Genomic DNA, 71198 nt, shown 5'->3' on the forward strand with positions numbered 1-71198 from the left:
GGGGTAACCACAGGTGGGGCTTTTAATGTCCTCAGGGGCGGAGCCTCTGATGGTGGGCTTTCTCAGGGGCAGAATCTGGACAGAGGCAACTCCAGGGGAGTAGGCTCGGGATTGGAGTCCCAACCTGAATATTCCAGACTCTTTGGGTATATGGATGCCAGGGGCTGGAGTGATGCTTCTCCCCAAACACATACAAAATAAATCTAAATTTTTTAAAATAAAATGAGCATATAAAATAGCCTAACTTAAAAAAATAGCATAACTTAAGAAACGATACTTTAGAAGATATAAGAAGTCTGCATTTTGGGGGCTGGAGAGATGGCTCAGCTGACTCCTCTTCCAGAGGTCCTGAGTTCAATTCCCAGCAACCACATGGGGGCTCACAACCATCCAAAATGAGATCTGGTGCCCTCTTCTGGCCTGCAGGCATACATGCAGAGTATTGTATACATAATACATAAGGAAAAAAGGAGTCTGCATTTTCAGTTGTCTAGAACGGATAACCGACTTAGACAAAAGCAAGCGCTCTATCACCGAGCTACATCTGCAGACACTTTCCTTTTTTCTGGCATTTTGAGTCTAGGTTTCAATTAAGTACCCAGTTTGGACTTCAACTAGCTCTGTAACCCAGGACGACTGTGAACTTGCAATCTTGCCTCAGCCTTCCAAGAGGCTGGGATTAAAGGACCACCAAGTCCAGCTGCACGAACCTTTTTAAATAGCCAGTGGTTAAGCCAGACATGTACTTACTTTTTGAATTGTCCGTTTGCCTTTTTCAGCCAGCCAGATGTGCATTCAAGAATATTGCGTTTATCAAGGAAAAGATGACAATAGGTTGGATTTGGTTATGTTTTATTATTGTAAAATTTATATTAAAGTGTCTAAAAACAAGAATTTGTACATATTTGGGGGTACCATGCGGTGATAATGTGAATGGGAAAAGGTCCCCCATAGAGTCACATATTTGAATACTTGGTCCAATTGCTGTTTTGGGGGATGTTGTGGAACTTACAGGATATGAAGACGTGATGGAGTAAGAATGCCACTGGGGACGGGCTTTGGGAGTCTGTAGCCTCCCCACTCCCAGCACCCTCCTTTTCTCTCTGTCTCTCTGTCTTTGTGTGTGTGTGCGCGCATGTGCGTGTTTCCTTGATGTGGATAGAAAGGTGGGGATTGTCTGATTTAATCATAACATCTCAATGCAGTATTTGCTATTTTCCCACTATACAGATAAAGATATGGAGGGTTAGAGAGATCAACAGCTTATTCAAGAGCAATCACAGAGTGACCGGTAGAGCCTGAGATGGAGCTCTACTTGCTACTATGGAGGCATCTTTGGAGAGACGACCTTTCTTTTTTTTTTTTTTTTTTTTTTTTGGTTTTTCGAGACAGGGTTTCTCTGTAGCTTTGGAGCCTGTCCTGGAACTAGCTCTTGTAGACCAGGCTGGTCTCGAACTCACAGAGATCCGCCTGCCTCTGCCTCCCGAGTGCTGGGATTAAAGGCGTGCGCCACCACCGCCCGGCCGAGAGACAACCTTTCTATCGCTTGATGCTTTTAACATGACGAAGAACTCAGGAGAACTGATTTCTGAGCGTTGCACTTATTTCACAGGTGTTGGAAATCTCGTCTAACTGCCCGGGTTAGACATCCCTAGTGTCTCTCCAGCAGCAGGCCTGTCCGGGAATGAGTTGAAGCAGAAACTCCCAGAGTTAGAATACAAGGTTTTACAGTTGACTCTCACTGGTACCTCTGAGGAAACTTTTTTTTTACTAGTTAGAATTGGCTTGCTGAGAGGTTTTGTGTATACCCAGAAAACCATGATAGTGTAAGTGTATGGTTATGATATCAGCACTGAAGAGATGGAAGCAGAAGGATCAGAAGTTCGAGGTCATCCTTGTCTACACAAGGATGTGAATATGAAACTACAAAAAAAAAAAGCCTCCTTAGTACTCTGGAAGTCCAAAGGAATTTGCATGATTAGAGCTTCACACATGGCATTTGGTTCAAAGTTGCAATGTTATATTTTGCTGCGCTTCTCAGGTATTTCACGATTGAGATATTTTTGGAAGAAAGTCTGGATTTGCTGCCAGGCATCCACCTGTGCCCTTGAGTGAGCCCTTGCCTCACCTCCGTAGAACACTGCTTCACCCAACACTGCGTGCACAGAAGCTCTGGAAGGAGGGAAGTAAGGTGGGTCGATGCAGTGGCCAGTTTCTGGATAGTAGATTACCTGGGGTCTGCCTTTTCCGTGGGCTTGTAGCCGTCCACAGGCTATATGAGCATAGGATTCACTCTTCCAGTTATGATCATCCAAGCCCACAATGAACAGGAAAGGTCCCTGAGCCCTTTCCAGTGGAATAAGACTTTGGTGGTGAGGTTCCTGCAGTGGATTGTTCCAAATATCCCCCAAATCCAAAAGGCCTGACTCCATGGTCTTTTGTTTTGTTAGGTCACAGCCGAGATCAGGAACAGACAGACCTTTGTAATACAGGGGAGCTATTGTGTTGGCCACAGAGGCGTTGATAAGGACAGTGGCCGTGATGTTCCTTAGGAAAGCAGCCATTGAGAGGCACAGGTCACCGCCTTTGGAGAAACCAAGAAGGCCGACATTCGGGCCTTTCACCTGAGGAGAGAGAACAAGTGTAGAGTTCACGAGTGGAAAGCATGCAGTGAGTTTATATTCTCCAAGTACCTGTCTCGGCCATAAGTTCTTTGTCTTCCTTATTCAATGCTCTACAAAATTGACACGTGCCCATTATAAACAAATTAATTGATTTCTGAGTATACGCACCATCTAATGTTTATACAGACCAGGTCAAGAGTACACATAAAGGCCCTTATGAACTAAACTAATGAACAAAGTGTTAAATATTTCCTCTATCTTGATGAATAGACCACCACTCGTTCTCTCTCCTCATCAGGTGAAAGGCCAGAATGTTGGCCTTCTTGGTTTCTCCAAAGGTGGTGACCCATGCCTCTCGATGGCTGCTTTCCTAAGGAACATCACGGCCACTGTCCTTATCAATGCCTCTGTGTCCAACACAGGTATTACTTAGGATGATCTAATTTTGTAATGCATCCTCTGTATTACAAAGATCTCGTTGTTCCTGATCTCAGCTGTATGTGTATATACATGTGTGGATGGATGATCAAGTTAAATTTAAACTCTTAGAACTTGCTGGGCGGTGATGGTGCACGTCTTTAATCCCAGCACTTGGGAGGCAGAGGCAGGTGGATAACTGAAGTTTGAGGCCATCCTGGTCTACAGAGAGAGTTCCAGGATAGCCAGGGCTACACAAAGAAACCCTGTATTAAAAAAAAAACAAACCCAACCTCACTCATAGTTCTATATTAATGTAGCAAGAAGAGCCAGCCATGGACACCAGATCCTGGATCCCAGCCCACTTTCCTTCTCTTTCCATCACTGCTTCTTTTGTGCACCTTAAAGGGCCTTCATTATGTGTGGACACACAGCTTACATGTTTAAAGTTAGGGGCATATGTTCTGGTCAACAAAGGGAAGGGGCAAGGGCTTAGACACATGGTCAGAGATGCCAGCCAGAGAATGTGGGAGCTCCACACCCCCAGAGTGTGGTTAAAAGCATATGAGTTCCAAGCAGACAAGTTTCCTTGGCTCTTCAGACTCCTCACCCCGTGGGAAAGAGTCCAGCCAAAGGAAGACCATTGCGTGATAATGTAGAACAAAGGTCCTAGGCCAGGAACCACTCTTGATCTCTTATTTATTCATCTAGGGCCTTATCTCCCTTAATAAAACCATCACAATCCCTGATCATCTGGCTGGCCTACAGCTCACAGAGGTCCTCCTGCCTCTGCTTCCCAAAGGCTGGAGTTAAAGGTGCAGGCTACTCTGCCTAGCTCATTTAGGTTTTAATAGCTCTGCCTAGAGTTGTCTTAGTCAGGCAGGGTTATCACTCCTGTGATAAAACTCCATGACCAAAAGGATCCTGGAGGCGGGAGCTGATGCAGAGGCCATGGAAGGGTACTGCTTACTGACTTGCTCCTCACGGCTTCCTCAGCCTGCTTTCTTCTAGAACCCAGGACCACCTGCCCAGGGGTGGAACCACCCACAAGTGGCTGGGCCCTCCCCCATCAGTCACCAATTAAGAACGTGTCCTACAGGTTTACCTTCAGCCCAGTCTTAGGGAGACATTTTCTTAGTTGAGGTTCCCTCCTCTCTGATGACTCTAGCTTGTGTCAAGTTGACATTAAACTAGCCAGGACAATAGTATTCATCACATAGCATTGATGAGAATCCTTAATATCATCAAAACGCCATTCCTATTCTGCTGTCACCAGTGGTCTCAAAGACATCTCTTTTTAGTCAAGCTTTCCCCACTAACAACTTATATTAATGTTAGCAATGAGGAAAGTCAAGCCTCTGAGATGTCAGCTGCCTTGCTTGGGCAATTGTGGGAGGAAAATTCAAGGCTAGCAGTTTCTTAGTGCAGTGCTTTAGAGTTATGGTAGTTAGGAAAGAAACTAAACAGTCAAATCTTAAGAGATAGGAAAGATGGGTAGAAACAGGAACAGTCTTAGCCACTGTTGAGGAACTGCTTGGCTCTCCCTTCGTATCTCTAACACCTAGCATCCTGACAAGGCTTTTGGCTCTGGCCTTGAGTCCACTCCCCTCCCCTCCTTTGTATTAAGAACAGCACTGGACCCCACCTTTGGATGCTGCAGCAGAAAGGCCACGGCTTCTTCAAAGTACTCCAGGTGCACATCACTCAAATATTCAGGGAGGTCTTCAAATCTGAAGTAAGCCAGAGCAAGTACCGCAAAACCATGCCCAGCCAGGAGGCTGGCTCTGTATTCACAGAGGCCACCGCCACTTCCAAACAAATCGATGATCCCCGGGAACCTCCCCTTGCCTGCGGAGCACAACACAGCACATCACATCACAAAACGACTCAGCTGCTCAAAAGAGATTTGGGGATTCAGATTTTGGCAATTAACAAGAGTCTTTGAAGTCAGAAATGCGGTGGCTGGAAATATCTGTGAATCAGGACCCCTCCTACTTTATTTATTTGGAGACATGATCTTACTACATTGTATATGGTGGCCTGGAACTTGATCCTCCTGCCTCTACAGCGGAGTTACAGATGTGTGGCACCAAATCTGGCTTTTTTTTTTTTTTTTTTTGCACAGGGTCTCATTATGTAGCTCTGGCTAGCTTGGAACTCACTATATAGACCAGACTGGCCCAAACTCACAGAGATCTGCCTGCCTCTCCCTCTTGGGATTAAAGGTGTACACCACTGTGTCTGGCTGGCTGTTTTTAATAATCTACAGAGAAAAAGAAAAGTGGAACAAAATGTTTTCCCCCCAGAATTTGTCATAAATAATAATAAAAAATAAAGTTTAAAAATAGCACATGTCTTCCAACCACTTTTTTCAGTTTCCTCAGAGAGTATCTGCAAATGCTCCATATGTTCACTCGGGGTTACTAGAGGGTCTTCCCCTCTCCTTGTCATCTTTTCTACCTTTAAAGAGGGCACCCTGCACCTGCCAAGTCTCAGATGTGTTCTCCCTGGTGCCTTAGCCTGTATCTCCTTCTCAGACTACCTGCCACACTGTATTCTCTGGATAAGGGTAATTTTTATTATGCTATAAATTTTGCCCCAAATTTTGGTAGGTACTATCTTAGTTTCTTTTTCATTGCGTGATAAAAGCACCATGACCAAGGCAACTAATAAAAGAAAGGATATAATTTGGCGCTCACAGTTTCAGAGGGTTGGAATATATAATAATCCCGGGAGGGGCTGGTATGGGAGCGTGGCAGCAGGCAGTACTGGAGCAGCAGCTGACAGCTCTTTTCTTGATCCACAAGCACAATGTGAAGAGAACGGAGAATACTGTTGCCTTTTGCAGCCTGGAAAGCCGCCGCAGTGGCACACCTCCCTCAACAGGTCACACCTCTTACTCCTTTCAACTCTATCAACTGGGGACAAGGTATTCAAATATATAAGCCCATGGAGGCCATGCTCATTCAAACCAGCGCAGGCCACACAGTAGACAATGAAATTTTCCGTTTGTTTTTCTTTTCTCATTCTCTCTCTTTTTTCTTCTTCATTTCCTTCTTGTTCTTTAAGTCTCATGCAGTGCATGCTAGCCTCAAACTTGCTTGGTAACCCAGGATCTTGAGCTCCTGATCCTCCTGCCCCTGCCTCCGGGGTGCTGGAATTTCAAATGTATGCCACCACACTATTTAAATAATTTACTTGGAAATCATGTTGTTTACTTGTCCTTAATGAAAGGCTTTATAACACTGTGGTGGTTTGAATAAAGATGGGCCCCAGAGGTCCATATGCTTAGTCATCAGGGGGTAGCACTATTTGAGAAGGATTAGGAGGCGTGGCCTTATTGGGGGAAGTGCATCACCAAGAGTGGGCTTTGAGGTTTCCAAAGCCCACACGAGGTCCAGTGTTGCCCTCTCTGCCTATGGACCAGGATGTAGCTCTCAACTACTGCTCCAGCTCCTGCCCACACGCTGCCATGCTCCTCATCATGATAATGGACTAAACCTTGGGAAATGTAAGCAAGCCCCCAATTCAATGCTTTCTTTCAGAAGAATTGCTTCGGTCATGGTCTCTCTTCACAGCAACAGGGCAGTGACTAGGATAAATACTCTTAATGGATAACTGAATCAGGGTGATTTTCAGAGCTCCTACTAAAGTCATGCGGAAGTCTCCAGAAACGGAGACAGAGAAATGGAGTAGGATTCCATTGCAGAGTTCCCACTGTGCCAAGCAGCCACTAGTTCAGGTTAGAAAGTGCCCAAGAGCTGTAAGAAAGAGGCCTGTTCTCTTACTTTGTACAACAACCACCAAATTCAGTTTCAAAATTCTGTGTACTGCCGTGACTCTAGCCCTTTTCTGTGATTGGAGGGGTATGCCAGTGACTGTCATTCTACTGTTTACATAGACTGCACCCTATTTTCTCACACCAGGGTTTGCCAGCATCAGCACAGTATCCATGTCTTAGTTAGGCTTTCCATTGCTGTGAAGAGACACCATGACCACAGCAGCTCTTATAAAGGAAATCATTTAATCAGAACTGGCTTACAGTTCAAATTAGCCCATTATTGTCATGGTGGGAAGCATGTGGCTTGCAGGTAGACATGGTGCTGGAGAAGGAGCTGACAGTTCTACATCTGGACTCACAGTCATCAGAAAGAGACACTGAGTCACGAGGCCTGGCTTGAGCTTCTGAGAGCTTGAAGCCACTCCCTAGTGATGCACTTCCTCTAACAAAGCCACACCTACTCCAATAAGACCACACCTCTTATTTATTCAAACCACCGCAATCCACTTGTGTATGTATGTGACATGCATGTGAGTATTTGTGCTTGTGTGTGAATGTGAGAGTGCCCTGATGTGTGTGTTGTAGGGTCTAGCTATGACAGGCTTATCAGAGACTACTCAGGTACCACCCAGGAACAGACTACATAAAAGAAATACCTAATCTTCTGACCATTGCATATTGGATCACCTGGTGTCCCTTAGCCCAGCATACACCCGTCCCCTTTTCACCAGGGCACCCCTAGACAAATGTGTTTGTGTGTTGAGGTCAAAGGTCAATATTGGGTGTCTTCCTCAATAGTTCTTTCGTTGTTGTTGTTTTGAAACACGATTCCTCTGTGTGACAGCTCTAGCTGTCCTGGAAATAACTCTGTAGACCAGGCTGGCCTCGAACTCAGAGATCCACCTTCCAAATGCTGGGATTAAAGGCATGTGCCACCACCTCTCAGCTTCAATAGTAATGCACCTTACTTTTGGAGACTAGTTCTAAGCCTGGAGCTCACTGCAGGCTAGAATGGCAGGAATTCTGTCTGTTCTTCCGGGCTGCGGTTATAGGCATCGAATCTGGTGCCCAGCTTTTAACATGGGTCCTGAGGGGCTGAGGACCACGGTTGCCAAGCAAGCACTTTGCCAACTGAGCTGTCTCCCTAGCCCACTGTATCCATTTGGAACAAGATCATTTTGTTCTCGGGCTGTTCAGTATTTGGACTCTACCCTCTAGATAGCAACAGCGTTTCCTGCCTTCATTTTTGACAAACAAAAATCTCCCCAGATATTGCTAAATGTCTTCATGGACCGGCAAAAATAAAAAAAATCACCCTAGGCTGAGAAGCATCATCAGCTTGTTTACAGTTGGGGGAGGACTGCCAGGGACATTCACATGCATTTTAATGATTAGGGTACACTGTGTTCATTTGTGGGTGTAAGGATCTTTGAAAGTTTGATGAGAAAGGAGGCCAAGTCACTATTACTACAGGCAGAAGTTATTGATTATATCGGTACTTAAAATGCACCCACATTGGGGCATTTAGTGGATTTCATTACTGTAAAGTTGAATGCCCTCTTCAGCATAACGCTGAGGGATTCACGGTGCCTTAAGGGATGAGACTTGCTAGAAAATTTTCCATTTAAAACGACTGGCAGGCTTTGGAGTGCGGAAGTACTACAATTATGTGACTGTCCCGCCAGGTTTATGCAGGATCAGAGATCAGTCTAGGCTGAGAGCACAGACCTGAGGGCTGCTCACCTGGAGGCAGGAAGAGCGTGGCGCGCACACGGCCCTCGCGCACGGGCACGCGCCGCACCCCGGGCGCCATGAAGTGACGCTCGTGCACCGCCCGCGCCAGCAGCCGCCCGCCGTCGGGCTCGTGGCCGTCCAGCACCTCCAGCTCCACCACGAAGGGCGTCTGCACGTCGCGCTTGATCAGGCGCCAGAAAGGCCGATCGGGCTCCATGGCCCAGAGCAGCCCCATGGGCTCGAGCCCCGCGAAGCTGCCGCCTAGCGCGGGCGCGCGCGCCAGGTCCAGCTCGCCGTGGGGGTCGGCGCGGTAGCGCGCGTGGGAGCGGAAGAGCGCGCCTTTCTCGTCGCGCAGGGCGGCGCGCAGCGTGACGGGCTGCTCGGGGGCCAGGTCGCGCACGGAGATGCTCAGCGGCTCGTCCCAGCAGCTGCGGCCCGCGGGCTCCAGGCTCAGCGTCGCCATTATGACAGGACTGGCGCTGGAGCCGGAGGCCTTGGGGAGCTCCACGCGAGTCCGGAGCGGAGCCTGGCCTGCTGTGGAGCCGTCCTGGTCGGTCTCTGGGAGGTCCCGAGTCGTGGGTCGTGCTTCTCAGGGAAAAGAAAGACAGAAACCGGGCTGGTGTCTGCAGGCTGACAGGGGAGGTCAGAGTAGCAGTGAGGTCAAGTCAGGCCACAAGATTCTGCTCACGTGATTGGTAGTGACACTAGGTGAATAAGCTCCAGGCAAAGTCCTGTCCTTGCTAGATTAGGTAGCAGGTTTTTGCAAAAGTAAACAAACAACTTTTACTTTCATTTTAGGCTACTTTTGCTACTCTAGGGAAATATGTAATGTTGGATAATTTATAACAATTTTTTTTTGTTTTTGTGTTTTTGTTTTGTATTTCAAGACAGGGTTTCTCTGTAGCTTTAGAACCTGACCTGGAACTAGCTCTTGTAGACCAGGCTGGCCTTGAACTCACAGAGATCCATCTGCCTCTGCTTCCCAAGTGCTGGGATTAAAGGTGTGTGCCGCTAACGCCTGGCAAGAAAAAAAAATTTTCTGATAGTTTTGAGTTCTGGAAAGTCCAAGTTGAAGTGGGAGGCCAGTATTTGGTCACATGTCATTTGCTAGCAGAAAGCAAATAACACTCAAATTTGAGTGTAATGACCCAGAGACAGGAGGATCATTATAATTCAAAGCCAGCCTGGGATACATAGAGAGGTCCTGTTTTAAACAAACCCACAGACAAAGCATGCAAGAAAAAAAAATGGCTAAACTCAGCCTTCAAAGAGAAAACTAAAGATAACCCACACCTGCTATAACCCACTCCATTTACCAGCAAAGAGTCCTCTCTAAGTTTCTACCTACCAGTGGTTAAGTTTCTACCACACAAGCTTTGAGAGACACTTTGAAACATAGCAAATTACATACGAGAACAGGTCAATTGTGTAAAGAGAACTTATATACACAATTGTGCGGTCATATCCTTATAGAGACAAGATCCAGGCTGGTTGGTGATGGCACATGCCTTTAGTCCCAGCACTCAGGAGGCAGAGGCAGGAGGATCTCTGTGAGTTAGAGGTCAGCCTGGTCTGCAAAGCAAGTTCTTCTGCTACAGACATTTTTTGTTTTCTTTCCAAACCTGTTTTAGTCAGGTTCACATTACTGGAATGAGATATCCAGGATATTAATTTATGAGGAGAAAATGTTGAACATTTCTGTAATCCAGTCCAAGATCTGAGTATACCAGATGGCAAAATGAGGTCCACCTATGTATACATCACAAGTTAGAAAGAAAGACATTAGGATTCCACAGCTCCACTCATGGGCACACTCCCAGTGGCCCAAAGATCTTCTAGAAGTCACCACCTTTCAAAGATCTCTCTCTGTCTCTCTGTCTCTGTCTCTCTCTGTCTCTCTCTGTCTGTCTCTGTCTCTCTCTCTCTCTCTCTCTCTCTCTCTCTCTCTCTCTCTCTCTCTCTCTCTCTCTTTCTCTCTCTGCCTCCCAAGTCCTGAGATTAAGGGCATGTGCCACCACCACTGCCCAGCTTCAACTAGGAATCTCTGAATTTTTCTTTTCATCTCATTGTGAAGCCTTTTAATCTAAAATTTTCTGTACATATCAGAGGCATCATTTGTGACACTGTGTCCGCTTGACGTTATTGTTGGTACCTTGGTTATAACTGCTATCTTGTATATGTTTACTCTATCACATACCCCAAGAACTTAGGACGAGCAGAGTCATTGAGACAGTCAGCTAAGCACGCTGTGCCATCTGCTGCTGCTCTGGTTGTTTTTTAACTGAAAATAATAACACAGAGAGGACTAGCTACAGTCCAGTTCTCATGGCCTATTTTTGCCAAACGTAGGTCATAAAACCTTTATTCTATGATTGGATGCAAAACATCTTCCTGTCATGTTGCTTCTCAAGACATGTTTCTGTCTGTAAGTCTCTAGGAAATTTTATCCGGTTTACTTCTGGAACCGTCTCTTTCTTTCTTTGGTCTCCTGGTGTCTACCATGTTTGGCTTCAGTTGTGGTACATCAGAGACAGGTTTGCTGAAACACACTGCATGCCTCCTGAGTGCAAATGACTCGGAAGCTTTGGTGGGACATTTTTCATTATTTCCGTTATCCTAAATTCAAGTGACGTGAACCTTACAGTGTCTCAGAGTTTGTCCACCTAGCTACCACAGATCTGTAAGGAAAACAGGGTGTGCTTTGTAATCATCCGTGCCTTGATTTTTTTAGATATATTTTCTGAATTGTAATCTTTAGGAAAAAAATCCTGAGATTATCTTATTTCTTCTAAATTGGCATACAGTATTCTCAGATACCAAGTGTGAGCGTGCTAGTGAGAATATTTTTTATTGATTTTATTGAGCTATGCATTTTTCTCTTGTCCCCTCCTTTCCTCTTCCCTCCCCTTCAACCCTCTCCCATGGTTCCCATGCTCCCAATTTACTCAGGAGATCTTTTCCTACTTCCCATGTAGATTAGATCCATGTATGTCTCTCTTAGGGTCCTCATTGTTGTCCAAGTTCTCTGGAAGTATGGATTATAGGCTGATTTTATGTTTAAAAACCACTTATGAGTGAGTACATGTGATAATTGTCTTCCTGGGTCTAGGTTACCTCACTCAGTATGATGTTTTCTAGCTCTAGCCATTTCCTACAAAATTTCAAGATGTCATTATTTTTTTCTGCTGTGTAGTACTCCATTGTGTAAATGTACCACTTTTTCTTTATCCGTTCTTCAGTTGAGGGGCATTTAGGTTGTTTCCAGATTCTGGCTATGTAAAACAGTGCTGCTCTGAGCATAGCTGAGCACATGTCCTTGTGGTACGATTGATCATCCTTTGGATATATACCCAAAAGTGGTATTACTGGGTCTTGAGGAAGGTTGACTCTTAATTTTCTGAGAAATTGCCACACTGATATCCAAAGGGGCTGTACCAGCCTGCACTCCCACCAGCAATGCAGGAGTGTTCCCTGTACCCCACATCCTCTCCAGCATAAGCTATCATCAGTGTTTTTGATCTTGACCACTAGCGAGAATGTTTTTCTAAATTGTCTTTGGTCACTGGATATGTGATTAATCTTGAGTCTGTGGCTCTGATTGCTGCTGTGTTTTTCAGAGTTGTGTGCTAGTTTTCCCAGTAGTCTTCTACACCTGTCAACAAAGACTCAATTTCCAGGTGTTGATTTGCATGGGATTTTGCTAGACACTTCATATTCTGTATTACATTCTTTATTACAGAGACATTTGCCCTTCATTCTGTTGGGGGAGCTGCACACCCACAGTACAGTCCATCATGGACACACTTCTGTTGGCTTGTTGCCTCTGAGTTAACCTTAAATCTCATCACCCACACATGGACCTGGGAAATGCAGAACTTGGTTGATGTGGGATTCCCCTCTGTATGCTGTGCATATGATTTATTACCACTGGTTAATAAAGAGCTGCTTTGGCTTATGGCAGGGCAGAATATAGGTAGGCAGGAAGACAAAACTGAATGCAGGGAGAAAGAAGGCAGAGTCAGGCAGATACCATGTAGCTGCTGAAAGAGAAAGACGCCAGAACCTTATTGGTAAGCCACAGCCTCGTGGTGATACACAGATTAATTGAAATGGGTTAATTTAAGATATAAGAGCTAGCTAGGAATACGCTTGAGCCATTAGCCAAACAGTGTTGCAGTTAACATAGTTTTTGTGAGATTATTTGGGTCTGGGTGGCCGGGAAATGAAAAAGCAGTCTCAGTTTATGCTCAGTGACTTGGTGTGTGTGAAACCTGCCCTGCTGCACAGAGCAAAGGTAGTAAGGGAAACAGAGTCTGAGAGACAAGGCAGTGCCCTGGCCAGAGGACAAAATGAGCCTTTGAGATAAACTGCCTTGGCTTCCCATCCCTGTATCATCTGATGGCTGCAGATGAAGGGAAGACAGCTTAGGATGCCCGTCCACCATCCTCTCAGGTTGCCAGCTCTCTGAATAAGATGTGGTTTAAAGATTGAGTTCCTGCATCTGCCTCTTGGATGCCCTGAGTGACGGGTTGCAAGGATGCAGCTGTCCCTGTCTTTTCTTTTCAGTCTACAAGGCTGCATTCTCGGCCTGGAGGCAACTGAAGCACCCTGTGTGAACGCTTGGATGTGTCAGTGTTGGACCTGATTCCAGGCTACTGCGCATTCAGGATAGAGCGAAACAATTTTGCTCCAACTTCTGAAAACTGAAAGCTTTACTTCTATTGTGTTCATTATAGCTGCTCCAAGGCTTAAAGTTTCGCCCATTTTCTCTTTTTTTTTCCTGCCTATCTTGGAACTTCTTTTTTTTTTTTTTTTGGTTTTTCGAGACAGGGTTTCTCTGCAGCTTTTTTAGAGCCTGTCCTGGAACTAGCTCTTGTAGACCACACTCACAGAGATCCGCCTGCCTCTGTCTCCCGAGTGCTGGGATTAAAGGCGTGCGCCACCACCGCCCGGCTGGAACTTCTAATTTAAAGGGAAAACAGAGCAAAGTGGGAACACATACACATGCACGCACACATTGTTGTGTGAAGTTAAGGGCTGGTTGTCACCCATGTATCTTTCCCCAGTGATCCTCTTGTCTTCACCTCCTGTAATGCTGGGATTACAGTTATGAACCACTATGCCTGGCAAGAGCCAGGTCTTAAGTATGTTTCCTGACCCACTCTTTTAGGTAAGTTATACACACAGTGCTTTTTAACATCTCCCTCCTCCTGCAGCCTGCCACAAATCCAGAAATACTATAACAGGAGTGAAAGAAGAGCATCCCTCTTTCCCCCAGGGCTTTGGCTACTGTCCTGGAGAGCTTCTGGATAGGCACTGGAAAATTCACAGCACACGGATGAACTTCACACACATGTGCATTCTGTTGGGTTGCGTGAGACATGGCAGACATTGATGAACACCTGGCTTTTGTGAATAAAGAAAATGAGGAAAGACAGATTAAGGACTGTAGCTTCACACAGAGGGGAGAGACTGGAGGCTGCTGAGCTGTACCTCCACGCTGACTGTTAGAAACTTCCATAAGATGCACTTCCTTACCTTTAAAACGAAGAGCATATTAACCTTCAGACTGGCCAATATTCAGTGACTAGCACACCATTGGTGACGAACAGAAGGGCCACTTTGCATTTCAGTGACAAATTTCTTAGAGAAACAAATTAAAAGGAGGGCACATTAATTTTGGCTTGATTTCAGAGGGTTAGCGTCGTCACTGATGTCATGGGTTCCTGGCCTGTGAGCGAGTGCACCATGGTGGGAGGGTATGCAGGAGCAAAACATTTCCCAGTTAGGAAGCAGAAAGAGGTGGAAGTGGGCAGGACAAGCTGCATCTTTTAATGGAGTGCCTCCATGACACACTTCTCCAGCGAGGCTTCTCTTCCCAATAATGTCATCAGTAATCCAACAAAGGATCAAGTCATTGATTAGGTCAGAGTCCTAGAGATAAGATCATTCCCCAAAGCCAATTCACTGGCAACCAAGTCTTTAACACAGGAACCATGGAGGATATTCCTGTTCAAACTGTTTTTGAGAGTCAAAAGGAAAATATCAGGATTTGATTGTCTTTTAACAAATAAAATTAATTGGTGGTGGCCCATGCCTTTAATTCCATCACTCAGGAGGTAGAGGCAGGCAGATCTCTATGGAGTTCGAGCCAAGCCTAGTCTATAGAGTGAGTTCTGGGACAGTCACACAGAGAAACCCTGTCTCAAAAAACCAAAATAAAATAAATAAAAGTAAAGAGTCAGAACACAACAATAACAAATTAAGGTACTTTATTTTAAATACAGTTAAGGGCTTAAGAAATGTAAGTTTATTGAACTATTTATAACCCGTGGTCTCATTTTTACATATTTTTATGATTATCATTGTGAAAAATTACAGTCCCAATCTATTTTATCAACTTTTGAAGCACTAAGGCTGTGTGCCTATCATATTAACAGAAACCCAAATATAGTCTCTTTGCTAGAAGGATCCTTATTCATTTGAAAAGATATCAGAAAGTTAGATGTATATTTGCTTTAAATATTTTATCAGTTTTAGATTTAACCAGTAAATAGTTTGTAACTAAAGTGCTACGACTTACTTTCTAAGAAGGGGAGCTCAGCCATGGCATTATAATGATTTTGATATTACAGTTGTTTGCTGGCATTCACGGGGGGTTGGCTACCTGGACCCCAAAACTGCTATGATTTACGTACTTGATATAAAATGGTGTGGAATTGGTATGTAGTCTGAAAATCTTTAAAACATTATGATCACATCCAGAATACTTATGTCCCTAAGTGTAACACAAGTGCTGTACAAAGAGCTCCTAAATCGTCACATAGAGTCTAAGGAATAATGGCCGGAATAAGTTTCAAATAATTCAACCCATGGGCGGTAGAATCTGCCACGTGGATCTCACAGACACGAGGGGCCACTGCATATACTTTCTTGTGCAGTAGTTACAGATTTATTTACAGTCATCTAGCACATAGTGACTGGACCACGTTATGTAGGAGGCACAGCCAGTCCATGTTGCTCACTTCTCCTCCTAGAACTGGAATTGTCAGTCACATGCTGTGCCAGGGAGCAGATATGCTCCTCAACCTCTCAAGTTTCTTTTAAACCACTGCCCTCTAAGGGAGAGTGGGATAGCTCAGCAGCTGAGTGCTAGCCTACCATGCAAAGACCCTGGGCTCAATCTTCATTGCGATCATAAAGTAGGAACCACCGTGTCCTCAAACCAATGAGGACACAGTCCATAAAACCTTTGTGGGTGGGGAAACTCAAGGCTTTATTAAAAGGAGACAAAAAAATATATGCACATCCTAACAGGGGCAGCCATTCTCAGGAGGGATCAAAATCAGAAAACTAACTACTCACAGAAAATCACAGTTTTGCTCGGATTGTCCTCGCTTCAGAACCCAAATGTTTGTGGAAGAAAGTCTGGAGTTGCTGCCATGCATCCACCTGGGCCATGGCATGAGCCCTGGGCTCCCCACCAAAGAGGACAGGCATGTTAAAATTGGCATGTAAGGAAGCCTTGCACCAAGGGAAGTAAGGGGGTTCAATATAGTGCCCCACTTCTGGGTAGCTGATGATCTGAGGCTTCTCCTTGCCATGGGCCTGTAAGCGTTTGGAGATCTCATTGGCAAAGAACTCGCTCTTCCAGTTGCGGTCATCCTGACCCACAAGGAACAGGAAGGTGGTGTCAGACCTTTCCACAGGGATGATGCTCTTCTGGTCAGGGCCTTCTAGAGGAGAATTCAGGGCTTCCAAAATATCTTTAAGGCCATCTTTGGTCACTCTGATTCGATTCATGTTAATTCTCAAAGGGGGCAGGGTCTCATCCTTGTAGTGCAATGTTCCGGCAACATTGGCCATAGAGCCATTGATTATGACAGCGGCTGTGATGCCCTTCAGGAAAGAGGCCATGGAGAGGCAGAGGTCAGCTCCTTTGGAAATCCCCAGCAGGCCAATTCCCGGTCCCTTGACCTAAGAAAGAGACAGAGAAAAGAAAGGGAACGAGTGCATCTAGAGGGTAGGGCAGTTAGTGGGGCCAAACTGTGGATGGAAGGTGTCCCTGAGCCTGACTCTCACTCTGCACCATCTGGGTTTTGAAGGGTGATTAGGTCTCTTGAAATCCTTAGCGGTAAGATGAGGCTCAATGCTAAGTCCCACCTGCCAGCTCCCAAATAACCACACAGAGATTTCTCATTCATTATAAACGCTTAGCCTTAGCTTAGACTTGTTCCTAACTAGTTCTTATAACTTACATTAAGCCATATCTTTGAATCTACATTCTTTTACATGGCTTGGATACCTGTCTTCTGTGCTGCCCATCCTGCTTCCTCTGTGTCTGACTGGCGACTCTGCCTTTCCTCTTCCCCCAGATTTCTCTGTCCCAGAAGTCCCGCCTACCCTCTTCCTGTCTAGCTATTGGCCATTCCACTTTTCATTAAACCAGTCACATTAACACATCTTCACACAGTGTAAAGGCATAGTTCGCAACACCGTGGTCTACATGAAGCTTGAAATGAAAAATAACAGGTACATTCCTAAGCATGAGTTTGTCAAAGGAAGCATGTGGGCAAGTCAGGAAAACGTTTTCTTTTCATCTGTGATGTATTTACAGTGGTGGGCACTATATTCATATGGGTTTATGATCATCCAGCTAGCATCACAGTAAACTGAGGTAAGATTCTGGTTATGAGTAAGAGTTCAAGATGCATGTATAGGTACTGGGGAAGGGGAGAGGCTTCAAACAAAACATTTCTTATACAAACTAAGAACTGTTTTTTAAAAGAGGGTTTGGGGGGAAGAAAGCAGTTTATTCAAAACCACTGACAGGCTTTGGAGAGTGGGGACAGGGTTACTGAAGTTACACAATTTCATGATTGTAGGGCCAGGCAATGGGTCTATGTGGGACCAATGAGGAGACTTTCATTGTAATGTTTACAATACCATAAGCTCCCAGACAGCAGCTCTACTGCCTCTAACAGGCAGGCAGGCTTTCGTACCATGCACAGTGAGGCTCTTCCCGCCAACTCTTGCTTCTGCTATTCTTCCAGAGTGGCCTCTTATATCCTTGTTCACACTGAATAATTTTCTTTCTTCCACAGCCAACCCTGCCTTGGCCCTGGTCTTCCTCCCTTGTAGCCCCCTTTTAACTCCTCTATTGTTTCCCAAGTGAATGGCATTTATCCGTTAATGGTAGGTCCTGTTGCAGGGACTTATTAGTCATTTAGCGCTCAGAACAAAACCAAGGGATGGAGACACACTCAAGCATAGCAATAATGCTGCTAAGGGACCCAGCTCTTCTGTGGTATGCCTGAGTCAAGCCAGATTTGTTTTAGATTGTGTGTGTGTGTTTCCGTCTATGTGTGTGCACAGCACACACTCAGAAGCCAGAAGATTGACTCCTACATCCTGGAGCTGGACCAACAGGCAATTATGAGCCACATGACCTGGGTGCTGGCAACCCAACTTTGGTCCTCTGGAAGATCAGCAATTGGTCTTAATGGCTGAGTCACCTGGTCAGCCTGGTATCTTCCACTATATGCTGACTGTGCCCGTGTCCCAGGAGGCTCCCTTTCTAGCATAATACAAGACCTCACTTCTCTCTGAGGTATTTCATCATCAGACTGCCTGACCAGATCAATGCCCTGAAATATCACCCAGTTTACACATTTACTTTGACTTCTACTTTGAAAATTAAGATTTGATTGTCTCACAACGCCTCAGGAACTGGGTTGAAAATCTTATCTAGGTGGGTGGATATTTTAGGAAAATAGTTTCTAAACCAAAAGACAAAAATAACAACCAACCTGAGGGTGACTAAGCAGGTAGTTCACAGCTTCCTCAAAGTACTCCAGGTGGATAGTGCGCATGCCCTTGGGGAGGTCATCGTAGTTATAATAAGCCAGAGCCATGACAGCAAAGCCCTTCCCAGCCAGCAGACTAGCCCGATACTCCAGAAGGCCACCTCCAACTCCGAAAAGGTCTATGATCCCAGGAAAAGGTCCATTTCCTTAGGAAAAGCAAAAAACAAAGCCAGTAGTCCTCAAATGAATTTAAAAATTTGTTTTTTTCATGTACATGGGAGCAAGGAAGGGAAGTTATAGGAATCCAAACCTCCTCTCCTACTCTGAGAGAAGACCTCATTGGATATGACAACAAAGGGGCCCATAGCTTCTGAGTGACAGGAGAGGGAGAGGTAGCTTACTATTTTCCAGTATCCTTATCGATTGCTTTCTTAAATCTATGACCTTCAAATACGTTCTCTTACTTAAATCACCCCAAATGTCTTTTTGATTCTTATAATAAAAATATGATCATTTAATCTTTCAGCTATTATGATATGAATGCCCACTATTGTTATATCAGCAAAAAAAAATCTTTAAAGGAATTCTATATCTTATGCAATGTCTGTAGATTCTGTCCCAAGGCTTGTGATTTTCTTTTAGAAAATTATTTTAAAAGGTTTCTTATTAGCCGGGCGGTGGTGGCGCATGCCTTTAATCCCAGCACTCGGGAGGCAGAGGCAGGCGGATCTCTGTGAGTTCGAGGCCAGCCTGGTCTACAAGAGCTAGTTCCAGGACAGGCTCTAAAAAAGCTGCAGAGAAACCCTGTCTCGAAAAACCAAAAAAAAAAAAAAAAAAAAAAAGAAAAAAAAGAAAAAAAAAGGTTTCTTATTTTATGTGAAATAATGTTTTGCTTGCATGCTTATGTATAGTACTTGTGTGCCTGGTACCCAAGGATGCCAGAAGAGATAGTCAGAAAGCTATAACTGGAGTTACAGATAGGTGTGAGCTGCTACGTGGTTGCTGGAAATTAACCCATAGCCCCTCCAAGAGCAACCCATGCTTTTAGCCACTGAGCCATCTCTCCAGCCCAAGGCTTGTAATTTTCAGGTAGGCATCTGTCTTAGTTATGGTTTCTCCTGGTATGAAGAGACACTGTGGTCATGGGAACTCCTAAAAAGAAAACATTTAATTGGGTGGCTTGTTTATAGTTTCAGAGGCTCAATCCATTATCATTATGATGGGGAGCATGGTGGCATGCAGGCAGCAAGCTGAGCTGAGCTGTGCTATCACATTATTTTTTTTCTTAAACAGGGTTTTTTTGGTGTATCTTTGGCTGTCCTAGAACTCACTCTGTAGACAAAGCTGGCCACGAATTTACAGAGATCTGCCTGCCTCTGCCTCCCGAGTGCGGGGATTAAGCGCATGTGCCACCACTGCCCAACTGAGATATGCTACTACATCTTGCAGGCAACAGGAAGTGGACTGAGATACTAGGCAGTAATCTGAGCACTGGAAACTTCAAAACCCGACCCCACAGTGACACACTTCTTCCAATAAGACCAGACCCACTCCAAGAAAACCACACCTCCTAATAGTGCCACTCCCTAAGTGAATATAGGGGCCAATTGTTGGGAGCAGTGAGACCCCAGATCCTGAATTTCTTGTAATCCCCTGATCTGAGTGCCTACGGCTGCTCTGAGCATGAGACCTTCAGGAGTTCCTGATGGCAGGAGAGTGGTTTCTGGTGGGTTTTGCTGAGACGTGACTATCTCTATATAATTTGCCCCTGAAAACAATAAAGGGAGCATTCTAGGGGAATTCAAGGATGACTCGCTCTCTCTCTCTGTGTGTCTGTGTATTTTAACCTCCAGCCCCTTGCCCGAAGCTCGGTAACTGGGTAAAAGCGCATCGAATGCAGACACGGGGGCGCAGTGCGCGGCAATTGGAGGTCTCCACCGAGATTTCAGCAATTGGAGGTCCCAGCCGAGATATCAGGAACTAGGGAACGCTGAGAGGTTGCCCTCAGAAGGTGAGGGTGGATTGGGGTATATGTGTTAATCCTGAAGTCCTTAGCTCAGTTTGGCAGCAAATGGAACTCCAACCGAGAAAGAGGGGTAAAGGAACAGGGTTGTCCCCGGCCGGAGGGGACGTATATATTGGGGAAAGATAGAATGTATATAGCTTTTAAAAGAAAGATAAATGAGTACAGACGTATGATATGTTGATTGTGTTGTCTTTTGTGTTCTGGACTGGAGAAAGACATTTGATTCTAGGAACTGCTAAGAAAGGTATCTTGACTTTAAAATATGGGCTTAAGAATTTGATGTTCTGGGAACGAGGTTCTGTTTTTGTCTTCACAGATGATAACCTGAGGATTTATTCGAGATTCATGTGGTTTGAATCCCCGAGACCTTCTGAAATGTTGCAGTAAATACCCCCAAGAATGCAGCGTCCCTCTTAGCAGGAAGTAGCCAGACAGATTGACAACGCCCAAATTCCCTAAGTGGGGCCCCTTCAGTGGTTTCAGAGCAGCAAGCCTGCTTCCCTGAGTTCTGCTCCACTCCATGCACCAGTTTGGACCCAGAACGAATGCAGCTGGGGCTAGAAGGCAGCTGGAGCAGAGCTTTGCTAGTGGCGGTGGTGGAAGGCACATTGCCTCAGCCCAGTCGGTGCCTAGCCTGGCGGATGCCACAGCAGTGCCAGAAGTATCAGCAAACGCAACAAGTGCTGGGGCTGAGACAAGCTGGAGCACAGACCCCACTGGGCTGCCCGAGAACGCAGCAGCGGGGCAAGGAAAAGGCAGTGGCAGTTCTAGGCTCTGCAGGCTGAAGAGTCTGCAGCAGAGCGAATTTAAATCAAGAGACTGCCCTATTGTAGGAGCAGGTGGACTTATGGCTAGTACAACAAATGTCTTGTTCATTATTCCATTTGTATGACATCTGTTAATATCGCTAATGCATCTTATGTGGTGAAACAACTCAATGGTTATTTGAATAACCCTTGAAATGTTACAGTTAGCACACCAGATTGTACTGTTTAGCCAAAGGGATGGTTGAATACCATAGCTCAAATGGGAGGCTGGGTCCAGTGGTGACTGGGGACCCTACTGCTGGCAATCTTAACACCTGTTGCCATCGGCATTCATTTCTGAATCCTGTGTAAGATCAGACAACCCATGAGAATGCAGCATACGTTCACTTAGCAGACGCAGGATCAGCTGGGCTGCTAGGGAAGCCAAAGAGGTGCACACCTTTATTAACATAACTTGGAAGTTCGAGGTAGGTGGACTGCTGTGATTTCAAGGCTGTCCTGGTCTACAAAATGAATTCATGGTCAAGCCAGGAATGTTTCACGGAGAAATCCTGTCTTCACTGAGGCGTCTTCAGAGGCCACAGCTTCATCCTCCCAGTCGGTGGGTTCTCCAGTCTAAGCTCAGATCAGGGGATTACAAACTGTATACTCACGCCCCTACTTTCCTCCCTACAAGCCCTCCCATATATCCATCCTTGCTCTTTCAAATTCAGCCTCTTTTTCATTAATTCTTATTACATACATATATGTATATGAATATACACATAAATATAGTCCGTATACTGTCACTTGTATGTATATTTTCAGGGTGAACCATTTGATATCGGATGACTCTTTCCTGGGGAACACTATTGCTCTCACAGAACTCCTTAGTGGCCTTTAGTTTTGTGTGTGGGGCTGAGGCCTTGTGCTTTTCTCTGACCTCATCAGCATGGCTATGCTGCTGCCCTTGTTCAGCTCATCTTTAGGCAGCTACGATGGTGAACTTCATGGGTATAGAGTAGAAACTCTTTAAATCATAGCAGGAGTTATATATTCTTATTTATTTGATCCCCCAATTTGTATTCTCAAATATAAGACCTCCATGCACTCAGCTGACAAGAATGAATGGGCCACGGGGGTATGGCAGGTGGGGTGTGTTATTTAGGGGACTGCTGAAGGAGCAGTGGTTTCTGACTGCTCCCTGGGGCCATGGCAAAGCCACTCCCTAAAGTCCCGAGTCTGTTATGGTCACACACCTCTGTTCACTTGAGGGGAAGAGGGTGTGTGGGAAATAATACGAGGAACCAACAGTCTCTGGGATACTTGAATCTACCTGTCTTGCAGGCTTAAGTTGCTCTCTTGTGTTCCCTAAAAGCCAGTATTCTCCTGAGGAGATGCTGTCACTCTCCTGAGTACAGGTTCAATCAAAGTGACCAAAAGGCTGTGTGGTCAGGAGGGTCTTCAGTTTTATAAAAAATTTAGGGGGCAGATGTTGGGAGCAGTGAGACCCCCAGATCCTGAATTTCTTGTAATCCCCTGATCTGAGTGCCTACAGCTGCTCTGAGCACGAGACCTTAAGGAGTTCCTGATGGCAGGAGAGTGGTTTCTGGTGGGTTTGCCTGGGGCATGGCTTTCTCTATATAATTTGACCCTGAAAACAATAAAGGGGACATTCTAGGGGAATTCAAGGATAACCCGTGTCGCTGTCTCTCTGTCTATGTGTGTCTATTTTAACCTCCAGCCCCTTACCCGAAGCTCGGTAACTGGGTAAAAGCGCATTAAACGCAAACATGGGGGCGCGGTGTGCGGCAATTGGAGGTCTCCACCGAGATTTCGGCAGCCAATTACATTCAAACTACCACATCAGGTTATTAGAATAGGAAGGAAACACAAATGCCCATGAGGAAGTCAAGGAAAGTCAACATGGTAATCTCTTATCAAAGACCCTTTAGTGCTGATGGATTTATCCGTGTTACTGCATTAATATGTAGCCTTCTATTTTAAGGCTGTTTGCCAGAGCTGATTACATTCCTTCCATCATCTGCAGCAATATTGGGGCCATCAAAACGTGCCGCACTAGAATTTGTTGTCGGATATTATTTTAAGATGTTACATTTGTATGTAGTGACCATTTGTCTTAATAGTGCAAAGATGTATTGCATGCTCTTATATTATAGTAACTCTGTGAACACCTGATGCTCTAATAAAGAGCTGAGAGGTCTATAGTGAGGCAGGAGAAAGGATAGGCAAGGTTGACAGAGAGAATAAATAGGAGGACAAATCTGGGAAGAGGATCAAGGAGCAAGACCTAGGAGAGGAGGACTTTGAGGGACAGCCACATGGCCACCCACAGAGTTAGAGTGAAAGTAAAATATACAGAAGTAAGAAAAGGAGAAAGTCCAGAGACAAATGGTAGACAGGGAAGAAAGGGCCAGGAGCTGCACCTGGCTCCCCAAGGGAGGGCTGCTCACCTGGAGGCAGGAAGAGCGTGGCGCGCACACGGCCCTCGCGCACGGGCACGCGCCGCACCCCGGGAGCCATGAAGTGACGCTCGTGCACCGCCCGCGCCAGCAGCCGCCCGCCGTCGGGCTCGTGGCCGTCCAGCACCTCCAGCTCCACCACGAAGGGCGTCTGCACGTCGCGCTTGATCAAGCGCCAGAGCGGCCGATCGGGCTCCATGGCCCAGAGCAGCCCCATGGGCTCGAGCCCCGCGAAGCTGCCGCCCAGCGCGGGCGCGCGCCCCAGGTCCAGCTCGCCGTGGGGGTCGGCGCGGTAGCGCGCGTGGGCGCGGAAGAGCGCGCCTCTCTCGTCGCGCAGGGCGGCGCGCAGCGTGACGGGCTGCTCGGGGGCCAGGCCGCGCACGGAGATGCACAGCGGCTCGTCCCAGCAGCTGCGCCCCGCGGGCTCCAGGCTCAGCGTCGCCATTATGCCAGAACTGGCGCTGGAGCCGGAGGCCTTGGGGAGCTCCACGCGAGTCCGGAGCGGAGCCTGGCCTGCTGTGGAGCCGCCCTTGTTGGTCCCAAGCCTCAGACAAGACAAGGACACAGTGCGTTGGGCGGCTGAGGTCAGAGTAACAGTGAGGCTGAGCCAGACTGGAGGATTTGACCTTTAGATACTCCTACCTGGTGTTGTGAAAGTTGGGTGATTGGTGGTAACACTAAAATCATGTGTGTAAAATAAGTTAAAAAAAAATACCGAAGACCACTAACCTATTTTAGGAGAGTGAGAGAGAGAGAAGAGGAGGGGGAAGGAGGAGGAGGAGGGAGGGGGAGGAGGAGGAGAAGGAGAAAGAGGAGGAGGAGGAGGAGGAGGAGGAGGAGGAGGAGGAGGAGGAGGAGGAGGAAGGAAAAAGAAAAAGAGAATGAAAGAAAAATGAATAAAGGAGTACAGTTTGAGTCTTGAGAAGTCCTAGTGGGAGGGGCCATCCTTGGTCTTGAGTTACCTCTTTTTGGGGGGTGTGTGTGGAAGTAGGAGCCATGTGGTGGGGCTATAATTCTATCCCTCCTGAGAGAATGGTAGGCATATCTCCGTGAATTTCTGGCCAGCCATGGCTACATAGATCCAGTCTTTAAATAATTTTTTAAAAGGCTGGGCGTAGTGGCGCATGCCATTGATCCCAGCACTGGGAGGCAGAGGCAGGTGGATCTCTGAATTGGAGTCCAAGCTGATCTACAGAGTGAGTTCCAGGATAGCCAGAGCTATATAATGATACCGTATCTCGGAAAAGAAAAAAAAAACCCAAACATTAATTAATTAAAATCCAGTTTAATAGGAGTGCTGTGAGAAACTGAGGTGACACGCAGAGTCAGGAGAGGACTGTGTTCACATGGGAACAGGATCGCTTGACACCAGTTACAAATTACAGAACTTTCCCAAAACTACCTCCTCATGCAAGGATTTGCTTGAAATTAGGGAACTCACTGGACATTATTATAATCATGGCCCACCTGTCTTCTTGTTGCTCAAGACACTGTGTGTGTGTGTGAGAGAGAGAAAGTCCTCAATAAATTGTAACTTCCTTGGTTCTTAGACCCATCTGCTTCTTTCTTTTCTCCTTGCATTTTTTTTTCTTTCTTACAGATGTGTAGCTCCACGACCCAGACTTTTTTCAAACAGACCACAAGCCTCTGAGTGCAAAAAGTATTCAGGTGCTTTGTTTGGTCGCCTGTATTTTGACTGTTTCCTCTCATTCTATTTTTTTTTTTTAAAGATAGGGTCTCACTTTGTAGCCCTGTTGTTATGCCCAGTTCAAGGAGTTCTCAAAAAACCAACTAGGAGATTGAGTCCTGTATGTGAAAGCATAGAGCCTTTATTCTTACTCAAGTCTGAACTCGGACTTTCTGTGGGTCCAATGCCTTGGCGTGATCAGAGAGCCCTGAGCTCAGTTGGGATGAGGTTTTTATAATAGAAGAGGTTGGGGTGAGGGATTTCTAAGGTTCAGGAAGCCTGATTGGCTGACATTTCTCTAGGGATGTCCTGGGGAAAAGCAATGGGTGTGTGCTTGGCCAAGGGACATCAAATGGTCCTATCTACAAAGGCTGGAACATTAGGAATTTCCTGTGGGTATTCTGTTCCTGGGCAGTCTCAGGTTGTGGTCTTTTGAGCTCATCATGGCTAGGTCCTATACCTGTCTGTCCTGGAACATTCTAAGTAGACTATGTTTACCTCAAACTCAGAGACCTGTTTGTGTTTTCTGAGTGCTTTTGCCCTATGCACTTGGTACTGAGTGACCCTAACTGTGGCTCCTATTGGAACAGCACCCCCACCCAATGGCAGACCTTTGTAGGCCCCCAGCACAACAGACTGTCTGATAGAAGTGCCATTCAGGACATAAAACTCAGCACATAAACACCACCACCTGCCAAAATGAAAAGAAACATCTCATCGTTCGAAGTCCATAGTCCCAGGAAAGTCTAAATGTACTTACCTTGTTTTTTAGCGTCTGTAGTTCCACTAACTGTTCTTGATAACTGAGGTCAACCCAGGGCATGGTTTCTGTGCTTAACGGCTCACCCTGAGAAAGTCTCCCAGCTACACTGGGATCCTGAACAACCAGTGTAGATGCTGGCCAGCTATAAAGACTTTCTATTGGCTTAAAACTTCTTTGGTGAATACCCTACAACAACACTCGGTTTTCCTGAAACTACCTTTTTCCGTAGTGGAACAGAATGTACTGTAGTTGTTTTGTTTGGGGTGTGTGTGTGCAACACCCAGCTCCCAAATAAATACACGGAGACTTACTCTTACTTATGAGTGCCTGGACTTATCTTGGCTTGTTTCTAGCCAGCTTTTCTAACTTAAATTGACTTCAACTATGTTTTGCCTCAGAGCTTTTTACCTTTCTTTATTCTGTATATCTTTCTTTCCTTCTTACTCCATGACTGGTTGTGTGGATGGTTGGCTGGCCCCTGTGCCCTCCTCTCCTTCTCCTTTTGTTGCTGCTCCCCTTTCTTGTCCTTCTATAGCCTAGATTTCTCTTCCTATTTATTCCCTCTGCCTGATACCCCCACCTCTTTCTCTCTCCTGCTTATTGGCCCTTCAACTCTTTATTAGACCAATCAAGTGTTTGAGGCCGAGGAAAGTAACACAGCCTTACAGAGTTAAACAAGTGCCCCATAAAAGAATGCAGCACATCTTTGCACGATCAAACAAATGTTCTACGGCATAAATTAATATAACACATCTTAATCTAATAGTGCACAACAGTGTGAAGAACCAGAGTTCCTCCATTTTGTCCTCCTTCTCCATCTTGTGTCTTGTGTAAGCTAGTCCTCAGAAATGGCTAGGGGCAATAGTAACAAGGGAGCCATCTGGAAAGTACAGATAATCACAGAATGTCACCACACGAAAGTCAGCCAATAAGAAAACTTGACAAGCAACAGGCGAGGTTCGAAAATAAAACTTTTGAAAGGTCCCTAGACACAAATCAATCAGGCTTGAACCTGCCACCTACACCCTGCTAAGGTAACTTTTCTGGGTTTTGCCTTTAAATAATGCCCTCTGGAATAGTGGGGCACCTCCTCTTGCTGCTGCTGTGCCAGTTGCTTTGACAAGGTCCTTGCTGACTTGTATTGTGCACATAATAAACCTTGCTTTTGTATTTCAGTGAGTCTGTCTCCCTGGTGATCTTTTGGTGTCCTCATGAACTGGGCATAACAAATGTACTTTGTAGTTTTCTATGCCTTAACTTTTTTTATTATTTCCTATATTTTAATATTTCAAAAATTCTCAAATTATCTTAATCCTTTTTTATTTTTGAGACCAGTTTTCACTATATAGCTCTGGCTATCTTGGAACTCACAATGTGGACCAGGCTGGCCTTGATCTAGCAGAGATTCGCCTGCCTCCCAAGTACTGGGGTTAAAGGCATACACCACTACACCTGGCTCACTTTTTTCCAAATTGATTACAGTATTTTCAATCTCAAATATTACCGTTTGATTTTTTCCCTAAATTGTCATTGCTTATTGGCTGTTCATGTTCATTTTTTAATTTTTGTTAAATTTTTTTGATATGTGATTACTCTTGAATCTGTGGCTCTGATTGCTGGCTGGGTTTTTTCAGATTCGCGTGTTGACTTTCCTAATAGTCTTTTATACCTGTAAACAAAGACTCGATTTTCAGGTGTTGGTTTGCATGGGACTTTGCTAGACACTTCACATCCTCTATTACATAGACTTTTGCCCTACATTCTGTCAGGGGGATCTGCACACCCGCAGCACAGCCCATCAATGACAGAATTCTGTTGGCTCGTTGTCTCTGAGTTAACCTTAAATCTCATCACCCACACACTGACCTGGAGAATGCAGGACTCAGTGACTTGGTGTATGTGAAACTTGCCCTGCTGCACAGAGCAAAGGTAGTGAGGGGAAACACGGAGTCTGAGAGACAAGGCAGTGCCCTGGCCAGAGGACAAGATGAGCCTTTGAGATCGACTGCCTTGGCTCCCCATCTCTGTATCATCTGATGGCTACAGATGAGGGGAAGACAGCTTAGGATGCCCGTCCACCATCCTCTCAGGTTGCCAGCTCTCCTGCATCTGCCTCTTGGATGCCCTGAGTGATGGATTGTAAGGGATCAGGAATATCAGTTACAGGTTCTAGGCGGTTATTGAAGCCCCTTTCCCTTTCTTACTAAAAAGCTCCACTCTTGGCTGAAAGGCAACCGGATCAGTTTTGTGTAACTGAGCAGGACTCATGCACGTTGATATTTGGTTTAATTCCGGGTCACTGAGTACTGTCTCCCACTGGGCTTGGGTTCTGGATCCCTGGCTAGGGGAAGTGAGGGAATGAAGACAAAACAGACACATAGACACACGTACAGTGACATTGGGGTCAGGTGGAGTTTTCTAATGCTACCACTGCCAGGAAGCCAGAACCTCTGTGAGGTTATTAGGTACAGTACAGGGGAGGGGTTAGCTGGTCTTGTAGGAGTGCAGTCTCAGGCTGTAAATATGTGGGAAGAAGATGCTACGGTCGCTAGTCTGTATAGCCAGGGGAAATTTTTACTGATTTTCTTGGATGTATCAATGAGGCAATGGAGTAGAGAGTAGAACCGGGCCCAGTTAGGGAAATGTTAATCAAACAATTGGTTTGGGAAGGGCTTAATGCCCCCACCCGCAATGAGGACATTCACAAGTGGGTACAGCCACAAGAGATCTTGACCTCAGTAATAGTCCCATTGCTGCCCTCACTGCTTTCCTGGATGCCCTCTTTGCAGACAGGCAGCCTGCCCATGACACACCCAAGGGCCCCCAAGTTGATAGATGTTGCTGGGGGGTGTGGTAAACCAGGCCATCTGAGGCAAAACCTAGGACCCGATGCCCCAGATGCAATAAGGGATTTCATTAGGCAAAGGATTGCATATCATAGCCTGCTCTGCCTGCTAACCTGTGGGTGAAGGTCTGCTTATGTTTTTCCTCAGACTGCCAAGACGCCAATATGGGTCCCAGTAAGAGCTGTCTGCCTGGCCATGAATCAACCTGCTGCCACCAAGGAAGAAATAGCCCAGGATGACTGATGGACGTACTCCCCTGTCTTGCTCTAATTGTCCCCCAAACAAATTGATTTATTATTAGATGAAGAGATTTGCACTTTAATTACCTTGATGAGACTCAGTTGTGGTCCTCGCTTCCCCTCATTTTGTATGATGCCTTTTGAGATGAGGGGTGTTAGTTCAGCACCCCAGGAGCTGGCTAAATATATTAAGGGCCCATGGTCAGCTAAGTTTCTATATTATTCATTACAGCTAACATACAAGATTTTTTTTCCAATTAGATCAGATAAGGGGAGAGGTTATGGCCTTTGACTCTTCATTTTTTGAGAAAGTTTGACATAATATAAAAAGGCTATTTGACAACCTACCTCAAGACCCAGCAATACCACTTTTGGATATATACCCAAAGGATGCTCAATCATACCACAAGGACATGAGCTCAGCTCTGTTCATAGCAGCAAGCGTTGTTTGTCATAGCCAGAACCTGTAAACAACCTAAATGCCCCTCAACTGAAGAATGGATAAGGAAAATGTGGTACATTTACACAATGGAGTACTACACAGCAGAAAAAAATAACGACATCTTGAAATTTGCCAGCAAATGAGTGGATCTAGAAAACATATTGAGTGAGGTAACCCAGACCCAGAAAGACAACCATAATATATACTCACTCACAAGTGGCTTTTAAAAATAAAGCAAAGAAAAACCAGCCTACAAATCACAATCCCAGAGAACCTAGACAACAATGAGGATCCTAAGAGAGATATACATGGATCTAGTCTACATGGGAAATAAAAAAGGCAAGAGCTCCTGAGTAAATTGGGAACATAGGGACCATGGGAGTGGGTAGAAGGAGAGGGGAGAGGAACAAAGGGGAACAGAGAAAAATAAAAAACAATTATAAAAAGGACATTGATCCTTCTGGATGTTCACATATGCCTTAACTGGCAGAGTGGTATTGTTTATCCTCATTCTTTTTAAATGTCTCCTGCAGCGTATTCAGCAGCAGCAGGCAGCAACTGAGGCGACTCCTCAGGTGGTAATAATGGCTCTCAGGCATCCCTCCCACAGTCCTCTGCAGGGTATACATGCCTGGTTATCTGAAACTCAAAAGGCTACTGCCTAGTCCCCCAACCCTGGCAGCTCTCCAGGAATGAATGCTTTTCAAGGGATGGTAGTCAATGATGGGTATGAGCTTGTTTGGCAGCCAATCTATGACAGGCACAGTCCAGTTGCTGAGCCCTCCTGAGGCCGAATCAACAAGGCCTGAGCAAAGTACTCCGGCTCCTGCTCAGCACCCATGTAATAAATAAAAAAGGGTAGATATATGGGAAGATAAAGCCTACAAGGCTGAGAAATGAGCCAACCTGGAGTCTGCCAGAGGGTGTAACAGCAGAGGCTGCCGGCCAATGAAGGGTGATCTTGTGATGTTGAGGGATCAGAACACAGCTTGGGTGCTGGGAGGAGGTTATATAAGTGTTCCCCAGTACTGAATAAACAAGCCTCCTGTTTGCCTTTCATCTGACTCCCGAACTTTATGCCCTTGATGCCGTGCCTTCTCACCCCCTCCCCCAAAGGAGCGCTTAGGACCCAGAAACAGTCTCAACTTGTGGGTTGTGACCCCTGTAGAGGAGGCTGAACTACTATTTCATAGAAGTTGCAGATGAAATAGCCAGTATGTTGGCCATTTACACTATGATTCATCACAGTAGCAAAGTCATAGTTATGAAGTAGCAATAAAAATAATTTTATATCTGGGGGTCACATGAAGAACTGTATTAAGGGTCACAGAATTAGGGAGTTTGAGAACCACCGCAATAGGAAGTCTTTATTAGCCAACGGGCAACTACACTGGGTATTCTACACTGGATGTTGGGGATTCCATTATAGCCCTGAGCCTCTCAGGGTGTTTTAAGCACACACACACACACACACACACACACACAGAGAGAGAGAGAGAGAGAGAGAGAGAGAGAGAGAGAGAGAGAGAGAGAGAGAGAGAGAGAGAGAGAGAGAGAGAGAGAAATATTCTTGAAGCATCTAGAAGATAATTTTCCCAATAATAACCAGAGAAACAGTCTGATCACAAGCCTTTTGCATTTTAGGATGTACCTTCATAACAGTGCTATAACCCTAAGCCAATTAAGAATTTTTTGCCTGGTAATCAAGAGCGGGCTAGTGCCTCAGAAAGACTCTTGGTGTCAAAGCTCAAGCGAACAGCAGCTTTTAAAGGCAAAGTTCAAACAGTCAGTATTTACATCCATCTTAGATGAGGGACAGAAGAGATGGAGCAACTGTTTCGACAGAACGTAGTGGTTCTTTCAGACACAGCAGGACAGTTTTGATTTGTATCTTTATCAGCTATTTCAGTTTGTGTTTTGTTTGTACATCTGGACCATTTCACATGCCCCACTGGCATCTCCTCTTGTGTCTCACCAACCAACCACTGTGTCAGGTAGTATACCTAGTCCCTGGTCTCAGAGTCATCCCTGGGAATGAAATGAAGTTCAGCCTACTCCCACTTGAGCTGATGTTATCCCCACTTTGATTGGCATGACAATGGCAGGAACCATGGGACTGGAAAGAATGTTCATCAGATTCCAATAAATAAAACACAATCAACTTACCCAATGAATGTGACCTTGCTCTCATCGAAGACAGTATTGAAAAACTCCAAATGAAATGAGATTCCTTGGGAGCCATGGTGTTGCAAACCAGTAAAGAATTAGCTCCTATAACAGCACAAAAGGGAGGAACATGTTGATCGGGAAGGGTGCAGCTTTTACATAAAGCTCTCCAGTGTCATGGGATAACACCAGACAGCTACAAGAGGGAATAAAATCTTGAGCTAGAATATCTCCTTTGGGCTGGAGAGGTTTGTGGGGCACCTACAGATCCTGATTGTCACCCCTATTGGGACCCATCATTTTGATAACACTGGCCCTTATTTTCTGACCCTCCATTGTAAATGGAGGTTTCTCTGTCACATATTGTCCTACAACCACTTCTAAATAATCACTCAGAAGCTTAATATTAATTACAGAATGTTTGACCTATAATTCAGGTGTATTACTAACTAGCTCTTACATTTAAATTAACCAATTCCTGTTAATCTAGGTATTGTCATGTGGCTGTGACTTTACTGGTCTGCACTTTGCTTCTCCAGTGGCTGGCTTGTGTCTCCTCTGACTCTGCCCTACCTTCTCCCAGTATCTCCATTTAGCTCTCCCCCCCAGCCTTATTCTGATTGGCTATAGACCAAATCAGCTTTTATTATCAACCAGTGATAGTGACACATATTCACAGTGCACAGAAGGATTATCCCACAGCACTCAATTCTAAAACTTTTCTCTATTCTGTTATAGCAAAGAATGCAAATTCTCAGCCAGGTAGTGGTGGTGCAGGCCTTTAATCCCAGCCTTTGGGAGGCAGAGGCAAGCAGATCTCTGAGTTTGAGGCCAGCGTGGTCTACAGAGCTAGTTCCAGAACAGCCAAGGTTACACAAAGAAACCCTGTCTTGAAACAATAAAATATAAAAAAATACAAATTCGTAAACTCTTACTTAACTTTTTCTGACTGAAAAATACCAGCCCCATGGGTCCTTGAACCAGATGAGCCAGAAGAATGGGGCTCCCCATCTCCATGTAATGACCAGGGGTTCATGGTCTATACCCTCTTGACAATGATTCTCTTCAACTTGAAGCAGGTAAGGAAGAGATAATGTCCCTATTCCTTTTATATTTTTTTTCAGGTTCTGGAATAACAGAATGTCCTGGCTGCAGAAAACCAGAATACCCCCAAGACCTGTCTTGCTTTCTTTTCCCAACTCCTGTTGACCAACCATATCCATATCTCAAGCCAGACTGTTTGCTGGGGCAGTTTCCCAAAATATACTGCTTTATCTGCACAAACAATCCCAGCAAGAGGAGATTATAAACTTTCCAAGAATGTCTTAACATGCACATATCCTTGACATCTGTATCACCTTCCTTGTACCCAAGCCCCTTGCCCACCAGGTCCCTTGCATCTGAACAACTTCCAGTCTGTGGAGAGTGGCTGCCCTTGCAATAGTCTCATCTGTTGAGGCCAGACTTTGGTCTCCTTCCTACCTTTTGTTTATTTATTATGTTCTGAAATCTAACACCCTTCACCTTTCAAACCTTACAAACCTACAAAACCTCAAGGCCCTAGTACTGTGGCTCACAGTCTCCATGCCTGCCATGAGGGCGCTGTGGTCACTGTCTCCATGAAAGGGTAGTCTGTCAAAGACAGAGTTGTGCTGTTAGTCCTTTTCTGTGTCATCCTGGTCCACTCCCAATCTAACATCAGTAATCCATGTGACATAGTCAATTTTATTTAAGGTAGGGCTACAGCCTGCTGCAAACATTCAGATGGCTCATGAGGACTCCAGGGATATTGGTCAACACAAACGCTACTCTTCTGAAATTGTGGAGCTGGAACCAAGGCCAGTATGTTTCCCACTGGACTCCCCACCTGGTAGGCAGTCCCCCTTCAAATTCTGCACAGCCTCCAGCCCCTGTGCCAAGGTTGACAGCCTCCGCTCCCACAGAGAGATTACTGTACTCATTCTTCTAAATAAAGGGACAATCTGATACTGCTGAGGTTGGACCTGGGCTCATGCCTCCTTCTCACTCACCCTGGTCTGGCAGCCATTCTACACCTTTAGTGAAGACACAAGCATACTCTTGCTCCACATTAGCACAGACATTGGGTTGAACTAATTTTTTTTGTTTTGTTTTCATGACAGGGTTTCTCTGTGTAGCCCTGGCTGTCCTGGTACTCACTCTGTAGACCAGGCTGGACTCAAACTTAGAGATCCGCCTGCCTTTGCCTCCTTAGTGCTGGGATTAAAGGTGTGTGCCACCACACTCAGCAACCATGTTTTCTTTTTTTTTATCATGACATCTTTGTATTCACATCTTAAGTTTTACTACCCTGTCTTCCAGCAACCAGTCCCATTTTGTGGCAGTGAGGTCATATTTTATCATATATAAGGCCTTATTTACAGATTTGTAGGAGTAGGGAATTCTCCCCTTTTTATTTTTCTAATTGTTTAAGACATCTGTGGAAACATTTTATTTCTTTTTTTGGTTTTTCGAGGCAGGGTTTCTCTGCAGCTTTTTTAGAGCCTGTCCTGGAACTAGCTCTTGTAGACCAGGCTGGCCTCGAACTCACAGAGATCCGCCTGCCTCTGCCTCCCGAGTGCTGGGATTAAAGGTGTGCGCCACCACCGCCCGGCCTGTGGAAACATTTGGCCATAGCCTAGGATTGTGAGTTGTAGGAAATGCCCATGCTGTCAACTATTTTGTGCTCATCATAAAAGTTTTTGAATACTCGAGAAGTCTGAAGAGGGCATTGCCTGTCTTGAGGCGCCGTGGATACCCATCATAGCAAAGGCAGATTTTTCCACATGCACAACAGGTACCATGCCCGCCCCATCCCCACCACCACTTCCTCAAGAGCTGCAGTGCAAGCTACATCATGAATGGGGTTTGTGTTGTTTTGGTTTTGGTTTGTTTTGTTTTTATAAAGTTAAGACATACTGTCCCTTTACAAGTCTTGTTTTTGTTTTTGTTTTTTTTAACCAGTTGCTTTGTAAACATGTTTTCTGCCCCAGGGTCAGCTGTCAGGTGTCCTGTAGTTACTAAGGCTACAAAGTCTGAATTCCAAGTTTTCAGGCTCTGGTAATCTCAGTTAAGGGATCTTTATTAAGTAAACTCAGTTAATGACAAGGTTTTTTTTTTGTTGTTGTGATATTTTTTGTTTTATTAGAGTAAAAATTGCTCGGTATCATCTTAGTTGGGGTTTCTGTTACTGTAGAGACACCATGACCACAACAACTCTTATAAAGGAAAACATTTAATTGGGGCTGGTTTACAGTATCAGATGTTTAATCCATTATCATCATGGTGGGGCATAGCAGAATACAGGCAGACCTGATTTGGAGAAAGAGCTGAGAGTTCTACATCTTGACCCCAAAGCAACAGGAAATGAACTATGTACCACACTGGGCACAGCTTGAGCATATGAGACCTCAAGGCCCTCACAGTGACACATTTCCTCCAACAAGGCCAGATCCACTCCAACAAGGCTACACCTCCTAATAGGACCACTCCCTGTGGGCCAAGAATTTGAGATCATAAGTCTATGGGAGCATTTATATTTAAACCACTAGAGTTATTTAAGGCAGGTAGTTCAAAAGCCAGAACACAGCATCTAAAACTGTCAAGAATTTTTCTTTGTATCTCTCTCAGTGCTACTTTTAAGAGACAGACTACTGTTCAGTTGGAACCTCCTACTCACCTTTCCATGATCTAGAAGACCCCATTCCTGTCTCTTTCTCCAAACCCTGCCAAAAATCCAGTTCCAAATTCTTGGTGGTTACCACAACTTCCTCCCCTGAAGTTATCAGCTGTTCAAGTCCCCACCTAAACTCTCAGCTTTTGACCACACTTGGGAACAAATCCAGCTTGTGGTGGACACATCATCACCTCTCACCTACAACCCATAAAACCTCCCCGCTTTAGTTTAGTGGTGAGACATCTGTGGTCTCGATCTCTGGGACAGAAACTGCCTGGGTGTTGCTCTGTTCAAATATACCTGCTGTTGACTTTTTCAGTTCAGTTTGATCTGGCTTACTGTGTCAGTAGGAAAATCTATTATGGGGGTAGGGACAGAAAACCTATTAGCTACAACAAGCAGCATCTGAGTCCTCCTGTCCCACCCTGCTAGTTGCTGACAGTGGCCATAGTACTTGGCACTACTAAGATTGGGATGCATGCAAACATTTCTCTGTCCTAGGGCCTTCTCCCATAAGCCCTGTTCATGGACTTGGGCTCGATAATGTAGGCTATTGAAAAGTTCAATATTCTGAGTCTTTTACTCCCTTACATAGCTTGGCCATCTAAGCAGGCAACTCGTGGGCATAGTGTTCCATTATTGCGTGTTGGTCACTTGTGGGCACCACAGAGTCCAGGGGCATGCCTCATGGTGCAATGCTTTTTACCATTCCAAGTTCCTCAAAATCTCCTTCAAAGCACCAACATATTACAGCCTATCTCTAGATTTTATTTGTCCCAAATACTCTTATAAAGTATTAACATCCATCTTTTAGATCTATTGGTCCCAAGTTTTATCTGATAGAGAAATAATTCCTGTCATTTGAAAGAAATTGGCCTTCAAAGGAAGTGGCACTAATAGGAGGTGTGGCTTTGGTGTAGTAGGTGTGTCCTTGTTGGAAGAGTGTCACTGTGGAGGCAGAATTTGAGGTCTCATATATGCTCAAGCTTCACTCAGTGTGATACATAGACAACTTCCTGTTGCCTACAAAGTATAGGACTCTCAGCTTCTTCTCCAATACATGTCTGCCGGCACACTGCCATATCTCACCATGATGGTAATGAACTAAACCTCTGAACTGTACACGAGCCACCCCAATTAAATGCTTTTCCTTTGTAAGAGTTGCCATGCCACGGTGTCTCTTCACAACAATAGAAACCTAACTAAGACAATTAATGACACTCCCTTTCTTTACCTTTATTCTTCATATGCTTGCTCCTCTTGGTATCTTTCCCTTGTCAACTGGATGCAAGGTTCAATGTGAGTTCCCCATAGCCCCGGAGTCTATGTAGTGGTGTTTGAAACCATTGGGAAAGATCAAAGACTTGGACTCAATTCAAATTCAGATTAAATGAATTTCAGTTTACTTCTAGCAGAAGGAGGGCATCCTTAGAGCCAAACAGCAAGCCCTGCCAAAGGGGGCTAAAGTCAGGTTTATAAAGTGGACATCAAAGGAGCACTATAGTGAACTATGGGATCCACAGATGGATAAAGCAATCGTTTCTCTCCCCTCAGTGATTCCCTTTCCCACTGTACAGTAACAAAAAGACCATTGCAGTCCAGTCCCACAACAGTAAGCCCGTTAATAAAGGCAGAAAGCAGGTGGTTAAATATCTCCAAGAAGGAGCACCAGTATCTTATTCTTATCTCACTGAAGGCCACTAGGGTCCTGTTGCAAGGGAGAGGGCCCATTTGTTCATCTCGTCTGCTCAGCTAGCTTACACTGAAATAATCATGCAGAAACTGTATTCATTAAAACACTGCTTGCCCATTAGCTCTAGTTTCATATTGGCATTCATATTTCATATTACATCTAAATTAACCCATTACTATTAATCTGTGTATCGCCATGTGGCGTGGCTGACCAGAAAGATTCTAACCAGCGTCCGTCTCAGGCAGAGGATCCATGGCTTTTCTGACACTGCCCTTCTTCCTCCCAGCATTCAGTTCTGTTTTCCCTGCCTACCTAAGTTCTGCCCTATCAAAAGGCCAAGGCAGTTTCTTTATTCATTAACCAATGAAAGCAACACATAAACAGAAGAACCTCCTACACCAGGGTCCCACAGGCACCAGGGTGAAGCTCAATAGCCCTTAAGGGGTGCCTGGAACCATGTAAGATTTCTTTTTTTTAAATTTATTTATTTATTTATTTATTTATTTATTTATTATGTATACAATATTCTGCCTGTGTGTATGCCTGCAGGCCAGAAGAGGGCACCAGACCCCATTACAGATGGTTGTGAGCCACCATGTGGTTGCTGGGAATTGAACTCAGGACCTTTGGAAGAGCAGGCAATGCTCTTAACCTCTGAGCCATCTCTCCAGCCCCCATGTTAGATTTCTTTAGGCACCACAGAGTCCTAAAACTCTTTTAGAGTCCTAAAACTGGCCAGGACCAAACCAGAGGGAGTTCTCTAGGTAAGGTCTCAGCTACTATTAGTCCAAGGATTATAAGGGCAAACCCCACAAATTTATAATTTTGAGGAGTCAAATTAATTCATATCCTGTCTGGGTACAGGCAGATATTTATTTTGTAATGAACAACTAGCAGATGCCTCAGCCATCCAAGCAAGCAAGCATTTCAGACAAAAACAGAACTTAGCAGTTAGCCTGTTTAATCTTGTGAGCTATTACCTTGCAAGAATAGTGGAGGCAGTGAGATATTTTATAACAATTAGCAGTTTTTGAGAACAGTCCAACTGTCCTAGGAAGTCAGCCATCTTGGGCAAGTACAGTCAAGACAGGGGAAACTTCCTCACGGCTAACAAGCTAAGAACAGTTTTGCTTTTAGAAGCCTTTCTAGCATGACCAGTTACCCTCTAAACATAATGCTCATCACCACAACAGACTTAAAATGACTCTGGGATAAGGTGAGGTTCTCCAATGCTACTGCTAACCCAGAAACTAGGACCAGGGTGTTTGTTAGGTACAACAGAAGGGGAGGGCTTAGCTAGTCTCTGTAGGAGGCCTCCAAAGGGGAGCAGCCTTAGACTATGAACATGGGGACGGGAGGAAGCTGTAGCAGCTGGCCTGTCCACAATGATCAGTGATCAATTGTTCATAAATACTCATACTTACATTCTGAAGGAAAGCATGGCCATTCCTCTTGAGTCTGGCCCATATAGGTAACTGCTTTGCCAATTTCCCATGGGTCAATTGGTCTTGGAGCCCTTGACCAACTGGAACAAACACTCGGTTCTTGAGTTTTAAGTGGGGAAAGCCTGCTACATATCGATTTTTAATTATGTGTATGTTTATGAGCATATATATATATATATATATATATATATATATATATATATATTTGGTGCCAGTGTCTGCTGAAGACAGAGGTGTTGGAGCACTCAACAGCTAGAGTTATAAGGGACTGGGCACCAGTTTATATGTATGCTGGGAACAGAACATGGGTCCTCTAGTAGAACAGTACTTAACTCTTAACCACTAAGCCATCTCTCCAGCCAATAATATTTCTTAAAAAAAAAAGAAATTAAGAAGCCAGACCCTAACAGTAATAAATTAAGGTATTTATTTGAAATACAATTGAAGACTTAAGAAACATCTAGGTATTGATATATAAAAAGTGATCTTATTACTATATAACTTTATGATTATCATGGTTAAAACAATGTCTATAGTTCCAATCTAGATAATGGTTTCTCAGCTTTTGAAACAATAGCTATATGTAGCACAGTTTCTTTGCTAGAAGAGCCACAAGTAACAAGCAAGTAAATATGTATTTAGTTTGGAAAACACTTCGAATATTTTTACACTTATTTGTGTGCCTGCATGCATCTGTGTATTTCACTGTGCACATGTGGAGATCTCTAGTGATGTATTATTTGTGTTTTCATAAATAAAGCTTGCCTGAATTTCAGAGGGCAAAGCAGCCATACAGACCAGAGAGTGGTGGCACACACCTTTATCCCAAGACTCTGGAGACAGAGGCAGATGGATCTCTGTGAGTTCAAGGCCAACCTCGGATACACGAGATTTAATCTGTCTAAAAGAGAAACAGAGCTCACAAAGGTGATCCCCACACTTGGAATCACACATCTTTAATCCCAGCACTACAGAGGTAGAGACAGGAGCGATATGGCTGGGTGGAGAGAGGAATATAAGGCAGAAGAGACAGGAGCTGAGTGTGGGGTGTGGAGTCTTCAGGATTCGTGGAGACAGGATCTTGCCCATTTTCAGTCTGAGGTAGAGGTAAGAGCCAGTGACTGGCTACTTTGCTTTTCTGATCTTTAGGTTGAACCCCAATATCTGTCAGTGGGTTTTTATTATTCGTACTACAGAGATCAAAGGTCAGTTTGCAGAATTCAGCCATACTCAGGTCATCAGGCTTGACAGTACATGCCTGACGCACTGACCTACCTCACCAGTTTGTTAGATTCTAACCTGCCTTATGTTCTTTCTTTCTTTCTTTCTTTCTTTCTTTCTTTCTTTCTTTCTTTCTTTCTTTCTTTCTCTTTCTTTCTTTCTTTCTTTCTTTCTTCCTGTCTGTCTTCCTTCCTTCCTTTCTTCTTTTCTTTCTTTCTCTTTTCTTTTTTTGGGGGGTGAGGGGTTCAAGACAGGGTTTCTCTGTGTAACATCCCTAGCTGTTCTGGGACTAGGAGCTTTTGTAGAACAGGTTGGCTTCAAACTCACAGAGCTCTGCCTGCCTTTGCCGCCTGATGGCTGGGATTAAAGGCATGTGCCAACACCACACAGTCTAGTCTCTAACTCATAATTGGTGTATCACCAATCTAAAAAAGAAACTGAAATGTGATATGATGTTTTTATGTCATTTCTGACTACTATATTCATGAACTCAAAACCTACAGTGGCTCAAGGACCTCATATAAAATCGTGTGGTATATGCACATAAAATATGATATATTCTTCTGTAATATATGATAAGTATTGGATAAGTATCCCCAGTTCCTCTGCTGATGCAATAAGTCAAATCAAACCAAATTAATAAATCCAGGTTTAAGAAACAGAGCAAGCAACCCCTGGGCGACTCTCAGAAAGTCAGGAGGGAAAAATCACCTGGCAGGTCTGGCAACCAGGTCTTAACTACCCTGTAGGTGTGGTCTTGAGCAGTTCCGGGGGAGAAGCTGACACTTGGCATGTATTCTGAGGGGCCGGGTCTGGAATGGGAGGAGTGAGACTGGAGTGGAGTCTTCCAACAATATATAAATATATTCTTTCATACTTTAGAATTGCATTCGGGTGCTCGAGAGTTGGCTAAGCAGTTAAGAGTACTAGCTATTCTCACAGAGAACCCAGGTTTGGTTCCCAGCAGCGCCTCAGTGGATCACAACTGTCTGTAACCCCAGTCCCAGGGAATCTGATGTTGTCTTCTGGCCTCTGTGGGCAACGGGCACAGATCTGGTGCACAAACAAGTACTCATACACAGAAAAAAAAAATCACATCCAGAGTGCTAAGATCCTAAGCATAACAAAAAACTGAAAGAGCTCTAAACTACGGCATAAGGTTTTAGGAATGATGACCTGAAAAGCCCTGTTATGATCAGTGGAGATAGTGTTGTTACAGTTCAATCCACAGTTGTTAGAATCTGAAACAGGGAACCACAGACTTGAAGGGCCACTGCATATGGTGTCTTGCAAGGTAGGTAAAGTTTTCTTTCTCCCTGCCTCCCTCCCTCCCTCTCTCTCTCTTTCTGCAGTTTCTTGAGACAGGGTTTCTCTGTGTGACCCTGGCTGTCATAGGACTTGCTTTGTAGACCAGGCTGTCTCGAACTCAGAGATCCATCTGTCTCTGTCTCCTAAGTGCTAGGATTGAAAGCGTGTGCCGGCATGTCCAGCAAGATTTATTGCTTAGCGGTTATTTAGCGAATAGCTATTGAACTATATGGTGCAGCAGGCACTGCCAGTCCATGTTACTCAATTTTCCTACAGAACTGAAGTGTTGTAAGTGGGATGCTGTGCCAGGTAGGAGCTACACCTCCTCTGTTGGAATATAGCCCAAGAGTGGAGTCATGCAAGGGGAATTCTAGGGGCTCATGAGAAGACGCCACAAAAACCCCCATGAGTCTTGTGATCTCAGTTTCCTCAAAAACACCGACTTGTTCTTGAAATGTGCTTTTGAGCCCCTCCCAGGTAAAACGGACAGGAGTGAGCTGACTTCAGACTGCTCATTACAAGCAGCTGTTGCCATTTCTTTATATGCCTCTTCGGAAAAACATCTCTGTGCCACTGTGGCTTTTCCCTGTCACACTTTCCTCGCGTGACTTCTCTTAACCCCGGAGTACAAACTGTCCGATGCTCTGAGTAAGGTTGGTCATTGCGTGAGACTTTAGCCTGTCCCATTTTGAGGCTCCATTCTAGTGGTAAACACTCTTCAACCTCTTGAGTTTCTTAAAAATTGTTGCCCTCCCTGGGCGAAGACCTAACACTATTGCTCTGCTAAAGGAAAATAGCAATAAAAGATTCCCAGTGCCATACAGCAGCAGGGCCTCACTCGGCCTTCGTCAGAAGTTGGGAATTAACACAGGACCCCAGTAGGGAACAATGTGCAGAGTGAGAGACTTTGGAGCACTCGCCCTAGAAGGGACATCTCCACCAAAACCCTCCCGTCCGGGCTCAGGGTCTTTGCAGAAGAGGAGGCAGAAAGATTGCAAGAGAAAGTCAGGCTGTGGGGTGCAAACCTTTAATCCCAGCACTCGAGAGGCAGCTGGATCTCTGTGAGTCTGAGGCTAGCCGGGTCTACACAGAGAAAACCTGTCTCATAAATAAATAAAGAAAAGAAAAGAAAAACATTGCAAAGGCCAGAGGTGTGGGATGACTCCAGGGAAACAGTGTTCTCCAGAAATGGCAGGACTGCTACATGTTATGCCCGCATCAGGAGCCCCGAAAGACCAGCAGGAGTCCAAGTTTGTATGCAAAGCAAAGAGCCTTTATTGAAAGCTCCAGCTCGGGCTCTCCATCCCTTCCAACAGAGCGGTTGGATCAGGGAGGGCACTGAGCTCAGCTGTGGCTGGGGGTTTTTAAGGAGTAAAGGATGGAGGGTGGGTAGAGGAATTCTCAGTTCAAGAGGGATTGAATTCCTGATTGGGTAGGAGCGAGGCAGAAGACATCTTTTCAATCAGGGATTGGTACTGGCTTTGATGTAAGGAAATTGGCAACCTATCTAAAAGTTAGGTATGCTGTTCTTAATGTTCTTGTCTCATTTCTGATTGGTCCCCCATAGGGTACAGCCCTGTGGTGTTCCTGGTCATTGTAAGCGTGAGGTTTAGTTTCAGTATTGTTATTCCAAACAGCCTGTTGTGGCTGCACTGATGTTAAGTTAGGCCTCCTCGCTACATATATCATATGTTCATACAATATGATACGTGTATGAACTCACAGAGACTGTGGCAGCATGAACAAGACCAGCACAGGTTCAAGCCAGATGGGATCGAGCCATGAGAGGGGAAAGCAGACATGGAGTCCCACTCCTAGCCAAGAAGCTATTTAGCATTGACACGCACTGACAAGCAGAAATCAGTTTTCTCAAATGGAGTGTCATTGTGTAAATTAGACTACACTCCAGGGCAGGTCCCATGCATTGGCTAACACAAATGAACCCCATGTTTTTTTGTTTGTTTCTTGTGACTGTGTGTGTGTGTGTGTGTGTGTGTGTGTGTGTGTATTTTGTTTAGTTTTGGCATATTTTCTCTTATTCATTTGTGTGCTTGTTTTGATTTTTAGTTTTTACAATTTTGATTTGAGAGAGAGGAAGAGAGAGAGAGAGAGAGACAGAGAGAGAGAGAGAGAGAGAGAGAGAGAGAGAGAGAGAGAAGAGAATTGGGTAGAGAGATTCTGGGAGGAGTTGCAGGAGGAGAAAACATGATCAATATATTATATATAAAAATTAAAAGTAAATGAATTGCTACTCTCTAAGGTAGAGAGGGATAGCTCAGTGGCTAGCCTACCATGGGTAAGCTCTGGGTTCAATCTTCATTGCCATAAGAAGGTAGGAACCTCTGTGACCTCAAACCAATGAGGACACAGTCCATAAAACCTTTTGGGGTGGGGAAACTCAAGACTTTATTAAAAGGAGATAAAAATTACATGCACATCCTAACAGGGGCAGCCATTCTCAGGAGGGATCAAAATCAGAAAACTAACTACTCACAGAAAATCACAGTTTTGCTCAGATTGTCCTTGCTTCAGAACCCAAATGTTTGTGGAAGAAAATCTAGAGTGGCTGCCATGCATCCACCTGGGCCATGGCATGAGCCCTGGGCTCCCCCTCAAAGAGGACAGGCATGTTAAAATTGGCATGTAAGGAAGCCTTGCACCAAGGGAAGTAAGGGGGTTCAATATAGTGCCCCGCTTCTGGGTAGCAGATGATCTGAGGCTCGCTCTTCCAGTTGCGGTCATCCTGACCCACAAGGAACAGGAAGGTGGTGTCAGACCTTTCCACAGGGATGATGCTCTTCTGGTCAGGGCCTTCTAGAGGAGAATTCAGGGCTTCCAAAATATCTTTAAGGCCATCTTTGGTCACTCTGATTCGATTCATGTTAATTCTCAAAGGGGGCAGGGTCTCATCCTTGTAGTGCAATGTTCCGGCAACATTGGCCATAGAGCCATTGATTATGACAGCGGCTGTGATGCCCTTCAGGAAAGAGGCCATGGAGAGGCAGAGGTCAGCTCCTTTGGAAATCCCCAGCAGGCCAATTCCCGGTCCCTTGACCTAAGAAAGAGACAGAGAAAAGAAAGGGAACGAGTGTATCTAGAGGGTAGGGCAGTTAGTGGGGCCAAACTGTGGATGGAAGGTGTCCCTGAGCCTGACTCTCACTCTGCACCATCTGGGTTTTGAAGGGTGATTAGGTCTCTTGAAATCCTTAGCGGTAAGATGAGGCTCAATGCTAAGTCCCACAGAGTAACTAGTCTTTCTCTGTCCCACCTGCCAGCTCCCAAATAACCACACAGAGATTTCTCATTCATTATAAGCCAGAGCCATGACAGCAAAGCCCTTCCTAGCCAACAGACTTGCTCGATACTCCCGAAGGCCACCTCCAACTCCAAAAACGTCTATGATCCCAGGAAAAGGTCCATTTCCTTAGGAAAGCAAAAGCAGAGCCAATAGTCCTCAAAAGAATTTGAGGATTTGTTTTCTAAAGTAAATGGGAGCAAGGAAGGGAAGTTATAGGAATCCAAACCTCCTCTCCTACTCTGAGAGAAGACCTCATTGGATATGACAACAGAGGGGCCCATAGCTTCTGAGTGACAGGAGAGGAAGAGGTAGCTTAGTATTTTCCAATATCCTTATCGGTTGTTTCTCACATCTATGACCTTCAAATACGTTCTCTTACTTAAATCACTCCAAATGTCTTTTTGATTCTTGTAATAAAAATATGATCATTTAATCTTTCAGCTATTATGATATGAATGTCCACTATTGTTATACCTGTAAAAAAATCTTTAAAGGAATTCTATATCTTATGCAATGTCTATAGATTCTGTCCCAAGGCTTGTGATTTTCTTTTAGAAAATTATTTTAAAAGGTTTCTTATTTTATGTGAAATAATGTTTTGCTTGCATGCTTATGTATAGTACTTGTGTGCCTGGTACGCAAGGATGCCAGAAGAGATAGTCAGAAAGCTATTACTGGAGTTACAGGTAGGTTTGAGCTGCTACATGGTTGCTGGGAATTGAATCGATAGCCCCTCCAAGAGCAACCCATGCTTTTAGCCACTGAGCCATCTCTCCAGCCCAAGGCTTGTAATTTTCAGGTAGGCATCTGTCTTAGTTATGGTTTCTACTGCTATGAGGAGACACTGTGGTCATGGGAACTCCTAAAAAGAAAACATTTAATTGGGTGGCTTGTTTACAATTTCAGAAGCTCAATCCATTATCATTATGATGGGGAGCATGGTGGCATGCAGGCAGCAAGCTGAGCTGAGCTGTGCTATCACATTATTTTTTCTTAAACAGGGGTTTTTTTTGTGTATCTTTGGCTGTCCTAGAACTCACTCTGTAGACAAAGCTGGCCACGAATTTACAGAGATCTGCCTGCCTCTGCCTCCCGAGTGTGGGGATTAAGCGCATGTGCCACCACTGCCCAACTGAGATATGCTACTATATCTTGCAGGCAACAGGAAGTGGACTGAGATACTAGGCAGTAATCTGAGCACTGGAAACTTCAAAACCCGACCCCACAGTGACACACTTCTTCCAATAAGACCAGACCCACTCCATTAAAGACACATCTCCTAATAGTGCCACTCCCTAAGTGAATATAGGGGCCAATTGTTGGGAGCAGTGAGACCCCAGATCCTGAATTTCTTGTAATCCCCTGATCTGAGTGCCTACAGCTGCTCTGAGCAGAGACCTTCAGGAGTTCCTGATGGCAGGAGAGTGGTTTCTGGTGGGTTTGGCTGAGGCGTGGCTATCTCTATATAATTTGCCCCTGAAAACAAAAAAGGGGGCATTCTAGGGGAATTCAAGGATGACCCATGTTGCTGTCTCTCTGTCTGTGTATATCTGTGTATTTTAACCTCCAGCCCCTTGCCCGAAGCTTGGTAACTGGGTAAAAAAGCATTGAACGCAGACACGGGGGCGCGGTGCGTGGCAATTGGAGGTCTCCACCGATTTTGAGGCAATTGGAGGTCCCAGCCGAGATATCAGGAACTAGGGAACGCTGAGAGGTCGCCCTCAGAAGGTGAGGGTGGATTGGGGTATATGTGTTAATCCTGACATCCTTTGCTCAGTTTGGCAGCAATTGGAACTCCAATGGAGAAAGAAGGGTAAACGAACAGGGTTGTCCCTGGCCGGAGGGGACGTATATATTGGGAAAAGATAGAATGTATATAGCTTTAAAAAAAGATAAATGTGTACAGACATATGATATGTTGATTGTGTTGTCTTTTGTATTCTGGACTGGAGAAAGACATTTGATTCTAGGAACTGCTAAGAAAGGTATCTTGACTTTAAAATATGGGCTTAAGAATTTGATGTTCTGGAAAGGAGGTTCTGTTTTTGTCTCCACAGATGATTAGAACGTGAGGATTTATTCGAGATTCATGTCTGTGTGTGTCTGTGTATTTTAACCTCCAGCCCCTTACCCAAAGCTCAGTAACTGGGTAAAAGCGCATTGAACGCAAACATGGGGGCGCGGTGTGCGGCAATTGGAGGTCTCCACCGAGATTTCGGCAGCCAATTACATTCAAACTACATCAGGTTATTAGAATAGGAAGGAAACACAAATGCCCATGAGGAAGTCAAGGAAAGTCAACATGGTAATCTCTTATCAAAGACCCTTTAGTGCTGATGGATTTATCCGTGTTACTGCATAAATATGTAGCCTTCTATTTTAAGGCTGTTTGCCAGAGCTGATTACATTCCTTCCATCATCTGCAGCAATATTGGGGCCATCAAAACGTGCCGCACTAGAATTTGTTGTCGAATATTATTTTAAGATGTGTTACATTTGTATGTAGTGACCATTTGTCTTAATTGTGCAAAGATGTATTGCATGCTCTTATATTATAGTAACTCTGTGAACACCTGATGCTCTAATAAAGAGCTGAGAGGTCTATAGTGAGGCAGGAGAAAGGATAGGCAGGGTTGACAGAGAGAATAAATAGGAGGACAAATCTGGGAAGAGGATCAAGGAGCAAGACCTAGGAGAGGAGGACTTTGAGGGACAGCCACATGGCCACCCACAGAGTTAGAGTGAAAGTAAAATATACAGAAGTAAGAAAAGGAGAAAGTCCAGAGACAAATGGTAGACAGGGAAGAAAGGGCCAGGAGCTGCACCTGGCTCTCCAATGTTCATAGCAGCCTGTTTGTCATAGCCAGAACCTGTAAACAACTGAAATGCCCCTCGACCGAAGAGTGGATAAAGAAAATGTGGTACATTTACACAATGGAGTACTAATACACAGCAGAAAAATATAATGACATCTTGAATTTTGCAGGAAAATGGATGGAGCTAGAAAACATTATTTTGAGTTAGGTAACCCAGACACAGAAAGACAATTATCACAGGTACTCACTCATAGGTGGTTTTTAAACATAAAGCAAAGAAAGCCAGCCTACAAACCACAATCCCAGAGAATTTAGACAACGAGGACACTAAGAGAGACCTACATAGATCTAATCTACATGGGAAGTAGAAAAAGACAAGATCTCCTGAGTAAATTGGAAGCATGGGGACCTTGGGGGAGGGGAGAGGCAGGGAGGGTAGCAAAGAAAAATGTAGAGCTAAATAAAAATCAATTTAAAAAAAGACCTGATTATCAGTGCACCCAATAAGAACGAATAAATGTAGACAAAACTACACCCATATTCTTAAATATTGTTTTTAAATGTTTGTTTACATTTTAAGGGGGATATGAATAATTTGCATTGTTATGGATCTTTGTTTATTGACATAAATTTAAGGTAAATTTTGTTATAGTGTTAATGTATATTTCTGCCCTTGATTAAGGTATTGTGTTTGTGTAGTACATTTAAAAATGGAATGTATAATTAAGAAATATAGGTTAATAAGTAGTCATCTATAATAGTCAAGACTGTAGTCATGTTAGTTAGGTTTTCTAGATAGAGATATATTTTAGTTAGTTGGGTATTCTTTAAATCTTTTAGAGACCTTTAATATATGGCATTTAAATGTTTTAAAAATTTAGGACTTTTCATGAGAGTGAGACACATCTGCTCCTGGCAGCACCAATCTACTTCAAGAGGAAGATGGGCATCGAAGAGGCTCCTTATGGAGTTTGTTAGATGAACTGGACATGCAGAATCTACAGAGAAATGACTGCTGAACTTGCCTAAAGGTGAGATGATACTTTACGGTTCCTGTGTCATAAAAGAGTCTGCAAGACATTCTTCAGGATATAGAAGAAAGTGACTGGCAAACTGCCAATAAAGGCAGACCTGTCTTTGAAATTTCCTGCTTCATGGAAAAGTCTGCTGGATAATTTGGGACAGCAGGCTAAAGATGGATGCCCCAACGGTACAGAGGAACTTTGGGTGACTGTCCGGGCAGTGAAATGTCTCTGTCAATTCTAGAGTTTTGGAAGTTGCTTACAATGCACTTCCTGTTTACTTAGGTAATATCATATACTTCTGGAGTGTTTGATAGGGTTGAAGAATTTATAGTTATAGTTTTCCTTCGTTAATATAAAAGATAAAGAATATATAAATATTGTAACTGAAATTCTTTCTTGATACTTGTTATATGTAATTTTACTATGTTAAATTCAAAACCTTCCTTTTTATTTAAATGGAAAAGAGTAGCTGATTTGTGAGTCTCCCCTGTGTGCTATGATTACCATTAATGAATAAAGAAAACTGCCTTGGCCTGTTGATAGGACAGAACTTAGGTAGGCAGTGAGAACTGGACTGAATGCTGGGAGAAAGAAAGGCGGAGTTAGAGGAGTTGCCATGGTGCCGCTGGAGATAGACATACTGAAACTTTCCTGATAGGCCACGACTTTGTGGTGATGCACAGATTAATGGAAATGGGTTAAATTAAGATATAAGAGTTAGTCAATAAGAAGCTAGAACTAATGGGCCAAGCGGTGATTTAATTAATACAGTTCTTTGTGGTTATTTTGGGGCTAAAGTCCCAAAGAAATCACACAGAGGTCTACATTAACCATAAACAGATTGGCCCATTAGTTCAGGCTTCCTATTAATCTTATAACATCTATTAGCCCATTATTCTTATCTGTGCTAGCCACATGGCTCAGTACTTTTTCAGTGAGACAGTCACATCCTGCTTCTTCTGTGGTGGGGTCAGGACTGCCAACCAAGCTGTCTTCTTCCCAGAATTCTCCTGTTCTCATTGACCCGCCTCTAGTTCCTGTCTGGTTGTCCCACCTCTGTTTCCTGTCTGGTTGTCCCGCCTATACTTCCTGCCTGGCTACTGAACATTCAGCATTTATTTAAAATATAATTGACAGAATATAGACAATTGTCCCATGCCATAGTATCTCGCTTGGCAGCTGCATGGGGGCTTCACAAAAGCAAGCAGCTGCAGCTAAGAGCAGTTAGCTATAGGGGTTCACACATGAACACCCTACATTAACTGCGACATACTGATCTTGGGTTTACAGAATAGGCTTGAGTAATTTTTCACGAGATTCTCCAATCAAGGAGATTAAATTCCAGTTAAACTTGAAATAGCCTCAGTGAGAAAACAAGATGGAGAAATTAGAGGAGGTAGACAGAGTGGCACGCGCCAACAATCCCAGCATTCCAGAGACTGAAATAAGAGAATCATGAGTTCAAAGGCTCAAGAATTGCTTATTATTTGGGAACTATTTGTATCTAGTGATATAATTTTTTCTTTTTTTTTTTCTTTTTTTTTTTTTGTTTTTCGAGACAGGGTTTCCCTGTAGTTTCTAGAGCCTGTCCTGGAACTAGCTCTTGTAGACTTCGAACTCAGAGATCCGCCAGCCTTTGCCTCCCGAGTGCTGGGATTAAAGGCGTGTGCCACCACCGCCTGGCTTTTTTTTCTTTTTTTTTTTTTTTTGGTGATATGATTTTTTGTAAACATGTTTATCACTGCTAAAACTACTTATGTAAATAAGCTATATAATTTATGAAATTTTGGAACAACAAACTCTAAAGTGTTCTGTGTATAAACAGGAACCTAACATAATTTGTTTCTCAAAAAACAAAATCCTCATTCATCCAAAAGACAGGAAAGAATTAAACTGAATTTCCTTTTAATAGTTAATAGCTAAGACAGTACTCTGTTGGGAGCTGTGTGGTCTGGGTTTGGATCAGCATATGAACGAGTGCTTGTTCAATGGGTTTCTTCAATGCAAGACCCTGGGACACCGCACAGTACGGCTGGGTCCCTGTGGACCACACATCCTTTTCTCTCTAATATTAGTGACTCTCTTGGCGGTTTATACTTTCACTATATCAGTCATGCATAAGACAGATGTGATCAGTCCTGGAAACCCCGTTTCTTTTCTCCAACATTTTCTCCTAAAATTCTGTGGGAACTGATGGTTCTCAGGTTCCTCATAGAGAGGCTTAGGCATGCAGGACCATTTATTAGGCCAAGGGAACAGTTAGAAAAAGACAATCTACTGGATGCAAGCACCTTATGGGAAAGCACCGTATTTCGGTAAATATACTTTGTTAAGCTTTGAATTATATTGTAGTTCTTGAAAATGTGTGCCTGTGTCCTTTGATGTGTACCTATTGCCTTTTAGCCTTGTAAGGACAAGATGTGTCTGCTCAATATTTGGCCAAACTAACAAAATCCTGATCATTGTTTCCTGGCTGAAAGTATTTTGATGGAAAATATGGAAAATTTATTTGGATTTTTTTCTGGAGGTGAATCATGGAGGGTGGGAAAACATGTTTGTTTTTGAAAAATAAATAAAGATAGCGTGAGCTTTCAGGGCCGGCCACTTGTGTGAAACTTGGTTGGACATTTCATTTCTTTGTGCTGACGCCCCTTCCCTGTCTCAGGACCTGACCAGGCTGAGGCTGGACCACAGCAGTACTAAGATCCTACAAGAAGAAACACACATCTGTTATCAGGTATTGATAAGGAACTGCTGGGGTCACTACAGATGCCAAATCTGCAGTGGCTAACATGTCTCATACAGAATAGTATCTACTTGTAGATTACTTAGAATGTGCACTACAGCATTGATGTTGTCTTAGGGATTGAGGAGTACTGTGCAGAGGTGACGACATGAAAGGTTCACATGGATGAATCTTCAGTCAGTGGGATCCACAAGATAGAGCCAACACAGACTAAGACCATTGTTTATGCTTTCAAACCATGTATTTTTTGTGGTGTGGAGTGTGCGTGTGTGTGTGTGTGTGTGTGTGTACAGGTCCTCAGGTCCTCAAGGAGATCAGAAGAAAGCTCTGGGTCTCTTGGAGCTGGAGTTACACTCAGCTGTGAGCTGCATGGTTCGGGCCCTGGGAACCAAACTTAGTACCTATGAGAGCAGTACGTACTGAGTCATCTTCCAGCCCCTGTTGATGCTTGTTTAAACAGTAGGTAGTCATTTATTTTTTGATCAGCCCTTTAGCAAATGATTACTGAGCTCCAGAAATGGTGACTCAGCCTTTCTCTCAGAGCTGCAGCTCCTGTCACCTGAGACTGAGCCACGGAGAGATCAGCTTTGCCACACCTTACATTTTCTGCACAATCACTCCCTTCCCAGACTGATAAAAAAAATGGGGGGAGAACCTCTACATTTATATAAAAGATAAACACACACACACAGTGGAGGCTATTCCCAGGAGAGACCTGCCTTACAGATGTTAAATAAAACTTAAATAAAAATCACAGTTTTGCTGGAATATCCTCTCTTCAGCATCCAAATGTTTGTGGAAGAAAGTCTGGAGTTGCTGCCAGACATTGACCTGGGCCATGGCATGAGGCTTAGGCTGCCCCCCATTGTTGATATTAGCACCCACAATGATATTCATGCCAGCCTTGTACAGGGGGAAATAAGGGAGCTCAATATAGTGCCCCGCTTCTGGGTAGCAGATGATCTGAGGCTTCTCCTTCCCATGGGCCTGTAAGCGTTTGGAAATCTCATTGGCATAGAACTCGCTCTTCCAGTTGCGGTCATCCTGACCCACAAGGAACAGGAAGGTGGTGTCAGACCTTTCCACAGGGATGATGCTCTTCGTCTCTACCAAAGGGCTTTGAAGTATTTCCACAACATCCAAGATGCCATCTTTGGTCATTTTGGCTCGATCTCTCAGAAGAGACAAAGGAGGGATAGTCTCATTCTTGTAGTTTATGGTGTTCCCAACAGCGGCCACAGAGCCATTGATGAAGACAGCAGCCTTGATGCCCTTTAGGAAGGAGGCCATAGCAAGGCCAAGTTCACCCCCTTTGGAAATCCCAAGAATCCCAATTCCTGGACCTTTTACCTGAGAAAGACACAGACAGAAAAGAAGGAGACTGAGCTCACACAACATTAGGACAGCAGGTGGGACCCACTCCTGGACATCATGTGGTCCTGAGCCTGACTGTGACTTTACCATTCTTATTTTGGTAGCTCGTGGGGTATCTGGGAAGCTCAGAGTCTACATGCTTCTCCAGTGAGAAATCTGAGGTCAAGCGTTGCTTGGGATTATTAAATAGCTGTTTTGCTCATTGCTGGTATTTTTTGTGTATAAAATCATATTCGGGTGTATAAACAAAACCGAGTCAACATATGGTGTTTTGGAAGCTTCTGGATCCCTATTAATTTCTCTCTGTATATATGTTCTGGCTCTTAAGTAGTGATGGGTACTGAAATGTCTACAACGTCACAATTGCTAGACCGATCTATACAATCAACAGCAGATAATGTTTGAGTCTTCAGAATGAGGCTTGTCCCCTTTATTTCGCTACAACCGTTCCCTGTCTGTTCTGCGACTTCACAGCCACGGACCTTCGCAGTTGCTTTCCCGTTTCCCTAGCTCTCCATTCCTGTCTCCACGCTGTCCATGTTCATGTGTAGACATGGCCTTGTCTCCTCTGCCTGTCTGCACTGTGTCTACACTCCCTAGTCATTGCCGACTGGATGGATATAAACTTATCAGCATATTCCAAGAGCTTCTCAAGTCCGAGTCATTTAATGCTCATAACAACCCTGGAGGCTGGACACAAAATCACAGACATAAGAAACCATGACATGGCTAAGGTAATAAACACTCGTGATTTGTCTTGACTACCTCAGTTTCAGTGGGAAATGGATATTGCTGGCGGTAACCCTCTCCCCTTGGCAATCTGAGATGATGGGTCACCCTATGAGAGATGGTACAAACTTCTTTGTATCAGTTTTTTCATGTCCCCTGAGATCATCCAGGTTAAATATACTTTGCTCTGTGGATTTGGATAAGACTAAATATTGCTTGTTATAAAGGTCCAAGCTACTGCATTACAAATTTATCTTTGACTCAAGGATGAATTTAGGTCCGCAAATTTAAAATTGAAATACCCTAACAGCAAACCTGAGGGTGACTGAGCAGGTAGTTCACAGCTTCCTCAAAGTACTCCAGGTGAAAGATATCCATGTCCTTGGGGAGGTCATCGTAGTTATAATAAGCCAGAGCCATGACAGCAAAACCCTTCCCAGCCAACAGACTTGCTCGATACTCCAGAAGGCCACCTCCAACTCCAAAAAGGTCTATGATCCCAGGAAAGGGTCCAGTTCCTTAGAAACAAAAACAAAAACAACCCTTCTTTGCAGATTTAGTTTCCAAATGTCTTGATATCTTTTTTATTTTAGTTTATTTTGTTTTTTCGAGACAGGGTTTGACTGTAGGTTTGGGGCCTCCCTCGAAGACCTGGCTTGCCTCTAACTCACAGAGATCCACCTGCTTCTACCTCCAGAGTACAGAGATTAAAGGCATGCTCCACCACTGCCTGGCCTAAGCTGTTTTCTTAGACGCCACAAACACACTCAATGATTTGAGCCACACAGTACCCTGAAGGTGGAACTGCCACAATCAAAGGGCATTCTGGCAGTTTTCCAAACTGGAGTTGAACTCAGTGGCTTGCGGTGGTTCACAGATACAGACATGGGTTCACCAAACAAGGTCAGAATCCAGTTTGACAGGCATGGTGGGCAATCTCAGGGGACTGTCAGACAATGGGGAGAATGAGGACAGCCTAACTTATGACAAGCTGTCAGAAGTATACACAAGGGAGAAGAGGGATTTTTCACAATGGTGGTGAACCTTGGAAGGAAGCATTCCATGGTCCTCAGGAAAATCTGAACTTTAAAACCAGAGTTTTGATTGAGAGGGAATCACAATTAGCCATGAGGCCGGTGATAATAACCCCCCACGAAAGAGACCTTTCATTATCGAAAGCTTTGAGTTCTTCAATATTTGCTTATATTACTTAAATATGTAAAGAAGTAAACACATTAAAGCATGTTAAAGATTTTATCTAAGGAACCACTTTCTCTATTTTCAACATCACTTCCAAGCCACTCGAACTTGCAAAACTAAGTTTTAATTGTTGTATACGAAGTGCCATGTCCTTATCCTCAGACCTGCCATTTCTGTCCACATTTCAAAGGGATGAGAAATGATTGACCAAATCCCCTAGAGCAGCTCTCTGTGAGTCGCCGAACTGAAGTCCCTCTCAAAACTGTGGCCTTTTCACTCTAGGAAAGAGTTACCTCAGCATCACCCAAGAAACAAAGCTCCATGGCCCTGCACATTCATGCTTTCCGGTTCCAGACTCGGAGTAGAACTCAAGTTTTGCACGTTAGAAAGTTCGCCAGTGCTTGCGCTGGCCAACCTTGTCTGAAAGACGGTTCCAGAGCAGCCAGTGCCAAACATGAACCAGTGCTCAACCACCCGCGGGTATTATTATCACAGAGATTTCCAGTTTATGGGTCTCTGCTTGACTGAAACCACTTGAGATGTTGCTCCTGAGGTGACCTTCAGTTCAGAACTCACCCCAGCCACAGAGCCAAGTCAGAAAGTATTTTCAGGGGCCACTGAATCTAAGGGCCCCCTTGAAGAGTGTGGAAAGAGGGCACCCAGACAATGCACCTCTGAAGCATCCCTGGCTCTTGGAGGGAGGGTTTGCTCACCTGGAGGCAGGAAGAGCGTGGGCGCGCACACGGCCCTCGCGCACGGGCACGCGCAGCACCCCGGGAGCCATGAAGTGACGCTCGTGCACCGCCCGCGCCAGCAGCCGCCCGCCGTCGGGCTCGTGGCCGTCCAGCACCTCCAGCTCCACCACGAAGGGCGTCTGCACGTCTCGCTTGATCAGGCGCCAGAAAGGCCGATCGGGCTCCATGGCCCAGAACAGCCCCATGGGCTCGAGCCCCGCGAAGCTGCCGCCCAGCGCGGGCGCGCGCGCCAAGTCCAGCTCTCCGTGGGGGTCGGCGCGGTAGCGCGCCTGTGAGCGGAAGAGCGCGCCTTTCTCGTCGCGCAGGGCGGCGCGCAGCGTGACGGGCTGCTCGGGGGCCAGGTCGCGCAGGGAGATGCTCAGCGGCTCGTCCCAGCAGCTGCGACCCGCGGGCTCCAGGCTCAGTGTCGCGTTTTTCCGCTCAGGGGCCCAAGTGCTCCAGCCACCGGGACCAAATGGCAGGGGCCCTAACAGCTGCGCCCTGCTCTTGCAGCCCCATTGACACAACCTGCTTGTTCGTAGGACAGCGAGAAGCGAGGCCACCATTTTTCCTTTTTCACTTCAGCCCTCAGTTTCTTGGGGTGCGTTTTATCCTCTAGTGGCCTGCTCCCCGCCCGCAGTGTAAGTGTCCCCTGGGCTGAGCTGTGGGGCTCGCGTTGTTGGAGAGCTCAGAGCCTGCAAAGCAACAAAGTAGAGACAGACTTTGACTAAGGCGTCTGAGCTTATGACTTCGTTATATCTGGAACCCCCTCCCTAGTTCTGTTTTTCAGGTGCTCTTTGCCCCATGAAGCGTGGGCTGCACTGAGGCTCGCTCTTCAGAGTCCTCTCACCCAAATACACCTCCAGTCGCCAAATTCCTAAGGTTGCAGACTGCAGAGTGTAAGATTGCAATTGAGTTTCATCAGGTTGTGGAGTAATGGACACTTGTTATTAATCTTAGGACTGTTCTTTCAAAAATGTACACCATGCTGTTTGCACGTGCTTAGCCTACATGTAAGTCCCATGTCCAACGGACTTTATGCCTCATGACCCTTTACCTGGATTCCATACATGTGTAAAATTAGCCGAATGACGTCATGGTTAGTCCTTTCTACACTGTGCTCATGTTGGCCCTTGAAGCAAACATTGCCTACTCATCTGGTCTTTACACGCTCCCCAACTGTTGCATAAGCTAGCATTTCCAATCAAAGATGGACCTTCTTTCTTCCAAGGTCTTGAACCTTAATCACAACGATAATTGCCCATCTTTGTTATTAGAGAAAACTGAAAGTGTCTAAGACGTACTTGTCCCTGCTCCCAAGAAGATGGCTGGGTTAGTTTTTGTCCACTTGACCAAACTAGAAACAACTTGGAGCAGAGAAGGATGCTCAATCGTGCTACAACATCACGTGCTCCACTATGGTCATGGCAGCTTTGTTTGTTATAGCCAGAACCTGGAAACAACCGAAATGCCCCTCGATCAAAGAGTGGATAAAGAAAATGTGGTACATTTACAGAATGGAGTACTACTACACAGCAGAAAAAAATAACGACATCTTGAATTTTGCAGGAAAATGGGTGGAGCTAGAAAACATTATTTTGAGTGAGGTAACCCAGACACCGAAAGACAGTTATCACAGGTACTCACTCATAGGTGGTTTTTAAACATAAAGCAAAGAAAGCCAGTCTACAAACCATAATCCCAGAGAATTTAGACAACAATGTGGACACTAAGAGAGACCTACATAGATCTAATCTACATGGGAAGTAGAAAAAGACAAGATCTCCTGAGTAAATTGGGAGCATGGGTTCCTTCGCGGAAGGTTGACCAGGGGAGGGGAGAAGCAGAGATGGGTGCAGAGAAAAATGTAGAGCTCAATAAAAATCAATTAAAAATGACCTGATTAACAGTGCACCCAATCAGCAGGAAGCAGTATAGACAAAACTACGCCCATAATCCCAAATACTGTTTTCAAATGTTTGTTTACATTTTAAGGGGGATATGATATAGATATGAATAATTTGCTTTGGTATGGATCTTGGTTTATTGATACAAATTTAAGGTAAATTTTGTTATACTGTAAATGTATATTTCTCCCCTTGATTAAGGTATTGTGAAGACTCTAAAAGCATTTGTAAGCCCCCTCAACCCTAAGACATTTTCCTAAAACCTTACATTCACTTTCTCTTGGAAACAGGACAGTCGCCCACACACACACATGCTGGACTGCTCATCCTCCCGTGTGCTTGTGAATAATCTTCAACCATAACTCCATTCTGGGAATGAGGCAAAGACAACCCACAGATGTTCTCTCAGTTCCTGATGTATTGATTTAGTCACTGAAACAAGGTCAGGATGGCCCATAGATGCTCCCCTTATCTCACCTGACCAGGCAGCAATTCTCCTGCCCTGGAATAGACCAATCATTGCTAGTAACCCTTTGAATAAGGCAATCAAATAAGTTAGAAAACAACCTTCAGGTCTCTCCCCTTTGTATCTGTGGCTTTTCACTTTCTTAAAAGATGGACTGTAACAGCTATTGGATGTCCTTCATATCCCGAACCTGAAGGGCCCTGTCATGCCCCACATGGTGAAGATCAACTGAAGCCTCTCACCCCACTACAGCGACAACGGTGGTGTTGCTAAGTGATGAGGTTGAGTTAAAATGGCCCTTTTTGACTCTTTATAATGTTTATGGCTATTTAAAAACATGATAATTCTCATTTATTGTTGATACAAAAGAGTACATTTGGGGTTGTTTTCAGAGTCTGTCTATGACAATTCAAGGTAGCTGTATCAGTTTGCATTTTTACCAACAATGGAGGATTTTTATCCCACATTCTCTTAAGCATAAATTGTCAAACAATATTTTTTTTTTAAGACAGGGTTTCCCTGTAGTTTCTAGAGCCTGTCCTGGAACTAGCTCTTGTAGACCAGGCTGGTCTCGAACTCACAGATATCCGCCTGCCTCTGCCTCCCGAGTGCTGGGATTAAAGGCGTGCGCCACCACCGCCCGGCAAACAATATTTTTAATCTTGGTCATTTTTACAGGGATAAGATAAAATCTCAGAGTTATTTGATTTGTATTTTCCTGATAATTAAGGATGTTATATTTAAGCAAATTTTAAATATCTTTCCGTCATTTTAAGTTCATCTGTTGAGAGTTTACAGTTCAGGTATGTAACATAATTTTATTGGATTATTTGTTCTTATGAGGACTAAGTTTCTAAGTTCCTTATATGTTTTTATGTTCTGTTGATTATATCCTTTGCTATACAAAAAGCTTCTCAGTTCTGGAGATCTCATTTATTGATTGTTTCTCTCAATGTCTATGCCACTGAGGCTGTGTTTAAAAATGTATTTGAAGCTTTTTTCTTCTATGAGGTTCAATATTGTTGGTTTTATGTTAAGGACTTTAATTTGTTTGGATTTCAGTTGTGTGCAAAGAGATAAACATGGATCTATTTTCATTCTTCTATATGATGATGTCTAATAAATTCTTAAAGGAAGAAACTGACAGTCAAAATGCCAGGCTCATGGCAAATCTCAGGGGGGCTGCAAAGCACCCCACTAATTCGGCCAAGGTAAAAGAGGTTCTCCAGGGGCCAGTTAAAATCTGTGTTCCTTAAATGTTTAATGGAGGTTTATAGGCCATTTTACCCAACCTCTGAAGGTCAGCAGGCAGCGGTAGCCATGGCCTTCATAGGACTGTGAACATCAGATATAAGGAAAAAGTTACAGCAGGTAGATCGGTTGCAAGATGATAGCTTGTAGAATTTGGGGAAACAAAGAAACTGTTTAAACGAGAGACAGAGAAAGTGAGCGAAAGAGAGAGAGGGTGGGAGGTGAAAGAAAGAGAAAGGTAGGAGGCAGAGAAAAAAAAAACCAGAGGGATCATAGACAAGAAAGAAATTTAACTAGGAAAAAGAAGACAGGACTCAGACAGATAAGGAGCCTGGGCAACAGAAGATCAAAAACAAATGAAGACAGACAGAGGCAGCCCTTGGACAAAGGCCAATGTGCTTATGGCAAGAAAAAGGACATTAGATACCTCTATAGATTTTCTAAGGGACACAGGAACTGAGCGCTCTGTGCTAAAACAACCACTGAAAAAAATTAAAGAATACAAACTGGACGCCTTACAAGCTATGAATTTGGGAAAAGGACAAATAAATGACTCGTTCCTCCCTGGTCACCCCTGAATGTATGATCAAAAGCCTTTTGTTGACCAAATGAGGGACTTTCGCTTTCCCTGCTGTGCTCAGTTTTGCTGGAGATGCAGGCTGCTTGTCTGCCTCTGCCTCCACCAGGCCCCTCCTTGCCAGGATGACCACCTCCCCCTACCATCACCATCGGAGGAAATCCTCCCTCCTACCAACTGCCTTGGTGCTTGCCCTAAAGCCTGCATGAGCCCTGGCTGCTCACCCTGCAATCTTGCTCCCCTCACGCATGTCAGACCGCACAATGCTACCACAGGTGCCCTCCTGCACCAGGCTGCTGCTCCTGTGCCCTGCTCACGTCGATGGACTATGGATCCTCAGAAAGGACAGGCGGCAGGCAGAACGGCAGGCCGAGCTGTGCCAGGCAGAGCCGGAAATGATGGCAAATCTTGCCTGCGGCACAAGGCTGGGGGTCTGAGCAGAGCAGGTATACAAGGCTGAAGGTAAGCGGAAGGCGAGGGCAGCAGTGGTGGACAGGAAGCAAATGATCTGGGCCAGTAGCCTCCTGAAGGGATGTCGGCCGACCGCCCAGTAAGCTGAACTTGTGGCTTTGATATAAGTTCTACAGATGGCAGAGGGAACGTCTACACTGACAGCAGGTATGGTTTTGCCACCACCAGATACATCGGAACAATATACAAAGAGGACTGTTGACTATCTGCGGAAATTCTGAGCCTCCTCGAGGCCACACAGTTGCCATCATACATTGACCATGACTGAGACAGCCAATGTAATGGCTAAGAAGATCATAAAAGAAATCTTTCCAAGGTTTGGGATGCCCAAGGTAATCGTGTCCAATAATAGACCTGCCTTTGTTGCCCAGGTAAGTCAGGGCGTGGCCAAGAAATTGGGGAACAATTGAAAATTGTGCTTACCAACCCCAAAGCTCAGGTCAGATAGATAGGATAAATAAAATTCTAAAAGAAAATTTTTACAAATTGACAAAATTGGTCCTAGAGACCGGCAAAAATGAATGGACAGACCTGCCTCCCTCTGTCCTGTTCTGGGTTCAAAACACCCCAGGGCGATTTAAACTCACTCCTTATGAGATCCTATATGAGGGCTGCCACCGCTCACTAAGGCAGATGAGATACATAATCCTGATGCTCTTCTTCCCAGACTGTTATCTCCCCACCTAAAGGCCCTCCTGATCCTCCAAACCCAGGGGTGGAAGCCTCCGGCTGCTGCCTACCAGCCCGAACACCCAGAGATTTCACATCCGTTGGTGATTCCCTATACATCCAGAGACATCAGTCCCAGAGCCTTAAACCTCCCAGCAAGGGCCCTATACCATGCTCCTTATGACACCCCACCGCTCTCAAAGTAGACAACATTACAACCTGGATCCAAGCATCTCAAGTGAAGCCGGCATCTCCATAGGACGACTCAGGACCCTCCAGATAACATGCTTCAGCACACCCAAAGCTAAAAAAAGGACTCTTAAAAAAAAAAAAAAAAAAAAAAAACCAAACGAACTCTCCGGGACTCTTACCCTGAATGTAGACATTGTGACTGATATATTTGTCTGGGGGGGGGGCATGTAAGCAAACTTGACAAGGTTGGAGGGGCTGAACTAGCCCCCTCCTGTAGGGGCCCTAAGCACCACACCAAGCTTTAAGGCCCCACCATTTCCCAGCTCCCTCCCCAAAAACCCCAGCTAGACAATATTAACACCTATGTAACCAGATTTTTCCCAGTACCAGGACTGCAGAAAATACCAACTCCTGACATTCATTCGTGAATGACTCAGTATTACCCAAGTATTAGTACTGACCCACCAATATCAGGCTCTCAAGAGAGACCTCAGAAAATCCCAAATTTGGGATTTGGCAAAACAAGAGGAGGGAACGAAAGAATCTAACTGCATTTGTAAGCCCCCTCAACCCTAAGACATTTTTCTAAAACCTTACATTCACTTTCTCTTGGAAACAGGACAGTTGCCCACACACACACGTGCTGGACTGCTCATCCTCCCGTGTGCTTGTGAATAATCTTCAACCATAACTCCATTCTGGGAATTGAGGCAAAGACAACCCACAGATGATCTCTCAGTTCCTGATGTATTGATATAGTCACTGAAACAACGTCACGATGGCCCACAGATGCTTTCCTTATCTCACCTGACCAGGCAACAATTCTGCCCTGGAATAGACCAATCACTGCTAGTAACCCTTTGAATAAGCCAATCCAATAAGTTGGAAAACAACCTTCAGGTGTCCCCCCCCCCCCTCGTATCTGTGGCTTTTCGCTTTCTTAAAAGATGGACTGTAACAGCTATTGGATGTCCTTCATATCCCGAACCTGAAGGGCCCTGTCATGACAGAATAAAAATCCTCTTCCTTTTGCATTAATTGTGGTTATATGAGTAGTATCTGGAGCAACTCCTTCTGATGTTTGGACTTCTAGTTCAACAATTGTGTTTGTGTAGTTCATTTAAAAATGTAATGTATAATTAAGAAATATAGGTTAGCCGGGCGGTGGTGGCGCACGCCTTTAATCCCAGCACTCGGGAGGCAGAGGCAGGCGGATCTCTGAGTTCGAGGCCAGCCTGGTCTACAAGAGCTAGTTCCAGGACAGGCTCTAGAAACTACAGGGAAACCCTGTCTCGAAAAACCAGAAAAAAAAAAGAAATATAGGTTAATAAGTAGTCATCTATAATAGTCAAGACTGTAGTCATGTTAGTAAGGTTTTCTAGATAGATAGAGATATATTTTAGTTAGTTGGGTATTCTTTAAATCTTTTAGAGACCTTCAATATATGGCATTTAAATGTTTTAAAAATTTAGGACTTTTCATGAGAGTGAGACACATCTGCTCCTGGCAGCACCAATCTACTTCAAGAGGAAGATGGGCATCGAAGAGGCTCCTTATGGAGTTTGCTAGATGAACTGGACATGCAGAATCTACAGAGAAATGACTGCTGAACTTGCCTAAAGGTGAGATGATACTTTACGGTTCCTGTGTCATAAAAGAGTCTGCGAGACATTCTTCAGGATACAGAAGAAAGTGACTGGCAAACTGCCAATAAAGGCAGACCTGTCTTTGAAATTCCTGCTTCATGGAAAAGTCTGCTGGATAATTTGGGACAGCAGGCTAAAGATGGATGCCCAACGGTACAGAGGAACTTTGGGTGACTGTCCGGGCAGTGAAATGTCTCTGTCAATTCTAGAGTTTTGGAAGTTGCTTACAATGCACTTCCTGTTTACTTAGGTAATATCATATCCTTCTGGAGTGTTTGATAGAGTTGAAGAATTTATAGTTATAGTTTTCCTTAGTTAATATAAAGATAAAGAATATATAAATATTGTAACTGAAATTCTTTCTTGATACTTGTTATATGTAATTTTACTATGTTAAATTCAAAACCTTCCTTTTATTTAAACGGAAAAGAGTAGGTGATTTGTGAGTCTCCCCTGTGTGCTATGATTACCATAATGAATAAAGAAAACTGCCTTGGCCTGTTGATAGGACAGAACTTAGGTAGGCAGTGAGAACTGGACTGAATGCTGGGAGAAAGAAAGGCGGAGTTAGAGGAGTTGCCATGGTGCCGCTGGAGATAGACACACTAAAACGTTCCTGATAGGCCACGACTTTGTGGTGATGCACAGATTAATGGAAATGGGTTAAATTAAGATATAAGAGTTAGTCAATAAGAAGCTAGAACTAATGGGCCAAGCGGTGATTTAATTAATACAGTTCTTTGTGGTTATTTTGGGGCTAAAGTCCCAAAGAAATCACACAGAGGTCTACATTAACTATAAACAGATTGGCCCATTAGTTCAGGCTTCCTATTAATCTTATAACATCTATTAGCCCATTATTCTTATCTGTGCTAGCCACATGGCTCAGTACTTTTTCAGTGAGACAGTCACATCCCTGCTTCTTCTGTGGTGGGGTCAGGACTGCCAACCAAGCTGTCTTCTTCCCAGAATTCTCCTGTTCTCATTGACCCACCTCTAGTTCCTGTCTGGTTGTCCCAACTCTGTTTCCTGTCTGGTTGTCCCGCCTATACTTCCTGCCTGGCTACTGAACATTCAGCATTTATTTAAAATATAATTGACAGAATATAGACAATTGTCCCATGCCATAGTATCTCGCTTGGCAGCTGCATGGGGCTTCACAAAAGCAAGCAGCTGCAGCTAAGAGCAGTTAGCTATAGGGGTTCACACATGAACACCCTACATTAACTGCGACATACTGATCTTGGGTTTACAGAATAGGCTTGAGTAATTTTTCACGAGATTCTCCAATCAAGGAGATTAAATTCCAGTTAAACTTGAAAAGCCTCAGTGAGAAAAACAAGATGGAGAAATTAGAGGAGGTAGACAGAAGTGGCACGCCGCCAACAATCCCAGCATTCCAGAGACTGAAATAAGAGAATCATGAGTTCAAAGGCTCAAGAATTGCTTATTATTGGGAACTATTTGTATCTAGTGATATAATTTTTTTCTTTTTTTTTTCTTTTTTTTTTTTTGTTTTTTCGAGACAGGGTTCCCTGTAGTTTCTAGAGCCTGTCCTGGAAACTAGCTCTTGTAGACCTCGAACTCAGAGATTCCGCCTGCCTTTGCCTCCCCGAGTGCTGGGATTAAAGGCGTGTGCCACCACCGCCCGGCTTTTTTTTTCTTTTTTTTTTTTTTTTGGTGATATGATTTTTTATAAACATGTTTATCACTGCTAAAATTACTTATGTAAATAAGCTATATAATTATGAAATTTTGAAACAAACAACTCTAAAGTGTTCTGTGTATAAACAGGAACCTAACATAATTTGTTTCTCAAAAAACAAAATCCTCATTCATCCAAAAGACAGGAAAGAATTAAACTGAATTTCCTTTTAATAGTTAATAGCTAAGACAGTACTCTGTTGGGAGCTGTGTGGTCTGGGTTTGGATCAGCATATGAACGAGTGCTTGTTCAATGGGTTTCTTCAATGCAAGACCCTGGGACACCGCACAGTACGGCTGGGTCCCTGTGGACCACACATCCTTTTCTCTCTAATATTAGTGACTCTCTTGGCGGTTTATACTTTCACTATATCAGTCAGGCATAAGACAGATGTGATCAGTCCTGGAAACCCCCGTTTCTTTTCTCCAAACATTTTCTCCTAAAATTCTGTGGGAACTGATGATTCTCAGGTTCCTCATAGAGAGGCTTAGGCATGCAGGACCATTTATTAGGCCAAGGGAACAGTTAGAAAAAGACCAATCTACTGGATGCAAGCACCTTATGGGAAAGCACCGTATTTCGGTAAATATACTTGTTAAGCTTTGAATTATATTGTAGTTCTTGAAAATGTGTGCCTGTGTCCTTTGATGTGTACCTATTGCCTTTTAGCCTTGTAAGGACAAGATGTGTCTGCTCAATATTTGGCCAAACTAACAAAATCCTGATCATTGTTTCCTGGCTGAAAGTATTTTGATGGAAAATATGGAAAATTTATTTGGATTTTTTTCTGGAGGTGAATCATGGAGGGTGGGAAAACATGTTTGTTTTTGAAAAATAAATAAAGATAGCATGAGCTTTCAGGGCCGGCCACTTGTGTGAAACTTGGTAGTTGGACATTTCATTTCTTTGTGCTGACGCCCCTTCCCTGTCTCAGGACCTGACCAGGCTGAGGCTGGACCACAGCAGTACTAAGATCCTACAAGAAGAAACACACATCTGTTATCAGGTATTGATAAGGAACTGCTGAGGTCACTACAGATGCCAAATCTGCAGTGGCTAACATGTCTCATACAGAATAGTAATCTACTTGTAGATTACTTAGAATGTGCACTACAGCATTGATGTTGTCTTAGGGATTGAGGAGTACTGTGCAGAGACGACATGAAAGGTTCACATGGATGAATCTTCAGTCAGTGGGATCCACAAGATAGAGCCAACACAGACTAGACCATTGTTTATGCTTTCAAAACCATGTATTTTTTGTGGTGTGTGTGTGTGTGTGTGTGTGTGTGTGTGTGTGTGTGTGTGTGTGTGTACAGGTCCTCATGTCCTCAAGGAGATCAGAAGAAAGCTCTGGGTCTCTTGGAGCTGGAGTTACACTCAGCTGTGAGCTGCATGGTTCGGGCCCTGGGAACCAAACTTAGTACCTATGAGAGCAGTATGTGCTGAGGTCATCTTCCAGCCACTGTTGATGCTTGTTTAAAACAGTAGGTAGTCATTTATTTTTTGATCAGCCCTTTAGCAAATGATTACTGAGCTCCAGAAATGGTGACTCAGCCTTTCTCTCAGAGCTGCAGCTCCTGTCACCTGAGACTGAGCCACGGAGAGATCAGCTTTGCCACACCTTACATTTTCTGCACAATCACTCCCTTCCCAGACTGATAAAAAAAATGGGGGGAGAACCTCTACATTTATATAAAAGATAAACACACACACACAGTGGAGGCTATTCCCAGGAGAGACCTGCCTTACAGATGTTAAATAAAACTTAAATAAAAATCACAGTTTTGCTGGGATCATCCTGTCTTCAGCATCCAAATGTTTGTGGAAGAAAGTCTGGAGTTGCTGCCAGACATCGACCTGGGCCATGGCATGAGGCTTAGGCTGCCCCCCATTGTTGATATTAGCACCCACAATGATATTCATGCCAGCCTTGTACAGGGGGAAATAAGGGAGCTCAATATAGTGCCCCGCTTCTGGGTTAGCAGATGATCTGAGGCTTCTCCTTCCATGGGCCTGTAAGCGTTTGGAGATCTCATTGGCATAGAACTCGCTCTTCCAGTTGTGGTCATCCTGACCCACAAGGAACAGGAAGGTGGTGTCAGACCTTTCCACAGGGATGATGCTCTTCGTCTCTACCAAAGGGCTTTGAAGCCCTTCCACAACATCCACGAGGCCATCTTGGTCACTTTGAATTGATCTCTCAGAACAGACAAAGGAGGGATAGTCTCATTCTTGTAGCTTATGGTGTTCCCAACAGCGGCCATAGAGCCATTGATGAAGACAGCAGCCTTGATGCCCTTCAGGAAGGAGGCCATAGCAAGGCCAAGTTCACCCCCTTTGGAAATCCCAAGCAGCCCAATTCCTGGACCTTTTACCTGAGAAAGACACAGACAGAAAAGAAGGAGACTGAGCTCACACAACATTAGGACAGCGGGTGGGACCCACTCCTGGACATCATGTGGTCCTGAGCCTTACTGTGACTTTACAATTCTTATTTTGGTAGGCTCTTGGGGCATCTGGGAAGCTCAGAGTCTACATGCTTCCTCCAGTGAGAAATCAGAGGTCAAGCGTTGCTTGGGATTATTAAATAGCTGTTTTGCTCATTGCCTGGTATTTTTTGTGTATAAAATCATATTCGGGTGTATATAAACAAAACAGAGTCAACATATGGTGTTTTGGAAGCTTCTGGATCCCTATTAATTTCTCTCTGTATTTATGTTCTGGCTCTTAAGCAGTGATGGGTACTGAAGTGTCTACAACGTCACAATTGCTAGACCGATCTAGACAATCAACAGCAGACAATGTTTGAGTCTTCAGAATGAGGCTTGTCCCCTTTATTTCGTTACAACACCGTTCCCTATCGTTCTATGACTTCACAGCCACGGACCTTCGCAGTTGCTTTCCCCGTTTCCCTAGCTCTCCATTCCTGTCTCCATGCTGTCCATGTTCATAGTGTAGACATGGCCTTGTCTCCTCTGCCTGTCTGCACTGTGTCTACTACACTCCCTAGTCATTGCCGACTGGATGGATATAAACTTATCAGCATATTCCAAGAGCTTCTCAAGTACAAGTCATTTAATGCTCATAACAACCCTGGAGGCTGAACACAAAATCACAGGCATAAGAAACCCATGACATGGCTAAGGTGATAAACACTCGTTGATTTGTCTTGACTACCTCAGTTTCAGTGGGAAATGGATATTGCTGGCGGTAACCCTCTCCCCTTGGCAATCTGAGATGATGGGTCACCCTATGAGAGATGGTACCAAACTTCTTTGTATCAGTTTTTTTCATGTCCCCTGAGATCATCCAGGTTAAATATACTTTGCTCTGTGGATTTGGATAAGACTAAATATTGCTTGTTATAAAGGTCCAAGCTACTGCATTACAAATTTATCTTTGACTCAAGGATGAATTTAGGTCCCCAAATTTTAAATTGAAATACTCTAACCGCAAACCTGAGGGTGACAGAGCAGGTAGTTCCACAGCTTCCTCAAAGTATTCCAGGTGAAAGATATCCATGCCCTTGGGGAGGTCATCGTAGTTATAATAAGCCAGGGCCATGACAGCAAAAACCCTTCCCAGGCCAAAAGACTTGCTCGATACTCCAGAAGGCCACCTCCAACTCCAAAAAGGTCTATGATCCCAGGAAAGGGTCCATTTCCTTAGAAACAAAACAAAAACAGCCCCTTCTTGCAGATTTAGTTTCCAAATGTCTTGATATCTTTTTATTTTAGTTTATTTGTTTTTTTCAAGACAGGGTTTCTCTGTAGCTTGGGGGCCCTCGCTCGAAGACCAGGCTTGCCTCTAACTCACCGAAGATCCACCTGCTTCTACCTCCGGAGTACAGAGATTAAAGGTGTGCTCCACCACTGCCTGGCCTGAGCTGTTTTCTTAGGACGCCAACAAACACACTCAATGATTTGAAGCCACACAGTACCCTGGAGGTGGAACTGCCACAGTCAAAGGGCATTCTGCAGTTTTCCAAAGTGGAGTTGAACTCAGTGGCTTGCGGTGGTTCACAGATACAGATATGGGTTCACCAAACAAGGTCAGAATCCAGTTTGACAGGCATGGTGGGCAATCTCAGGGGACTGTCAGACAATGGGGAGAATGAGGACAGCCTAACCGATGACAAGCTGTCAGAAGTATACACAAGGGAGAAGAGGGATTTTTCACAATGGTGGTGAACCTTGGAAGGAAGCATTCCATGGTCCTCAGGAAAATCTGAACTTTAAAACCAGAGTTTTGATTGAGAGGGAATCACAATTAGCCATGAGGCCGGTGATAATAACCCCCCCATGAAAGAGACCTTTCATTATGGAAAGCTTTGAGTTCTTCAATATTTGCTTATATTACTTAAATATGTAAAGAAGTAAACACATTAAAGCATGGTAAAGATTTTACCTAAGGAACAACTTTCTCTATTTTCAACATTACTTCCAAGCCACTCGAACTTGCAAAACTAAGTTTTAATTGTTGTATACGAAGTGCCATGTCCTTATCCTCAGACCTGCCATTTCTGTCCACATTTCAAAGGGATGAGAAACGATTGACCAAATCCCCTAGAGCAGCTCTCTGTGAGTCGCTGAACTGAAGTCCCTCTCAAAACTGTGGCCTTTTCACTCTAGGAAAGAGTTACCTCAGCATCACCCAAGAAACAAAGCTCCATGGCCCTGCACATTCATGCTTTCGGTTCCAGACTCGGAGTAGATACTCAAGTTCTGCACGTTAGAAAGTTCGCCAGTGCTTGCGCTGGCCAACCTTGTCTGAAAGACGGTTTCCAGAGCAGCCAGTGCCAAACATGAACCAGTGCTCAACCACCCGCGGGTATTATTATCACAGAGATTTCCAGTTCATGGTTCTCTGCTTGCCTAAAATAACTTGAGATGCTGCTCCTGAGGTGACCTTCAGTTCAGAACTCACCCCAGCCAGAGAGCCAAGTCAGAAAGTATTTTCAGGGGCCACTGATCTCTAAGGGCCCCTTGAAGAGTGGTGGAAAGAGGGCACCCAAGACAATGCACCTCTGAAGCATCCCTGGCCTTGGAGGGAGGGTTGCTCACCTGGAGGCAGTAAGAGCGTGGCGCGCACACGGCCCCTCGCGCACGGGCACGCCGCCCGCACCCCCGGGAGCCATGAAGTGACGCTCGTGCACCGCCCGCGCCAGCAGCCGCCCGCCGTCGGGCTCGGGCCGTCCAGCACCTCCAGCTCCACCACGAAGGGCGTCTGCACGTCGCGCTTGATCAGGCGCCAGAAAGGCCGATCGGGCTCCATGGCCCAGAGCAGCCCCATGGGCTCGAGCCCCGCGAGAAGCTGCCGCCCAGCGCGGGCTCACGCGCCAAGTCCAGCTCGCCGTGGGGGTACCGCGCGGTAGCGGGCGTGGGAGCGGAAGAGCGCGCCTTTCTCGTCGCGCAGGGCGGGCGCGCAGCGTGACGGGCTGCTCGGGGGCCAGGCCGCGCACGGAGATGCTCAGTGGCTCGTCCCAGCAGTTGCCGGTCCGCCGGGCTCCAGGCTCAGTGTCGCGTTTTTTCCGTTCAGGGGCCCAAGCGCTCCAGCCACCGGGACCAAATGGCAGGGGCCCTAACAGCTGTGCCCTGCTCTTGCAGCCCCATTGCCACAACCTGTTTGTTTGCAGGACAGTGCGTAGCCAGGCCACCATTTTTGCTTTTTCACTTCAGCCCTCAGTTTCTTGGGGTGCGTTTTATCCTCTAGTGGCAGGCTTTCTGCCTGCCGTGTCCCCTGGGCTGAGCTGCGGTGTTCGCGTTGTTGGAGAGCCCAGAGCCTGCAAAGCAACAAAGTAGAGACAGACTTTGACTAAGGCGTCTGAGCTTATGACTTCGTTATATCTGGAACCCCCTCCCTAGTTCTGTTTTTCAGGTGCTCTTTGCCCCATGAAGCGTGGGCTGCACTGAGGCTCGCTCTTCAGAGTCCTCTCACCAAATACACCTCCAGTCGCCAAATTCCTAAGGTTGCAGACTGCAGAGTGTAAGATTGCAATTGAGTTTTCATCAGGTTGTGGAGTAATGGACACTTGTTATTAATCTTTAGGACTGTTCTTTCAAAAATGTACACCATGCTGTTTGCACGTGCTTAGCCTACATGTAAGTCCCATGTCCAACGGACTTCATGCCTCATGACCCTTTACCTGGATTCCATACATGTGTAAAATTAGCCGAATGACGTCATGGTTAGTCCTTTCTACACTGTGCTCATGTTGGCCCTTGAAGCAAACATTGCCTACTCATCTGGTCTTTACACGCTCCCCCCAACTGTTGCATAAGCTAGCATTTCCAATCAAAGATGGACCTTCTTTCTTCCAAGGTCTTGAACCTTAATCACAACGATAATTGCCCATCTTTCGTTATTAGAGAAAAACTGAAAGTGTTCTAAGACGTACTTGTCCTTGCTCCCAAGAAGACGGCTGGGTTAGTTTTTGTCCAACTTGACCAAACTAAAAACAACTTGGAGCAGAGAAGGATGCTCAATCGTGCTACAACATCACGTGCTCCACTATGGTCATGGCAGCTTTGTTTGTCATAGCCAGAACCTGGAAACAACCGAAATGCCCCTCGATCAAAGAGTGGATAAAGAAAATGTGGTACATTTACAGAATGGAGTACTACTACACAGCAGAAAAAAATAAAGACATCTTGAATTTTGCAGGAAAATGGGTGGAGCTAGAAAACATTATTTGAGTTAGGTAACCCAGACCAGGAAAGACAGTTATCACAGGTACTCATTCATAGGTGATTTTTAAACATAAAGCAAAGAAAGCCAGTCTACAAACCACAATCCCAGAGAATTTAGACAACAGTGAGGACACTAAGAGAGACCTACATAGATCTAATCTACATGGGAAGTAGAAAAAGACAAGATCTCCTGAGTAAATTGGGAGCATGGGTTCCTTCGCGGAAGGTTGACCAGGGGAGGGGAGAAGCAGAGATGGGTGCAGAGAAAAATGTAGAGCTCAATAAAAATCAATTAAAATACGACCTGATTAACAGTGCACCCAATCAGCAGGAAGCAGTATAGACAAAACTACGCCCATAATCCCAAATACTGTTTTCAAATGTTTGTTTACATTTTAAGGGGGATATGATATAGATATGAATAATTTGCTTTGGTATGGATCTTGGTTTATTGATACAAATTTAAGGTAAATTTTGTTATACTGTAAATGTATATTTCTCCCCTTGATTAAGGTATTGTGAAGACTCTAAAAGCATTTGTAAGCCCCCTCAACCCTAAGACATTTTCCTAAAACCTTA

The 71198-nt window shown here is 44.7% G+C and overlaps 3 protein-coding genes and 2 pseudogenes across 3 annotated transcripts; all 5 read right to left on the reverse strand.

Moving 5' to 3' along the window:
• Window positions 1-835: 835 nt before the first annotated feature.
• Window positions 836-24206, reverse strand: LOC119818513 (acyl-coenzyme A thioesterase 6). Its single transcript, XM_038335964.1, has 5 exons — window positions 24131-24206; window positions 8566-9087; window positions 4687-4889; window positions 1536-2624; window positions 836-1348 (listed from the first exon to the last, which is right to left on the reverse strand). The coding sequence occupies exons 2-4, from the start codon at window positions 9017-9019 to the stop codon at window positions 2019-2021; spliced, it is 1263 nt and encodes a 420-aa protein (XP_038191892.1). The 5' UTR covers window positions 9020-9087; window positions 24131-24206; the 3' UTR covers window positions 836-1348; window positions 1536-2018.
• Window positions 14812-24217, reverse strand: LOC119818512 (acyl-coenzyme A thioesterase 5-like). Its single transcript, XM_038335963.2, has 3 exons — window positions 23609-24217; window positions 18366-18568; window positions 14812-16533 (listed from the first exon to the last, which is right to left on the reverse strand). The coding sequence occupies exons 1-3, from the start codon at window positions 24060-24062 to the stop codon at window positions 15928-15930; spliced, it is 1263 nt and encodes a 420-aa protein (XP_038191891.1). The 5' UTR covers window positions 24063-24217; the 3' UTR covers window positions 14812-15927.
• Window positions 24218-43502: 19285 nt separating this feature from the next.
• Window positions 43503-47263, reverse strand: LOC119819896 (annotated as a pseudogene).
• Window positions 47264-50404: 3141 nt separating this feature from the next.
• Window positions 50405-55796, reverse strand: LOC119818582 (acyl-coenzyme A thioesterase 1-like). The gene is given in 4 exon segments (XM_038336116.1): window positions 50405-52356; window positions 53425-53627; window positions 55023-55041; window positions 55043-55796. Coding segments are annotated over 4 exon segments (1410 nt in total). The 5' UTR covers window positions 55610-55796; the 3' UTR covers window positions 50405-51735.
• A 9651-nt stretch (window positions 55797-65447) lies between these two features.
• LOC119818583 lies at window positions 65448-69589 on the reverse strand (annotated as a pseudogene).
• Window positions 69590-71198: the final 1609 nt, after the last annotated feature.

Source organism: Arvicola amphibius, chromosome 7 (genome assembly GCF_903992535.2).
Source record: "Arvicola amphibius chromosome 7, mArvAmp1.2, whole genome shotgun sequence".
Taxonomy (NCBI): Eukaryota; Metazoa; Chordata; class Mammalia; order Rodentia; family Cricetidae; genus Arvicola; species Arvicola amphibius.

Excerpts from the sequence above, each read along its gene's own strand:
- LOC119818513 (XM_038335964.1), bottom strand. The coding sequence starts at position 9,019 with ATGGCGACGCTGAGCCTGGAGCCCGCGGGCCGCAGCTGCTGGGACGAG. Across the intron at positions 4,890-8,565 it reads CACGCTCTTCCTGCCTCCAG|GCAAGGGGAGGTTCCCGGGG; the intron begins GTGAGCAGCCCT and ends TGTGCTCCGCAG. Across the intron at positions 2,625-4,686 it reads TTCTGCTGCAGCATCCAAAG|GTGAAAGGCCCGAATGTCGG; the intron begins GTGGGGTCCAGT and ends CTCTCTCCTCAG.
- LOC119818512 (XM_038335963.2), bottom strand. The coding sequence starts at position 24,062 with ATGGCGACGCTGAGCCTGGAGCCCGCGGGGCGCAGCTGCTGGGACGAG. Across the intron at positions 18,569-23,608 it reads CACGCTCTTCCTGCCTCCAG|GAAATGGACCTTTTCCTGGG; the intron begins GTGAGCAGCCCT and ends GCTTTTCCTAAG. Across the intron at positions 16,534-18,365 it reads ACCTGCTTAGTCACCCTCAG|GTCAAGGGACCGGGAATTGG; the intron begins GTTGGTTGTTAT and ends TCTCTTTCTTAG.